The sequence below is a fragment of the Rhineura floridana genome, chromosome 9, assembly GCF_030035675.1.
Source record: "Rhineura floridana isolate rRhiFlo1 chromosome 9, rRhiFlo1.hap2, whole genome shotgun sequence".
Lineage (NCBI taxonomy): Eukaryota > Metazoa > Chordata > Lepidosauria > Squamata > Rhineuridae > Rhineura > Rhineura floridana.
The window spans coordinates 15,613,558-15,685,646 of record NC_084488.1 but is presented as its reverse complement, the minus strand read 5'-3'; the positions used below and the strand labels follow the sequence as shown (position 1 = coordinate 15,685,646).

Sequence of the window (72,089 nt, the reverse complement as noted above, 5' to 3'; positions counted from 1 at the left end):
CATCTGATTATCATCTTGACCTGAGCCTCTTTCCAGTTAATGTTGTTTCCCAGCTGGCTACTATCTAGTTATATGTTTCTCCATTATTCCTTGTCATTTGGCAGGTAAACATTTGAAGTTCTCAGAATAGCATAGGCAGAACTTTTCTTTAAGCCACCAATATGGGCACTATTATTGCAAGACTGAAGTGGGAAACTTTAGGTCCAGGAGGTTAATGAGGCTGTCCTGCATTTTCTATCCAGCCTTTGTGGATCCCCCCGGCCACCCACTACCCACTAGGCCACCATCTTACTCTGTGCCCCCTTAGAGTGCTTTTGCCTAGCTGGAATGTGCCTTGAACTGTGACAATGCCTGTTGCTTGCCCGCAAGGATTGCCTCCAAGAATGGAGGATAGAGGTGTGGGTGTGTGTAGAAACCTCTGGCTGTTGCATAGCTGGAATGTGACCTGCTGTACAAAGGTATGTATCTGCTGTATGGCTGGAGCTCCAAGGGAAAGGTGGGATGGATAGGAACATGAACTGTTGAGTTCTTTTGGGCAGTGGCACACAATGATCCAACCCCACCTGGTCTTTCCCAAATGGAAGCCCAGGTGGGGTGGGGAAGAAGTGAGTACAGGATGTTGCAGGCCAGATGGGATACATTAGAGCTGGCCTAAAGGATGGGGCTTCTCAACCCTAGTAATAAATGATCACCTAAAATCTTCCACAGGGCAAGAAAGGCCTAATCACCTTATTGTGTTCTGAGCTGAAAGTTAGCTAGGCGAAGCTCTTGTCACAATTTAAATGATAGGGTCACCAAAATGAAAGCAAGGAAGAAGTCATTCCAGAAAGGTACTAGTAAACAGGGCCGGTGCCAAAGGGCGGCCAGGTTGGGCCCTGGCCGAGGGCCCCTGTCACCCAGGGCCCCCTGAAGGGCCCCTCATTAGTGTAGGAGAGTGGCGCTCCCCTTCCACGATCTGCAGCAGGGTACCTGCCATGGATCACACAGACGGAGCTTGCAGGCCGCCCTCCCGTTCACTCATTCCATTTACCAATTTCCTGTGTTCTGCTGTTGTAGCGTACCGTGCATCAGTGCCATCAACCAAGTTGGTGGTGGGGGCATCAGCCCCTTAGAGAAGCCTCTGACATCATCTTGGTTGATGGCAGCCCTGTGTGCACAGTGCATGCAGCATCAGAACACAGGAGAGAGGTAGGTGGAACAGGCGGTAGCCGCATGCCTGGGACAGGCTGGTGCCCAAGGGCCCAGTCATTAGGGTTGCCATATTCCAGTTCCACAAATCCAGGCAGGCTAATTTGCATAGGAAAAGGAGTCTTTCACACCACATGCTCAGTTCTAAATACTGTTGCAGCAAGTTTTACAAGTTCCTCCAGTATTCCACTGGTGCAGGCACTCAGACATTCAAAGTATCTGTATGTTTCTTAAGTTTTATAAAAGCAGAGCTTTGCTTAACTCAAAATTTCTTCTCCCTTTCATCAACCACATCTACACAGTTTCCACCTCCATACTCAAAATGAAACTGGGCCTGGAAGTGTACAACAACCCCACACATACCTTGCTAATTAGATTACCAATGCCAGGATGTCTGTCTTATCGACTACTCTCCTGCTCCCCCCCCCCCCCCGGGCATCATGAAAGACCCAGTCCTGGGCTCAGAAAGAAAATAAATATCTGGTCCTCTTCAAAGTACCGATAAGCCTCTTGTTTTAATTAAAATAATTATTATAAATTCTTGCTCTTATCACTAATGGGAGTTAATTACCTTGCATATGCAGCTGTTGCTTCTATGGCTGTAACGGAGTGAGGTTAAAGATAAGTGAAATGCAAATAGGAAAAAAACAACACAAAAGGCAGTAACACTTTCCTAAATGTAATACCATACCAACCACAACAAGATTCCTATGAGTAAGGCAGAAAACTCAGCATCCCACAACCAGTCAGGATTCATAACCAAAAACCCAAACTAAAAAAATCCTAGCAGCCAGTCAGCCAAGGTCACAGAAATCCCCATGCAGCACAACCTGACCTGGGGACTGCAGTTAATGCAGAATGCTATGGCATGATTGCTGACATGAGTGAGATCCTAGCAGCACATAATACCTCTGCTCTGAAATCTGCATTGGTTGCTGATTTGCTACCAGGCCAAGTTCAAGCTGTGCTTTCCATGTAATGGGTGCTACATAGTACAGTACTTGTTCTGCTCTTGTAAGAAATCAGTCCTGTAAAGTGGCAGTACCTACGCTTTGGAACTCCTTGCCTATTGACATTAGGCAGACACCTCTTTTCAGCACCTGCTAAAATCAATTTTCTTGAGGCAAACCTCTCCAGGCATGTGGAAGCTATTGTGTTTTTAAATCTGTTTTTAACTCATTGTTCGTTTTATTATTTTGAATGTTTTTAAGTATCTGTCCTTAACCCTTTTGCCAATAATTTTATTGTTTTAATTCTTTCTGTAAACCACTTTGAGATTTTTTACAATAAAGCGGTATATAAATGTTGTAAATAAAAATACATAAATAAATGTTGGAGTCACTGTGGCCCTTGAGTCTCTTCCCACTTTTAGGAACCAAGGAATCTGCCTTATACTGAATTCAGGCCATTTTGTACCATGATTTCTTAAATGCAACACCATACCAACCACAACAAGATTCCTATGAGTAAGGCAAAAAACCAAGCATCTCACAACCAGTCAGGATTCCTAACCAAAAACCAAAAATATGATAAATGAAGAAATATTTATATAAGCATGACTATCAAATATATTTATTATTTACACAAACTGTAAAGATATTTATAGTGCAATCCTAGGTTTATTTATTCAGAAGCAAGTCCCAGCGTATTCAGTGGGGCTTACTCAAACAGGGGCAGAAGTGCAACCTCAAGTGATAAGCAACTTCATTCACACAACCGAAAATTCTGAATCATGCCACTTTATGCTGTTTTGCAACTGCCTATATTTGTTTTTATGGTTATTGGATTTTAAATGGCTTTATTTCTTGGTGTGAGCTGCCTTGGTTTCCAACCCTACCTCACAGGGTTGGTGGAAACACTCCATACACACACACACGCACACACTGCAGATGTATAAATACAGCCCATATAATAGTTTATTGTCAAACCAGTTAGTCATTGCAGAAAAATCAGTATTCGTTTTTAAAAAATCAGTATTAGTTTCCTACAGAATAAAAACTGCAATACCTAAGTAAGCCCTGCCTACTTGCTTTAAAATAGGACTGGAGGGGGAGAGACAGAAAGAGTTAGAACACAAACACAATTCTTTTTTACATTCACTCCAAAGTCCCATTGATTTTCAGCACATTCATAACCATGTCTACTCAAAAGTAAGTTCTATTGAATTCAATGGGATTTACTCTGGGCATATGGGATTAGCATTGCTTTTACAAAAGCAAGTATTGGAAAGGTTTTCAAAACACTGCCCAAGATCAGACTCATGCACACAAGAGGAAAAAAAACTGAAATGTATATACTTACCCAATTTATGAGATTTTCAGATAAACAGGGAGGGAAACCACCATTTTCTGGCATTGGAATGAGGTTTTCTAGACACTGCCTCAGGTCAGCCAAATGCAACCCCGGCTTCACTGATTGGCTGCAATCCTGAACGGGCGGGGTTAAAGCTACGAAGTGCTATACAGTACTGTTTAAAGAAAGATTTAACAGTCGGGGGGGGCGGCTGACGTTTTTATGTATATCTCGAGAACCGGACCACCTAGAAACTTATTTTTTTAAAAATGAAAGCTGAGAATCCGGGCCACCTAAGGGGCTAAACGGGCGCTGGTGGCATGCAAAGAATCTGGGTAAAACCCAGCTAATCGGGCAACATGGCAACCCTACCAGGCATGCCTGGTGCCGGCCCTGCTAATAAATGTATTTGATAATTCATTAGTTATTGGACAAATTGATGTTTTAAATTATTTGATAATTTCTGCTCTTAATTTTAGTAATTGTAAATAATATTTGTAGGTACTAAGATGTTTTGTAATTTCCAGAGACTGGACGATATCACTTATGTATTTCGATAAAGTGGATAAAGCCATAAACTACCATCAGTGCCAATTTATTAGACTGACAAAACAGTTTGCCTGTCAAGTGAATTGGTTTGGTATACCATTTGAGGCTTTTTAGTTTAGAGAACAGGGGTGTAAAAGGCAACACGATAGAAGTGTACACATTTATGTGTGGAGAAAGTGGATGGGGAAAAAGTTTTTCTCCCTCTTTTATAACACTAGAACTCAGTCAGGGACAACCAGTGAAGCCAAATGTTGAAAGACTGAGGACAGGCAAAATGAATCACTTCTTCATGCAGCATATAACTGCACATATAATAGCTGTGTCTGGCAGATTCACTGTACAGTTTTCAGTGAATGCTGCAGACATACTTCCTTCCTCTGGCCCTTGATACTTGAGGTGTATATTTTTTTGAACCCAACCAATTTTTTTGTGATGTTGTGCTTTTAGGTTGTTTTAATTGTTTTTTATGATGTGTTTTAAAACTATTGAAACCTGCCCTGGGATGTCTGGATAAAGGATGGTGATTATGATCATCATCATACGGAATTTGCTCTCGCAAGAGGCAGAGGTGACCAACAACAACTGGGATGACTTTTAAAAAGGATTCGACAAAATCATGAAGGATGAAGCTATCGATGGCTATTTCCTGTAGTGACTTTGTAGCACCTCCACTCTATATACCAGTTGATGGAAACCACAGGAAGGGAGAGTGCTATTGTGCTCAGGTCCGCTTGCAGGCCTCCCATAGACATCTGGTTGGCCATTGTGAGGACAGGACTCTAGACTAGGTGGGCCATTAACCTGATCCAGCAGGCTCTTCTTATCTTCTTATGCATGGTTATGAATGAATTTATCCTCAGAAATGATATAATACAGTTTATGTGAATATTTTATTAACTGAACCACCCTATGTTGTCTACTGGCAGCACTGGGCAGCAGGAGGAACCCAAGACTATGTTTGCCCAACGTGCCTCTCCACAGTCCTGCTGTTATCGTTCATGACGAATTTTATGCAACCTGGTCAGGCAAAATATCTCTATGAATTTCAAAAGAAGTTACAAGAGTTTAAACATGTATCTCATCTCTCATATAATGCCATTCTTTTGCCATTCAACCTTGCACCTTACTCTGAAATGCTCTCCAAAAGTATTTTTAAACTATGAAGTATGTTGCTAATGCTGGTAATGTGGATATAAAATAGAAACAGAGGCAGAGTATTATAAAAATGAGGGCCTATGCTAGCAGCATATGAAAACCAGGGGAGGAAATGTGCAAGATCAGAGAGCTACAAAGGCAACCAGGCGTTCAGTGTGAAATGGTACAATGGAATACAGTACCCATACACTTTAAAAACTTCTTTTGCTCTCCACAGAGCATTCTATGAGCATTTGGATTCTAAAGAGGCCTCAGCATGGCAAGAAATGTGTCTGGCAATCATCAGCATCTTGGATATCTCTATTTTCATCTTTACTCCTATATCTGACATTTTACGACCAGCACCACAAGGAAAATCATTTCCAAATATTAAGAGAGTGTGACTTTGAAACAGGACGAGTATAATCACTGGAAGACTATTTTAGTTCAAGCAGAATCTGAAGAGTGCTTGAGTCCGGGATTCTGAAGGGCTGCTGGCATTTTGAAGGCTTCAGGAAGAGATTTTTATCTTTTGAATCTTGCATTTTTATACAGTGCTTGCAGAACCAGAAAACTGTAGCTCTAAGAGATGGCACCTTGCATTATTTCTAGCAGCTACTGCAAATGCAGATTGTCCTTGTACTTTGTGCCCTTTCTAACACGATTGCAGCAATATTGGAACTGCTTCCCTGTATCTCCATCAATTGTTAATAATATTTCAAAGGCTAGAATCATGTAAACTCTTCTATCCAATCATTGTCTGGCCTGGAGAAGTGCAACAATTGGATGGAAAGAACCTGCACAATTAACCTTGCTTATTTGGTTCTAGGCTTCAACTGTCACTGAGGGGGCTTAGTTGTAATCCTGACCCTTGAATCATATGTAGCATTGTGAAGCAATGGGAGGGGAGAGGAGAGGGGTTGGAGACCTGCAGAGAGAGGGAAGGTTTGGAGACATGCAGAGAGGGAGAGGGAAGGTTTGGAGACATTTGGAGGGATGAGGGGAAGCTTGCAGACCCACAGAGAAGGCAGGGAGAGGCTTGGAGACCTGAAGAGGGGGCAGGGGAGGTTGGGAGAGACATGGGGGCAGTGCGAGGTGTTGAGATCCTTGTGGGAATAGGGGAGGTTTGTAGATCCTTGGAGGTTGAGGGGGAGGTTTGGAGAGCCATGGAGGGGGAGGTTTGAAGAACCTTGGGGGAGAGGGAGTGCTACAGTGACCAGTGTGCACACAGGGGATCTCTAGTGACCCATGTGGGTTGGTGAGGGGGTGGGGGAGAGCTAGAGGCACCTGGCAGAGGTGGGGGGAGTGGCAGGGGACAGCATGGCAGAGGGGATAGAGAGATGGCTAGGGGGCACGTGGCAGAGGTGGGGGAGGCCTTGGGGGTGCTGTAGGGTGGGTCTGTTGGAATAGGCAAATATTGCATGTTCATTTTAAGGGATATTTGGGAAATATCCCATGTACCTGTTTACCATGATGTAACTTCCTAATGGGTGGGGTTTAGTTACCTGACTTCCTTCTCCTTTGTCCTAGGGGATTTTTGAATATCCTCCATTGCTGATTTTCCTACCATTGAGAGAGGCTGCATGGCACAGATGCTCTCTCTAAGAGCATCAATACTAAACCACCAAGATGGACTGAGACTTCTATATTTTTTCTTTCTTCTAAGCTAGAGCCTATCTTCTTCTGAACATGTGAAGAGGTTATGAGTAAACTTTCTTTTCTTTTACCTAAAGGACTGTGCCTGTTGTTATTTAAACCCAGGGAAGGTGCGCTGGTTTATATTCTCATTCTGCTGCTTGTATTTTTACAACTCTGCTAAGAAATAGGACCAACCAAATTAGTTCCTATTTCTGTGTGTATTTTTATAATACCGAACAGGGTCTAGGCAGGGTTAGTGAGCAAAACAAGCAAGCATGGCAGCCCCTAATGCTGCATATAAAAATGGAGGCTATTTTTAACATTTCTTTCTAAAAGTGCTAGGTTTCTCCTCCCTGAATTTATTTATTAATTATTTTATTTATATCCCACCCTTCCTCCCAGCAGTTGCCCAGGACAGCAATGAATTTGATTAATGTCCTTTTAAGCCCACCAAAGCTTATGGCCAACTCTGCATCTTATGGTCCTGCATTTCCTTAGGCGATGTGCTGTGTGTAAAATAATTCCTTCAGTGCTGGCATAGGCTGGGCTCAGTCTTTTCTCTTTGGGCTTGAGTATGTGATTTACAAAAAATGATTATTACAAGGCAAAACTGATTTCAACATTCCTTGTTTTGTCTTAGGCATAACACTTTTCATTCAAATAGCACTTGAGAGTGTTCAAAGCATTCTGCATACATACATGATTTCAGTTACGCTTTTTCCACAGATCTGTACAACAGGTCAACATGATTATACCCATATTGCAGCCTGGAAGGATGGGTGGACTGAAGCGGAACACTAGCAGCTTCATAAAGGCTATTGACTGACTTAGGACAAAAGTGACCTTTGAACCCAGCATGTACTAATTTATAGCACGGTTTCATGACCACTGTGCTATGGTAGCTGTAGTCACCACACACAGTTTTAAAATGCATCTGAAAGGGAACACAAAGTGCTTTTTAAGCAAGCTATGTGCACAAAGGGCCTATCCTGTTGGTAATAACAATCACCCATTAAGAAGGAACAGCTGGCGAAATGAAGATTTATAGAAAGTGATGCAGCAACTGTTTCAAAGAAGAGAAAAGGTAAGAAGACAGCCATTGATAATGTATCTGAAGTTTCCTCTTCAGTACACTTATTGCCTTAATTTAAAAATGAGATTAGTGCTAATAAAGTTTGGAAGGAAAACAAGTTTCAGATAACAAAGAGCTTGGTTCTCAAAGGGGAAAGAAGACTGGTGACTATACGAGATCCAGCCCTTTACCCAAGCAAACATGGCCTTCCCAGCTTCTCTGGGTTGTGTTTTTTTTACAGATAGATTAGATTAGATTAGGTAGATAGATTAGATAGATAGATAGATATCTACCTACCTACCTACCTACCTACCAACAAAGCTAGCTATGTTCATCCAGAGTCACTGGACCAGATGATAAGAATATTGACATACTTGCCCCAGTCCGGTGGCAGTAGCATGCACATGCTGGAGTTAGTTTCTCTTGTTAAATTGTGTATCTGAGCTGTGTGGATATTTTGTAAAAAGCTAAAACAACTCTTTTTTAAAAAAAAAAAAACACGTTACTCACACGCTCCCATGGCAACCTATCCAGGTGCCCACACTCTGTGGACAGCCCATGAGAGGGCACTATGATGTAACTTGGATGGTTTTTAAAAGAGACAAATCCATGGAGGATCAGGCTATCACAGGCTACTAGCCACAATGACTCTGTTCTGCCTCCAGTGTCAGAGGCAGTATGCCTTTGAATACCAGAGGGAAGAATGTGTTCGTGCTCAGGTCCTGTTTGTGGGTTCCCATTGGCAACTGGTTGGCCATTGAGAACAGGAACTGGAATGAATGGGCTTTTGGCCTGAATAGCTGTTTCTACGTTCTTAATGTCCTCCCTGAGTCATTCTTGGAAGTGTGAACAGGTGGGGAGGCTGCTGGATATGCCGCAAAGAATTCAAAAGCAAAATTCCTTACTTGAAAAAGTAAAAGAAGCCACACAGAGACATATATTCCTTGGCCATCTCTGTTCTTCATTAAATTAAAACCCTTTCCTCCCTAAGAAATTTCACCATAATTTCTCCCCTACCTTTTCCCCTTTCTGAGAGTGATTTGTTATTGCCCTTCCTCCTGTGAATGGCCAAAACACCCAATGGCTGAAATTATTGACACAGCACTTGCAGATACACATTTCTCAGGCTGTACTGAGGATAGGCATTGTCTTTATTTGATCAGTATCGATATCCAAGAAAATTTGCAGCAGTTTTTGGGCATCTAAGCAAACAGTTTGATAGGAATATCTACTTATTTTAAAAACAACCAATCATCTTGTGGTTTCTTAAAGACTAACCATTTTGTTATGGCGTTAGCTTTGTGTACTGGAGCTGAAATTTAGTATGTACAACAGAGCCCATATGCTTGGAATATCTGAGCTTGGCATAGATTTACATTTAACTTGGGAAATGAAGTTTGCCTAATAATAGAAGCCAGTGTTCAAGCACAAAACAAAGCAAGCTGGATGCTGGAGAGAATATTGGTTTCCATCTCCATGGCTTTACCTCCACTCTTGGAGCCAGTATGCCTTTGAATACCTGCTGCTGGAGACCAGAAGTAGGGAGAGTGCTTGTGGGCTTTCCACAGTTATCTGTTTGGCCACTATGAGAACACGATGCTGGACTAAATAGGCTTTGGGCCTAATCCAGTAAGGCTCTTCCTATATTCTTTCTGTCTGCTATTGTTTTGATAGGCTGTTCCAACCAAACATTAAGCATGCCCAGAACATTACTCATGCATTATTCATTCACAGCTGGCTCTACACATTGAAGAGGCATTGGACACAGGTTGCCGTCCCTGCCCCTGAAGTCCATGCACTCATCATGGGCATCTGCAAAAGGAAAGTTGGCATGTGTAGTAGTCTTTCACAGGAACTGGAACAAACAGGGATCCCACCAGTGCTTTTTTGGTTTTTAAAAAATGAAGTGCTTGCACTCATACCTTGATAGACGTGCTGTGAGTGCAGCACAAATTGGTTGTCATGGCCACCAAAAAAAAAAAGAGGTGCCAGTACTCCATACTGGTGAGTACTGTCACAAGAAATGCACTGGTTCCAGCTATGTCCGTGTGCATAGGATTCTCCATGTGCATAGGATTCTCCATGTGCATAGGAAGGGTGTGGACCCCGTTCACAGGATTAATGTGTGAAGGGGGATTAGGTTTTGTTAAATGCAGTGTGAGAGATGTGCAGTGTGTTCCTGCATGTATCTGCTGAGTTCAGTAGGACTTACTCCTAGGTAAGCGTGCATAGAATTTGCAGTCTTCTTATGCTTAGTTCTCTGACTTGACATAAGTAGTAATAAAAATGCTTGACTTTGGCTGGATAATGCCCCTAATGGCTAATGGTCTGGAGACATTTGCTGCTGTTGCTTAGTTTTATTGATTTGTTTATTAATTTGTTTAACTGCATTTGAATGTGTTTAATTTCATTTGAAAGAGTCTTTGTACACTACCATGAATGCTTCTTAGCAGAAAAGCAGTTAATGCTATTTAAAATAAAGTGTGTAATAAACCAAAATTAAGCACTTTTGGGTTCCATTGGTTCCAGTGGGAGAGTTTAGCAGGTGCTTAACACACTAACTGAAATCAATAGAACTTTAAAATACTTATTGGTCCCAAAATAAATAAAATAAATATAAACACACAGGAAAGTTCTTGGGAGCAAAGAGGGAGCAAACTCCCTAGAACTGTTGATCAACTGGTTGATGACTGGGGCCAGGCTGATCTTCCTCTTGCTTCTTTCTTGATGCGAAAGAGGAGTTGTAACCTCTGAGTGGTTGCTGAACTGGAATATCCTTCCCCAATTCTGCAGATATTATTATTATTATTATTATTAGATACAGGGCAGTTTGTAGCATCTATGAGATATATACATGCATGTGCATCAGAGCTTGGAATATTACTTTTAAAAAGTAATAAACTACAGTTACAGTTACATGGCCCCCCCAAATTACCGTAGTAATTACCATTGCAATTACAATTGCTCTGAAAGTAACTGATTACTGTACTTTTACTCAAAAGTAATTGCTACAATTACATTTTAGTTACTTTAAAAAAATTGCCTACAAGGTGCTGGCCTTGGCTGCTGCACATCTAAGTAGCCTAAAACAACATTGAAAATAAGCACACACACACAGAGGGTAGTAGAATATATATTTTTATCCGTAAGATTAACAGAATGGCATAACACAATCTCACATCCCCTCACCCCACCCCCAGCAATGATGATACCCCAACACACATATTTTTGTATATATATATTGCCTCCAGCTCTTTTCTCCTTCCACTCCTGTCAATTGTTGAACAATTGTTTTCTCCACACCGTCTCGCTCTTCATCTCCTCCCTCGTCGCCTCCTAAGGACCCATAGAGCATGAAGGAAGAACAACGCTGCACAGAAGCCCAATTTGAAGCACATGATTTTTATTCACAAATCAGAGGAGCAGAAGACTTCCCCTGCTCCCCCCCCAAGTAATGCACAAAAGTAATGCTGGGAACATTACAATTACTCCTCAAAAGTAACGAAGTTACTACTCATTCTATTACCAGCAAAATGTGATGAAGTTACCCACTCGTTACTCAAAAAGTAATAAATTACAAGTAATTCGTTACTTGTAACTAGTTACTTCCAAGCTCTGATGTGCACACACACGCACACACCCCTCTCTCTCTCTGGATTATGGACATGGGCAGAGCAATTTTACATGGAGAAAGCCAGCCTAAATGTTGCTGGCGTATGCTGGGGCAAAGTACACTACAGCCTAACTCCATTCAGGAGCCCTGGGGAGAGGAAGATGCCAGCTGTGCCAGCAGAGCTGGGCTGAGAGAAATTATAAGCAGCAAAAAGCAGAGAGGGCTAGCGCAACCAGCATCATCATTGGAAGAGCAGCCACTTGTTGTTGAGCATAGGGGAGAGTTCCCAAGCATCCTTGCGGGCTGTGTACAACCACAGAGACTGTCCACAGACAGCCCAGCGGAAGCAGCTAGGAAGTGCACAGACAAGAATGCAAACAAACGCTGAGCAGGGTATGGATGGTTCCATGGCAACTGTTGTGAGCCCTGCCGGAGGAGCCGGAGGAGGACTTAGGCCCCATTCACATGGGAGCTAAAGTATGGATTAAAGACACAGCTTTTGCCATCGCAATGGATTTTTGAGGTTCACACTTCGTACCTTCCAATCAGCTGTTTTCCATTCACATAGTTGCCATACCTCTGGAAAGATTTAGTATCGCTGTTTCCTTGTGGCCCCGCCCCCAAATTTATATGGGGAAAGGAAGGTTAGAGTGACTGGGACTAGGGCTGTCCCCTTTGCTTTCTTGGTAATAGGAACTGAGGGGGCACCCCTTCCCCTTCAAAGTCCTCTTCTTCGTGTGTGTGTATGTGAGGGACAGAGAGGAGGACTGGCTCTCCCCACCTCTCTTTTGCCCCGGAGTGGTACATTTGACTTAAGTGCCATGTTCTTCTAACACAGCCTCCTTTTTCCTTCTCCCTCTTTGAAAGAATGAGGCATTCTTCCACCCTTTAACTTTGTGTGCATGTATTTCCCTGCTTCTTGTGTGGGAAAGTCTCCCCTCCCCCAGACAAAGGGAAGATGAGGGGAGAGTGTGTGACATTTTCTCTCTTGTTTCTCTTCCCTTCCATCCTTTCTTTCCAACTGCAGAGGCTGAGGCAAATCCCAGCCAGTTAGCCACTCCCTCTTGGCAAATCACTGTGGGTCAAACTGAGGTCTAATGAAGGGAAAGGGGAGGGCAGGGTGTGACTGCCTTCTGCCACATCGCAGATTGGGGGATACAGCAATATTGGGAGACAGAACATTTGAAGAAGCGAGGGGAGGGAATCAACTTAACGGGGGGGGGGGAAAGGGGAGGAAGAAAGGCTGTAGCAAATACAGGAGGACAGAGGGAAGCTGGAAGTGGCTGGTTAAGCTGCTGGAAGCAAAATGGAACTCATGGAGAGTTTAGTGGGCAGAGAAAGGGGAGTATCTGAAAGCTAGGATCCACCCGCCTAACAAAAAACATCGAAGCAAAGCGCGTACATGCAGGAATGCAGAGAAGTGGAGATGGTTTTTTCTTCACTTTTCACATCATCCTCAGATTAGTTTAATGTGGATTTAAAGGGGAAAACTTTGTCCTGCCTTCTCTTTGCCTGCAAAGTCATGCGGACCATGCAAATTTGACGGGGATGCAAGTGGCACCAGACTCTAAGCTCCATGTAAATCAGCCCTTAGAGTGGGATGGTCGAGCCGGTGAGAGGCCGAGCAGGGAGTTGGACTCAGAAGGCACCCTAGCTCTGGACTTTGATAGCTCAACCCCAGCAGCTCCTGATAGCCCTGTGGAGAGTTAACCTGACCAGCCAGTTGTTTCTCAAGCTGGCTCTCCCCCTCTCCCTGCACCTGATTTGCCCACAGGCAGCCTCTTCCCTCTGAGTGGAAAGACAGGATGGTGACGTGGGGTCCACCTTAGCCTCGCACCATGAAGTGAATGTGGCAGGAAATTCAACAGGGACAGTGGAGGTGGAGTCTTCACCTGCATGTGGGCTGGATCTGGGGTGAAGTGACTCCTGCAAAGCAAACAACACAGGGAGTGAGTGGGACAGAGGGTGGTTGCCCAGAGGTGTTATCTGCCTATTACATCTTTCCCACCACATCCTCTAGGGTTGTGGTGGCGGTGGCTGCCCCCTCCATGGTGGTGTGTGGCCCTGGTGCCAAATCCCCTGTGGAGTAGTTCCAGTGCACAGAGTGCTCAGGGCTGGGGCTTCAGACAGGGGGCTTTGTATGCTCTCTCCCCCACACTGCAGTCAGTGTAAATAAGCCATAGGGTGCAGCTGAGAGGTGCAAGTCTGCTTGGAGGGATGTAGCAGCTCTACAGGTGGTGGGTGTGATGTTCCTGTAAGTTAGCATCTGTAAATATGGTAAGTGCGGGTCTATTAGGTGATGTATGGTAAATGACTGAGAGAGAAAGGGGGAGTACATGGGTTAGAAGCTGAAGTATGCTGGATGATGATTGGCTGAGTGGCTGGCTGGCTGAAGGTATAAATGTGAGGATGAGAGTTGCGTGGGGAGGGAGAAGTTGAGTTGGTTGGAGTGAGGTCTGGTGAGGGTTGGTTGGCAGAGTTCTGAGGGAGGTTTGGATTATATTTGGCCAGAGCTTGGAAGTAACTCGTTAAAAATAACGAGTTACTTGTAATTCATTACAATTTTAAATAACGAGTGGGTAATTCCATTACATTTGGCAAGTAATAGAACGACTAGTAATTTCCCTACTTTTCAGCTGCGACTTTAACATTTCCACGTTAGGTTGGACGTTACTTGGGGGCAGGAACAAGGGGAAGTCTTCAGCTCCTGGCTGTGATTGGTGGACACAAGACATGTGCCTCACACTGGACTTCTGCGCAGACTCTCTCTTCCCTCGTGATCTGTGTTAGGAGGCATGAGGGAAGAGGTGAATAGGCAGGGGATTGTGGAGCGCTAGCGTCTGAGAGAGAAAAAATGGACGCTGGAGGAAAAAGCCAGGGCAAGGACAATGAAGGAGAAGGCAGCAGTAGAATGGCGAAGAGCTGTGGAGGTGAGTGACGATGATTTGTGTGTGTGTGTGTGTGCGTGCGTGCGCGTGCGTGCGTGTGTGTGTGTGTGCTTCCTTGTGCATCCTGCCATCCTCCTTGCATGTCCTGCCCCCCCACCGCCACTTGTGCACCCTGCCGTCCCCACAGCGTGTTCTGAACAGTTTTGCTGCCCTCGCTGCCCCCCACCCCGCCTCTCGTTCCCCCGCTGCTGCCAACACACCTCCTGCTGCCCCCACCCCACCTCTTGTTCCCCTGCCACCACCATTGTACCACCACTTCCTGCCCCACCACACCACCTCTCATTTCCTTGCTGCTGCCCCTCCTGCCCCCCCACTGCTTCTCCTTACCTCGCTGCCACCTCTGTGGCACCTTCTGCCCCCCCACTGCCTCTCCTTGCCTTGCTGCCGCCTCCGTGGCACCTTCTGCCCCCCCACTGCCTCTCCTTGCCTCGCTGCCACCTCCGTGGCACCTTCTGCCCCCCCATGGCACCTTCTGCCCCCCACTGCCTCTCCTTACCTCACTGCCGTGGCACCGCACCTCCTAACCCCCTATGACCTTGCCTCTCATTCCCTCACCACTGCTGCCCCTCCTGCCCCCCCACTGCCTCTCCTTACCTCGCTGCCATGGCCACCACACCTCCTGACCCCCCCATGAACTTGCCTGTCATTTGCCCTGCCTCCAGGCTGAGGAGGGGTGAAGTCCTCTGCACAGGCTCAGAGGCACTTTGGCATGGCTTCATCCTGCTTGGCTCCCACAGAGTTTGGGTGGGGGGTGCCCCCCTCCCCATTTCCTCAGTGACTTTGGGGGACGGGCTGTTTCCCTCCCACTCCTCCGCACCCCCTTCGCTGCCTGTCCACTGTCGTGGGGGGTGACAGGAGTTGCAGGTGCCTGCCACTTCTCCCCAGCACCCCTAACCTGTTTCTTGGCGTGCCTTCCCAGGTGGGGGAGATCTTCTCTGCCACTGGCACTGCCTTCACCAAGCTGGCCGAACTGACGATGCAGCTGCACCCCGTGGCCAACTCCTTGCCAGCCGGGGCCCAGCTGAAAGGAGCAGCCAAGCGGAAGACCTATGAGGACAGTGGGCTGTCCCTCCCCACCGAGTCCCCCAAGAAAGGGGCCTGCAAGGGGCAGCAGCAGCTGAAGCAGCAGGGTGCCCCCTCTGCCCAGGGGTTGGGGGGCCTTCCTGACCCCTCCACTCCAACTGTGAAGAAATAGAGCTGCCCTGCTCTGGCAAGCAAACCCCTCCCTTTCCCAGCCTCTGAATTTGAAACCACTTTCTAAAGCTTTGATCTGGATCCAGGACAAGACAAAAATGGTTATGCTATGCAGGGCCAGGCATTGCTCACATCATGCCACCTGCACTGCCAGAGTGACGGGATGAAGCTGGGCTCACTAACTTTTAACTGAGGTTTTTCTTAGCTCTGGGTGAGAGTTAGTTGCATGTCCCAAAAGAGAAACAACACTCTTTTTAAAGATGTGTTCTCTCTCTGACTCTCACAAGCATATCAGATAGGACATTTGCCACCCCCTCCATCAATCACAAGGCACTTCTGAAACTTTGGCCTACTTCTCTTCCTTCCCCCCCTTTTTGAACTTTCCCCCTTGTTCCCATGCATACTGTGCTGTATTTATCCAGACAGAGCACTCCTGCCTTTAAAAATGCTGGCTAGCTTTTTATTGTATATTTATTTGAACTCCATCTTTCTTTTTATTTGTATTTTTGTCCTGTTTAACCACAAGACTGAATTGTATGTGGGACAAAAACTGTCTCAGTAGTAATAATAATAATAATAATAATAATAATAATAATAATAGCAAATCATTAGGCATATAATAAATGGCTTAAGGCTGATTTTTTTGTTCTTGGCAGAGATGAGGTGAGAAGTAGGGTCCTCGCAGCTCCTCCTCTCAGTCCCCCAGCTCTCAAACTCATGTTCTGTGAGAAAGAGAGAGATCCCCAGTCCCAGAGAGAGACAACTCCTGCAAACCCCATTCTCTCCAACAGCATCCCCAGGCGGGGTACCTGTGAAGATCACCTCTTGTTGAAAAAAATCGATTTATTGAGGCTGAATATCTGGGCAATGTAAAATTAAAATGTTTAACTGATTAATCCTCTCCCTTTCAATAAATTGATCAATTACATATCAATTGATTTGCTTATCACCAAGACTTCAAATCTATGAGAATTTCCAGAATATAATAATTAAAAGGAGTGCAAGACAATGAAGAATTCAATACAGAAGCTCTAGGGCACACAGTTAAAAAAAAAATCAAGGCTGATCTTTGTTATTGTTTCATGCATTCCCCAGTACAGTAACACACAAAATTACTCTAAAAACAATAAACAAGTGTCTCATATTAAAACTCATTTTTACCAATAAAAATAGGCCCCACTGATTAATCAACTCTCTTTTTAGTTAATTAATCTCCTGAAAATTAAAGCTTGTAGCCCTAGAGTTGGTTTTTTTTTTTTTAAAAAAAATCATTTGACCAGGAAGACAAGTACCGTTCAGTTCGCATACAGTGAATTTCAGAGTTGAGATTAATCTGTTCTCATCACAGCCCAGGCTTGTGTATTTATGTGCAAGCCCTTTCTTGATGACATTGCCATGTGGTGACCAAAGCAAGGAGGAGAGAAGTCTCAGGCTGTTGGTGCAGTCGCTGCAACACAATTGCTGCCTAGAGAAGAATGTGCAGGTGCAAAAAGCACAAGCTCAAGTAAGCTTCAATAAGATGAACAGTGCCAAAGCTGCACAGGCTGCAATAGGCAATGTTGAGGGGTTTCATCATTACTGCTTTTTAGGAAGTGAAGGTCAACCACTGTCAGTGCCGCCCTGGGCTCCTACTTCGAGGAAGGGCGGGATATATATGTATATATATACAGAAAGAAAGAAGGAAAGGAGAGATGTAAAGGGGAGTATTTCTTTAGATGTTACCCTACTTTCCATTTTTGCTTTCTATTTGCTTCTAGCCCTATTCTGTCACTCTCCAGTACACATGAAGAAAGGGCAGTGAGGGCAACTCCCAAACCTGGGTGTTGCGCCTCCAGGTTAGTTACTTAGAACTAGGTATGCCTTTCCTATCTACGATGTATTATAAATAAAATAGCTTTTCTTATTTTACTAAGTCTTAAGTCTCAGTGATCTCAGTGCAGGGTAAAAGCCTGCCACAAACGCACACATTGGCACACACAAGCATCATAGACTGTTGACAATCTCTGCTAATATCTATACAAATGTACATAACATGCATCACCTGAACTCACATGATCTAGAGGAACCTTAGATCTTGCAAGATTTGCAAATGAGAAGCAATAGGGTTTTATATAAGTTCTGATTGTCTATTGGGCTATCATAGGTTATATGTTTTTTTCATTTTCTATGGCAAAAACTCCAACTTCAGTGGAATTTATGTGATGTGTTCTAATCATTTGAATTTGGCTAATGAATGCTTTATTCTTTCATCAGAACTTTAGCAGTAGTGCTAAAATATTAATAAAAAAGAAAAGGGAAAGAAAAAAATACTTTACATACATCATTCAGCTGTATTGCTAATTATAGATATAGATATAAAAGATAAATGGCATTTTGTCAAAAGTATTTTTGTCTACATTTTATACCTCATCCTTGGTTTTCCAAGCTTGGCATGGAATGCTTCTCATACAAAATTAATTTGAAATGCTGCATATTTATTATCATAATCATCATATTCAAAATAAAAAATATATGTACCGCCTTCAAGTTGATTCCAACTTATGATGACCCTATGAATAGGGTTTTCATGAGGCTGAGAGGCAGTGACTGGCCCAAGGTCACCCAGTGAGCTTCATGGCTATGTGGGGATTTGAACCCTAGTCTCATTTTGTTCTCACAACAACCCTGTGAGCTAGTAGGTTAGACTGGCCCAGGCAGGGTTATTCAGTGAGCAAAAATGATGCAAATAGGATCTCTTTTAATTGTGCTATCGACCTGCTTACTTCCACTTTGACTGGGGGATCTTGCAGCATGGGGAAGAGATGGGGGCACATCACAGCTGAAGTTCACCCATATAGGAGCATTATCTCTTGTTTATTACAGAGACGCCTGTTGCAGGTTTTGCTGCTGAGAGCAGCAGTCAGTTAGTGCGGCCACTTGAGTCACAGCTTGTTGATCCTGAGGAGGCAAAACTAGAAAGTGAGGTTCAGAAAGGAGGCCCTGTGCATGAGGAGGAGGAGGGCATGAAGCAGTGCCAGTTGCCCACAGCCACATCTGCAGAACAGCAAGTACCATGGTTTGGCTTTGAGAAAGCTTGTACATTTGTGAGCCAGAGTGGGAAAAATGTTGTTGTACGATGCAATCACTGCCTTCCAAGGATCAAAAATCTGAGATCAGCTGTTTCCTCCTCATCCAATGTGAAGAAACATTTTGAGGTAAGCCTTTGTCATGCTGGTCCTCAAAGAGTGTCCATTGTCTATTTATGTTTAAATTGTGAAGTTCCTCTTCCATTTTTTCTTGGATTCATGCTTTGTTCTTCTTCCTCAGAGGGCACACCCTGAGAAGCTGAGAGCAATTGAAGAAGCAATAAAGGCAAGGAGACGTGGCCTTCCTGAACCAATGCATGACACCCCTCCTCCCAAAATGCTGAAGCAGCAGCAGACAACCCTTGAGAGGTGGGGATCTGGCAGGGAGCCTGTCACCCAGAGCAATCTCGACAGGAGAATCATTGATTTCATTGTAGAGGAGACATTACCACTTCAGACTGTGGACAAACCATCATTCATTAATCTGGTTCGCATTGGTCTCCCCAAAGATCTCACCATCATATGTGCCAAGACTCTGAGAGACAGAATTGAGAAGAGAGCATGCCACTTGAGAGAAACTCTTGCAAACTGAATGGGTGCTGTGGCATATATAGCAACCGCTGCAGATTGTTGGACCAATGGCAAGAAGAGTTACTTTGGGGTAACAGCCCACTGGATCAACCCAACTACCCTGAAACGTGAGGTCGGGGCCTTGGCTTGTAAGCGTCTGAAGGGGCGCCATACTTACGATGTCCTTTCAAAAGCACTGCATGATGTACATGTGCAGTACAGGATCCACAACAAAGTTATGTGCACTACTACAGACAATGGCTCCAACTTTGTGAAAGCGTTCAGAGTTTTCATGGCCAAAGAACCAGTGGAAGCTGCAGGCACCAGTGACGATGATGGTGATAACCAGGAGGAGGAGGAGGCTGAGGTGGAGTTTGTGCCTATCTTTGAGATCCTGGACACAGGACCTGAGGCAGAGGAAGAAGCTGCAGACTCAGGAGAGGATTTTGTTTTACCACCACACCAGAGATGTGCTAGCCACACCCTCAACCTTGTGGCAACACAAGACATAGAGGCCATGCTTTCTGACTTCTCCAAAAGTAGTCTTCTTGGTCCTTTCAAGAAACAGTTTCGTTCCTTGATGGGAAAGTGCAGCAAGTTGTGGTCCAAGCAGAACCAGTCAGCACAGATTGCTGAGTATATCCGTGCGCAATGTGGTGTGTATCTGAAGGTACTGAATAAGACCAGGTGGACTTCCACCTTTGATGTGTTGAAGCAACTACATGAGCTCCTGTCAACTGTGCCACTAAAAATGCATGCCATAATGGACCGCTGCTCCTTGTCCAGGATCACAGCTGCTGAGATTGAAGTGGTACAGGAATACACAGAGATTATGGAGCCACTAGCCCAGTCCCTAGATATCCTGCAACGGGAGAACGGCATGTTCATGGGGTATTTGCTACCAACGCTCTGCAATCTGGACCGCAAGTTAGAAGGACTGGAAAACAAACCTGAGAGGTACACATACTGTTTTCAGCTGCTGAGAGGTGTGTGCGAAGCCCTAAGAAAGCGGTTTGCAGCTATCTGGGAGGACAAGAGGCTTCTTCTGGCAGCCTGCCTACACCCTCGCTTCAAACTAGATTGGCTGGAATCGTGTCAGGCCACCACCCATACCAACAAGTAAGAACATTAGGGAAGCCCTTTGGGTGGATTACTCCAAGGGAAATGTTGTCTCAAGGGAGGCATCAGAGGGCTTAAGGTGGTAGGCAGGGGCTGGGCCTTTTCTTCCTGGGGTTCCTCATCACAACCTTGGGTTGCTGCAGGTAATCCTTAAGGGTCTGCTGTGCTGCCCCATGAGTGTGGTGACTTGGTCACCTTCCTACCTTCCATGTCATCATCCACAGGCTCAGGCTGGACCCTGAACCAGGGGACATGACAAGCATCAGGAAATCAGGAGCAGATGGTGGTTTCCTAACATATATGTGTTAACATATCCTCTCTCTTTCTTAGATACACAATGGAAGCCTTGTTGAAAGCTGAAATAAAGATGGGTGTACTTAATGAGGACAGTGATCAGTCTTCAGATAAAGACCAGGAAGGAGATGACTTAGAAGATGACTTCTTTAACTTTCTGCCCCAGGGCAAGAAGTCAGCAGTGGACACTGCTGAGGAGGAACTGGTGAGGTACCTGAGGTCTCCCAGCAGGGAAGTGTCATCACTCCATGGCTTTCCACGTGTGCTGCGGTGTTTTTTGCAGCACAACACAGGCATGCCTTCAAGCGCCGCAGTAGAACGCCTGTTCAGGACTGATGGCAACATAATGATTGTAAAAAGACATTCCTTGTCTGACATGCTCTTTGAGCATCTTGTTCTTTTGAGACATAACAGAAACATATTATAAAAGCATTTCAAGTGTAAAATTTGATTTCAAGAGTAGGGGTATCATCATTGCTTGGGGGGATGTGAGATTCTGTTATGCCATTATGTTAATCTTACGGTGTGTGTGTTTATTTTTAATATTGTTTTAGGCTTCTTAGATGTGCAGCAGCCAAGGCCAGCACCTTGTAGGAGTTTTTTTAAAAAAAGTAACTGAAATGTAATTGTAGTGATTTCTTTTGAGGAAAAGTAAAGTAATCAGTTACTTTCAGAGCAATTGCAATTGCAACGGTAATTACTACTTTTTGGGCCAAGTAATTGTAACTGTAATTTATTACTTTTTAAAAGTAATCTTCCAAGCTCTGTATTTGGCTGATATTTAGAAAGTATATAAATGAAGAGAAACATAAAGAGTGACACTAAATGAAACCATATGCTTGTTAAACAATCCTAAGTAAACAGAACTGTTTTATAACCTAACAACGTGTCATTGTCTTTTTGAAATAGTATCTAACACACTTTCTACATTTTTTACAACCAGTGCTTCTACTGTTTTAAAATAGCCGCTTAAGGATGGTCCTTACAAGAAACATGTGTAAGGCCGGCGAAGGCATAAGGGAAAACGAAAATAAGCCCGAGGTGTTAATTAAGTCTTCTCAGATGACAGACTTGGCCGCCACAAAATGAACACAACTAAAAATTTATAAACAACTAAAAATTACTCAATTTTGTACCCAAAAGAACAGTATACAAGAATCTTTATTTGCCTCACCTCCATTACGTATTACCTCAGACTCAAATGATTTAAAGGACCCATTGACTTTGGTTAATTATGATCAAGCTCAACTGAAACTCCAACCTAGGATTTCCTCTTATGAGATTTCTGACTGGACCTTGGATTCTAAGGTACTCCATCAGTTGCAGGATTTCCCTTTGTCAACTACTCCAAATTTGGCAACTGAGCTAACACAAGCAGATACGTCACCCTCCAAGAAAACGAAGTCAGCTCTGATCAATTCTACTACTTTAACAGAGACGTCTTCAATGAGAACTGAAGAATCTCAAGAGGATTTAAATCCCTCCTACTGCACTGATCCTGTGGATATGTTCCCTATCGCTCCTGAAATTTCTTTTTTATTACTACAATTGACATCATTCTCAGAGCAACAAAAGGCAATTAAGAACTTCATTTCAGAGACAAATAATTTGTTAAGAACCTTAACGGAAGAATTTTTGAAGCTCCCCCTTCTGGCCAGTTCTACTACTACTGTTGATAAGATTCCTTCCAAAGTTACACCTCCCAAGCATAAGCCGAAGAAAAAGCATTTCAGGAAGTTGCAAAAGACAATTAAGCCAAAAAATATAAAAAATTCAAAATTCCCCAGATACAGGAAGATGAATTTTCATAGACTTTTTAAACTGTTAGACGAATTGCTTACCATTGAACGAAACAGGGGAACCTTAAATCGATCTGATATGTCTCAAGAATCTAAAGTAGATATACATATATCTCAGGCTTCTGTGCAGCAGACAGCCTCTCAAACTTCAACTGCAGCTTCTGATGTTACTTCTTCTCCTGACCGATTTACAGACTGTCGGTTACACGATTTAAAAGCAAATGTACCTGTTTCACAAGGCCCTACACAGCAGACAACTCTCAAAACTCCAATTTTGGCTCCTGATGTCTCTTATTCCCTTAGCCGATCATCAGATTGTTTTCCCTCTGATGAAAAGAAGGATGATTGCATACATTGGAAACTACAACTTAGCTCCAAGTCGTTAATCTTATCTCAAGTGCCATATCCTTGTCAACTAAACCGTTTCAATAACCATAAACTCCCTAACATCAAGACATATATCCAGCATTTTCTGCGAATTCAGAATTTAAATTTATTCAATTCCAGGGATCTAACTAAAGCAGAAATCCTGTCTAAAGCACGTTCAGGTGTGTCATTTCTACTCACATTCAATACCAGCGAAACCGTGACCTTACTTTTAAAGAGAAGACGCTGTTTTAGCAATTTGGATATAGGGCTCCATAGACATTTTATTAATGTAGCTGCCCCATATTCTCTAATACCGGAACGTCCTGCTTTTAATTCGCAAACATCTCCAGTCAACCATTTGGCTATGGCGCCAGATATATCGGACACTGCCGTCCCAGGATATACTGCTTTAATCTCTGATTCCCAAATAAACAATACAACTTTTCAACTGCAAAAGACTACGGCCTATAAGACATCAGTGAATTTTGACGATAAACAACTGCAATCTTCCATTTTTTTGGATAAAAACATTGATGATTTAATATCTAAATTCCCCAACTTTTCTGTTGATATCCAAAGTGAGATCATTGATAATTTACAGAACCTTCTCTTAACTCTCCAGAATAAGCTTCCCATCTCTAATCCTGAGGTGGTTGTTGCTGATACTATGTTGACTATCTCCCCAGCATTTCCTCCCTCAACCATGGAGCTTGTAGATGCAAAATACCCTAAGTCTATTACTCCAATCGCTGAGGCATCTCAATCTCAACGCTGAACCATTGAGCAATGGCGGCCTAATATTTATGGACCCCCTTTAGCACCAAATGGATCCAAGAATGAACAGGCCAATAATATGATCGTCACTCCTATATCAACAATTTTAGGGCAAGGAAAATATAATCGATCAAACACTCCTCATCACTTTAAGAGTTTTTGTTCGTCACGTTGCCTAGTAACTCCTACTCGAGTCTCACAAAGAACTGAAAACTCTGTCTTGAACATACCAATACATATGAACTATTCAACGTTACTTTTTAATGTGAGATCAGTAAATAACAATACGGCTTTCAACTGTGATCTGATTAAAGATGAATGCGCTGATTTCGCATGTATAACCGAAACTTGGCCTGAAGACTCAGGTGGAGCTAATCTAAACAGCCTCTGCCCCCCGGGATACTCTGCTCTTCACCAACCGAGACTAGACAATCGAGGGGGGGGTGTAGCCTTTATTTATCGCGAATCCATCTTGTTATCCAGATTACCTTACAAAAATTATCCAGGTTTTGAACTCCTTGGTCTAAAGCTTGGTCATCAGGATCCTATTGTAATCTTATTAATTTATCGTCCTCCTCACTCCCCAACTGATTCAATGTCGGAACTGTTTGATTTAATCTCAGGACTGATGTTGGAATCCCCCAAACTTTTAATATTGGGAGATTTCAACATTCATGTGGACTCCCCTTCTCTTCGATCAGTACAAGATTTCTTGACTATGATGTCCACTCTGGGGTTACAACAATTAGTACAGGCCTCAACTCACACTGCAGGCCATACTCTTGATCTCATTTTTCAATCACACCTAGACTTAAATGATTTTCGTATAGATAACATTACGATCTCTCCACTACTATGGTCTGATCATCATCTGATTCGATTTAAATTATCAGCATCATTTTCGTCTCCCAGGATTATGCCCCCTACTAAACTATACCGCCCCAAAAGATTATTAGACCCTGATACGTTTATAACCAAGCTTAAAAATTATACAAGCCCCTCTTCGGGAGTGCACATTGATATCTTGACCAACTCGTGGAACAATATGATGACTGAGATAGTGGATGGAATAGCTCCTCTCCATCCACTGAAAACAACCAGATCTAAATCCGCCCCTTGGTTTTCGAGTGATCTTTTGAAAATAAAACGTTCTTATCATTGTCTAGAAAGGCGTTGGCAAAAGACAAAAAGTCCATCTGATCGAATACATGCAAAGAAATTTGCCAAATTCTATGCCTCGGCTAGATTGACAGCCCAAAGACGCTTTTATTCGACAGCAATTGCCTCAGCGGGAAACCAACCAAAAGAACTTTATCACATAGTAAATGGTCTTCTGCATCCGCCTCAATCTGCTTCCCACTCAGTTTATTCCCAGGTCCGTTGCCAGGAATTTGCCACATTCTTTGAGGCAAAGGTCAAACAGATCCGATCTACCTTAGATCATACTGAGGTGACAGACGCAAATATTGTCATATCAGAAACGGTCTGCCCTCCCGTCTTCTCCACATTCCAACCTGTTCTTCCAGATGACATCCCTCAGTTTCTCAGTAGAATGAATCCAACTACCTGTTTACTTGATCCATGCCCCTCCTGGCTTATAAAAACATCAAAAGCTGAATTGGCAAATTGGCTTAGTATAATTGTTAATTCTTCTTTACAACAAGGCCGCTTACCTGAATGCCTGAAAGAAGCTATTGTTATACCACTATTATAAAAACCCTCTCTTGATCCCACAGTGCTTAATAATTTCTGCCCGGTGTCCAACTTGCCTTTCCTGAGTAAAGTCATCAAAAGAGTCGTAGCTACACAGTTACAAACGTTCATCGACACCATCGACTGCTACGACTCCTTACAATCAGGTTTCAGGCCAAATCATGAGACAGAAACAGCCTTAGTCACATTAATTGATGACCTTCGGCTAGAATTAGATAAGGGTAATTTGTCACTACTAGTTCTATTAGATTTATCAGCCGCTTTCGACACTATCGATCATGACATCTTGCTAGATCGTCTCTCGGAAATTGGACTTAAAGGCTTGATCCTACAGTGGCTCCGCTCCTTCTTAGAAGGCAGACTTCAAAAAGTTGCCCTCGGGGATTAATGTTCAGAACCCTGGCCTTTAAGATATGGCGTTCCGCAGGGCTCTGTCCTATCCCCAATGTTATTTAACATTTATATGAGGCCTTTAGGCAAGATCATTCAAAAATTTGGAATTCATTACCATCAGTATGCGGACGATACACAGCTTTATTGTTCTTTTCCACCAAATGACAAAGGGGCCATCCTTCCTCTTAACCTATGTCTCACGGCAATTCAGAATTGGATGACCAGAAACTCTCTGTGGTACTGGATAGAATATCTTTTCCTCCTCCGCTGCCAACATTTGATACAATTACTTTTCAGCCTTGGTTACTCTGCCATCCCCCCTGGTCTGTGTATCCCAGCTGAAGAATCAGGCTTTTATTAAACCAAGAAAAATTTATTAAGCATTAGAGATAACAAGATTACTTAAGACTTTGTTTACAATCGTATGGTTTCATATATGTTCTCTTATGTACTTTACTTCCTAATAATTGCCTCAGAACTCCTATTTCACTCTCTCAACAGCCACCTTATACTCTCCACATCAACCTCTCCAACACATCAACAACACACCACCAAAACACCACCTCCCTTTCAACTGTCATTCTCTCATTTATACTTCCAGCCATTCAAACGCTCAGCCAATCATCCAGCATTCTACAGCCCATGTACTCCCCCTCCTCACTCACTCCACTTACCATGTGTCTTATATTATACCAGCACTTACCATATTTACATTACAAATCAGGAACATCACACCCCTCTCTTGATAAGTCCCAGCATATGGAGGCCACACCTGCAGGCGTGGAGTGAGGTGTGGCTGGAGCATGCTCAGTTTATATCCTCCTGCTGCAGTTGCACAATTGCCAGGAATTATGCCAGATCTAGTAAACTTTTTAAGAGAGGTGAAGGAGGAGCTGGCAGGTGAGTCTGAGGGCTTGTTACATGGGACCCCAGATCCACATTAAAAATGCTGCTTTTTCCATCGCCATTGATTTTAACAGTTCACATACTTCCACCCTCACTATGAATAAATTGGCTGTTTTTCTTTGTAGCATTCACACGCGTGAGGTTGTTGCTATCAGCATTTCCTTGTTGCCGTGCCCACACATTAGCATGTTAACTGCAGAGGTGGGGAAGGGGCGGTGTTTCCCTAAACAAAGGGAGGAACAGGCGCTTGAAATTAAGGGAATTGCTCCCACCCATGGCTGTTAGGCTGTTCCTGTGCAAGATTGGTGTGCCTTTGGCATCCCAGGACAAGCCTCAGCATGCGTTCTGGGCAACATAAAAGAACCGCAAACAATTATCTTTAGAGAGACATTAAAAGCAGCTACTAAAGGAAGCATTGACCGTTTAATATTATTGTTCTCCGTGAGTGGAGCAGATGCTGGGATGAGACGCCAAGGCAGCTCACCTTTCCCCTGTGCTTTTGGGTGCTTATAAATTACCCCAGCGGCACTTTCGCCAGCCTCCTCTCGCCGTGGCTGTGAAAAGGGTGCATGCATCAGCTCGAGGGGGGGGAAAGAGATCCAGCTTTGGGGGGAAGTGGAGGGATGCTACGAGGCAGAATCGGTCCTCCACACACACACTTTCTTACACTCTCTCTCTCTCGTACACACACACGCTAGATGTAAACAACAGCGCCAAAACCACAGCTCCTAGGAAGGAATTTTATGAGCTCCAGCCCTGCTACCCTCGATGAAGGGGTGGGGAATGTGTTTTTGTTTAAAGGAGCAGGGGAGGAAATGTATTGGGGGAAGTAGGAGTAAATGGGAGAAAGGAAGGCGAGAGCAACCGGAAGTTGCTTTGTCAACCACAGGAAACAAAATGTCACCCAGAGACTGTTAAAGGGGCAGAGAAAAGGGAGGATCTAATGGCAAAGAAACTGCACAGCCAGAAAAGGCGCTTAAAAGGTAATACATGGTAGAAGCAGGTGAGGATTTTAAAAGCAAATGCTGTTTTTTGTTGCATCCATTAAATCCAGAGTTAAAGGCAAAAGCAGTAGAATGCACGCGTGTTGGGTAAAACGTCAAGTAAACGGTCCAAATTAAAAGGATCTGCAAAAAGCACCAGATGAAGATTTTTTGGGCATGTAAACAGGCCCTGAGCCCGATCTGTAAGGATTGGCCCTCCATTGATTTCCATTGTGTGTTTTTACTTAGGCACTCCTTGTTCTTGACTTAACTTACGCCATGACTAGGGGCCATGGGACCAAGCTGAACGTGTTTAGGATGCAGCGTAAGTTCCTCTCCCCTCAGTTCCGCTATCCACACACACCCCAAATGTTCCTTTTTTTAGCACTTACACTGGCAAGATTTGTGCTGGTCTTGGCTGCACCCCAGCTGTGCTAGGAGAGCAGGAAGTTTCCTGGCTGCACTGTGGCTGAGCGGGGATACAGGGCTTATGCCACTATAGCCTGCCAATGCCAGGGGCCCACTGGCAGTGCCAGAGATCCACCATGTCCTAACTCTCCTCAGCCAGTGTAAATACCTATAGGATTGTGTCCTTAGTGAATCCAGTTTTGGTCCTAAGCTAACAAAATGAAGTTATGTTAACCCAAAAGAAAGAACATTTAGTGCATTTGCTTTTAAATCAAATTATGACTTTTAATATTTTTCCATTTTTGGTCTCTATTTTTGCATGAGAGCACCATAGTTGACCTTTCACAAATGCCAGCAATAATATTTAATATTAATATGCTTCACAGCCATTTTTCAACACTCTAATATTGTTTAATATTAAAAAAAATAATCGTGATATTTGTACTCAAAATGTCACTGCATAGTGCATGAACAGTGATCATGCTGATTTTGTTTGCATCTTAACTTGGGTATCCAACACCTTATAATACCAGATGGCTTAAGAGAAGGAGACAGTAAAGAAAATATAATTTTTCTTTGCAAATTCAGTGAAGGAAATGTGGTATTCTCATTATAGCAGGTGAAAAAGATCCAGCATTAGTATTCAACTGAACCTATGAAGAAAAAGGTGTGTTTGTATTTGAAGTTTGTAGGTGGATGAATATAAGGAATCAGAAATTGTACCCCAAGAACAAAAATGAGCACGTGTGGAAATTAGAGACACAGGTAATTTCAATATTCACTTTGAAAATAGCACACTTGATGCAATCACACAAATTGCTAAAGAAATGCTCAGTTTACCAGGCATTCATATTGTGTCTCTGGCTGCTACTTCAGATCACATTTTCTTCCTCTTTGAATTCACTGTTTTCTGCCTCATTTTTCCACACTGTTATTTATATTTCATCTAGAGTGACTGATGTGATTTTTGATTTCAATTCTGTTATGTCACCACATGAAATGTGACGTGGCTTTATTATCGAAACCATATGTGTTGCCAGAACCAACAGGATGAAATAGCACCGAGGGCAAATGAGGCCAAGAACAGTGAGGGCAAAGAAGGAGAAACATGGTATTAAGAAGACAAGCATTGAAATGACCCAAATAAGTTTTTACCAAATGTTAAAAATTGACAGAAATCAGTCACCTTTTCAGTCATGAAAATGAATCTGAGACAAGGTAAGTAGTTTGGGTTCAGCTGTAATGCACCCGTCATATGAGAAGTTCTTCTGTGAAGTCTATTTGTCACCAGATTTTGTCTAAAGCACACCTTAAATCATGACCCACACAAAACATTAATGTTGGTTGTTCATCTAGCTGTGTCATGGGTGTCACTTAACTATTACCACCACTGGTTAACCTTGTTGAAGTTCAGTGGCGGGTGCAGAAACTCACCACACAGTTTGCAAAGTTCTTGGACTGAATCTCTACCAGAACTTGCCTAAAGAAAATTCAAAGTCATTTCTTGGAATTACTACTAGAGATATACAGTCAATGAATTTAGAGGGAAGTAAGGAGTACTTCGATGAGACTAGCAAAATTTCTCAGGGTAGTGGTATCACACAACCCTAACTGAAAGAAATGTTGTTGGATGTTGTTTGATGAGTTCCACTTGTTGATGCCTGATTATGTGAGCAATGTGCTTGGACAAGCACAGCTTATCACATACGCAGTTGACCCTTGATCCTTGTGTCAAGTTTTTCTGCCTCCTCTCTCATATCACCAGAACTAATGGACGTGGAATGAAGCTGAATGTTAGAAGATTCAGGACAGATAAAAGAAAATACTTCTTCACATAACGCATAGTTAAAGCTATGAAATTCACTCCCACAAGAGGCAGTGATGGCCACCAACTTGGGTGGCTTTAAAAGAGGATTAGACGGATACATGGAGGATAAGGCTATCAATGGCTACTAGCCATCATGCTCTGCCTCCATAGTTGCTGGAAACTGTAGGAGGGTTGTGCAGAGGTCCTGCTTGAAGGCTTTGCATAGGCATCTGGCTGGCCACTGTAAGAACAGGATGCTGGAACAGATGGGCCACTGGCCTGATCCAGTAGTCTGATGTTCTTAGGGCCATCACGATGAGTTCAGGAGATAGCAAACATCTCCTTGAGAGAGGGAGTAGTCCCAGGAGTCTTAAAAGAGGTGATGGTATCACCGTTCCTAAAGAAACCTGCCTTGGACATGGAAGAATTTAGCAACTGGCTGGTAATTATTGAAAGCTCTTTCCTGGGAAAAGTGCTCATGCATGTACAGTAGTTGCTAATCTATACAAATCCAAGAACACATGGATGAGGTAGAGTTTCTAAATCCATTCCAATTGGTTTTCATGCCTGGGGTTGGCAGTGAATGGGTGAAATGTACCTGGGTCAGTCTAGTGGCACAGAGAAATAGCCTGGCCCAGACTGAGCACCTGCAGAATATCAGGCAGCAGGACTGATACTCTGGTATTACCTGTGAGCCAGAAATGGCAAATTCTGGGTTTTGAGATAGTATCCCAACTTGAACTGACTGCAGTTCCCTGTTCTGACCAGAAGACCTAAGAGATTGCACAGAAACAGGGAACCAGTGCCTGTCCTTCAGGGATCGAGTTTCCAGCACTTAACACCATATTCCCTAGAACAGCAAAATAACCTCACCAGTGATGACCTGATTTTGTACAATAATTAGCATGTTTCTCTAGTGAGGCATGATAAGACCAAGTGGTTATCCTTGAATAAAATGCTGACCGCAATATTACTTAGGAAACACTTCACATAGTGCCGTTATATTTGGTGGTGCTCCCCATCCATCCCCCAACCTATGGGATGCTCTCTCTGCAGAAGCCTGCCTAATGACAGCATTGCTGATTTGGGGACACCAGCTTATGCCTTTTCTGTTCTCCTAAACGCTTAAAGAGCTGGTTTTAAGTCTTTGTGGAACAGATGGTGGTTTTAATGTAGGCATTTGACGGGTCTTTTCATTCTGTGCTCTATATAGTATTTTTGTTGACCTGACTGTGTAATTGGGCTCTTATGCTGGTTGTTTCTTTTGTTAGTTGTGATTTTATTGTAGCATGGCTTCGGTGTCATCTTTATATTTGTATGAAGCCTAGTGAATTTATTTGAGGAGGTGTCTTATACACATAAACAATACATACAAGAATATGTAAATATATAACTTGTGAGTGTTCTCATATAACCCTGTGAAGGACTGCCCCTTGGCTGCACTCCTGTATGGGTGCAGGATCAGGACCCCAGTCAACCGAACTTGCTGAGGAAGAAGGGCTGGTAGACAAAACAAATATAGAACAGATGTGGAGAGACCCAGCTGTTGACAGCAAGCCTTCAGAGGTCCATATAACAGAGGTCTGACTAGAGCTCAGGGGTGGCGGAAGCCTGAGAGGGTAAAGGGGATGGTTGGGAGGGGTGTGATGCCTCAGACTACCCCACACACACACTGTGAAGGGGTATTCATTGGGGTAATTGTGCGGTTGCTGTAACTGCCTGTTCCTAATAAAGAAGCAAGTCAGTGCTTTTATTTGTGCCTTTCTCTGTGTACTGAAAGAGGAGGACCAGGGCCATGGATACTGGGCCTTTTGATGTTTTTCTGTCCATAGAAGCCCAACAGTCCTCATATATGCACACTCGAGCACTTTGAGCTGTGTTACAGGTGTCACATATCTGTTCTGCACTTGTAAGAAATCATTCTTTTAGCACGGCATAGGGATGGGATCAGTTGGCTGGTTCCGGTTTGAAAGCATTCCATCAGCCTAACAGCCTAACCCTATCCTGGATGGAGTTACACTCCCCCTAAAGGAGCAGGTTCATAGTCTGGGAGTCATTCTAGACTCTTCCCTTTCACTCGAGACTCAAGTAGCCTCGGTGGCTCGGAATGCATTCTACCAACTTCGGTTGGTAGCCCAACTACGTCCTTATTTGAGTAAGGAGGACCTTACATCAGTGGTACATGCTCTGGTAACCTCACGTTTGGATTACTGCAATGCGCTCTACGTGGGGCTGCCTTTGAAGACAGTCCGGAAGCTACAGCTAGTGCAAAATGCGGCGGCCAGATTGTTAACAAGGACCAAGCGGTCCGAGCATATAACACCAGTTCTGGCCTGCTTGCACTGGCTACCAATTTGCTTCCGGGCCAGATTCAAAGTGCTGGTGTTAACCTATAAAGCCTTATACGGTGCGGGACCACGATACCTGTTGGAACCCCTCTCCCGCTATGAACCGGCCCGTACACTACGTTCTGCTACGAAGGCCCTCCTCTGGGTCCCGACTCATAGAGAGGCCCGGAGGGTGGTGACAAGATCTAGGGCCTTCTCAGTGGTGGCCCCCAAACTGTGGAACAGTCTCCCCGAGGAGGTTTGCTTGGCGCCGACATTGTTATCCTTTCGGCGCCAAGTTAAATCCTTCCTCTTTCCCAAAGCATTTTAACTTTTTGCATTTTAACTTAATTTAATTTATCTTCTTGTTATGTTTGTTGTTATTGATTTTTGATTGCTTTATTGTCATTGTATTATATTGTTCATTTTATTGTATTTTGTTGTTCACTGCCCAGAGAGCTATTGCTAGTCGGGCGGTATATAAGTTTAATAAATAATAAATAATAAAATAATAATAATAATAACAGGCTGGTATTGATTCAAAGTTCGTTCTTTGTCTGCTAGGTGCTGCTTTTACTGATCTGTTTCCCTCCCACAGTCAGAAAAATATTGATAATAATATCAATATTTTGAAAGGAAATATTAATAAAAAAGAAAATATAAGTAAATTGGATGAAACATCGATCAGAATATTGATAGTAATATCAATATTTTATTAGTGGTTGGTTTTTTGTTTTTTTTAAAAAATCTGTTTCCAAACATAACTGTGGAAAATCACTACATAAAAATCCAATCCGCATCAATAGTGAAAAAGTGAATTAATGGAAAATTCTGTACCAAATCTGAATTGGGCAGAATCCTAGTATGTCTCTAGTATGGCAGCACCAACTGTTGGAACTCCCTGACTGTATTCCTTTTGGAGCCTGCTTAAAACTATTTTGTTTGAGCAAGCCTATCCAGATGCATAGATACTGATGTGTTTTAATTTTTGTTGTCTGTTTCTGCTTTTAATCTGTTTTTTAATTTTTAATTGCTTGTTTTTAACTATTTTAGCAATAATTTTAATGTCTTTTTTAAACCACTTATAGGTTGTTGCTTTTTAACAATCAAATGATATATACATTTTAATAAATAAATAAAATAATGTGTTTGTGTATGCTTCCTTTCAATGCAGTCAGCAAGTAGCTGATGCTGGGGCTTTTCATTACTCTCTGGTTTCTGCCAATTCCCCCAATTGATTGACTTAAACCTTTTTCCTATTCACTGACTGTATTTTGCACATGAGTGTGTAAGCTTTAAAAAATGACCTGGAAAAAGTAAAATATCAAACTAACAGTGCTTTCTCTCTCCTCCCACTCCCCATTGTCCCATCTTGGCAATATACACTCAAAGAGAACTTAACAAATTAATAAGTCATAACCTTCCTCTTTGGGGGCTCTGTTAGCTTCCTTTAATCAAACTGTGCTTCTATAACTTGACAGTTTTAAACAAAAACCGTCTAATACTTTTGGCACAAGCTGAAGCTAAAGTATATTTGGTCTTTTATTTCCTACTGTATCCCTAGGCGTCTTCTTAAAGAATGGCATTCTGTTGACTTTCCTGTTTCTGTTCCCTTTTTCATTAGCTCCATCAGTGTAGCTGTTTTCTGGGACTGTGGTCGCTTCCAGACTGCCCATTTATTGAGTTTTCTTGCCCAAAATTTGTGGGGCTAGACAACATCAGCTACTTATTGATAATCCATTCTGATTTGTTTGCAGGGAGGTTAGATGATGCCATGTCAAGCAGTTGCACAATTTCCAGTGCACTTTCCCATCACTTATCACAAAAAAGTCCAATTTGGCAGAGAAGAGGGTTTGTGGTGCAGGACCTCCAAACCAACTGCAGTTACACAACCTGAATTTGCTGGTATGTGATTATATCCTGCCTAAAAATAGCAACAGTATGGAACTGCTCTGTGTCAATTTCCAGAGTCTACCATCTTTACCTGTCTCATCCTTAATAGCAGATTTAATTCACCCCATCTTATTTTTCATCATTATTTATTGCCATGATTCCTTTTAATAATGAAGTCATATGACTGAGTGCCTAACACTGGTTCCATGCAGATGTTAAATGGCACAAGACAATTATCCATATGGAATGACTTTTCACTGTTTCTTTTACTACCTCTAACATAACAATGAAAAGAGCAGCATACCATAATAAAAAGGCCAGTTTGCTTCTCATGAAGCTTAATATATGGTTGTGTTTATCAGTAATATTCAGAAACAGCATGAGACATTCTTTTTACTGACTCCTCAAAATGTCACCAAGTACATCTAGGAGAGAAAGAGAGATGGATATTTCCTGTTAATTCTAATGTATTAGTTTGGAAGAATGTACTGGAGAAGTAACTGAGTTGCTAATTAAAACTTTATTCCATGCAGAAGTTTAAAAGTGGAATTTGCTGTTCAGACTTTCATGTTATTTCCTGACAGTTGGCAGATAACTTCAGAGGCTAGGTTGAACTGTCAAAATAATTTATATATATTAAATGTCAACACAACTCAGAAGGAAGATAAAAATTTGCTTCCAGTGTGACATTTATATGCCGACTCTTGATTCAGATATGCAGAGGTAGCAAGACATGTTAGCTAAAAGTAATCACGCTGCACATTTCTAAACATGATGTCCCATTTATGTTCAAAATGATGTGGACCTGAATCAATTAGGAGAAACAAGTGAGTTCCGAGAAGTATTTTTTAGAGGTGGTAGAGTTGCTTAGTAACCTGATGCTATGCTTCATTTCCCAAAAGGGCTATAAAACTGTCAGTGCTGGTAATGGAGAAGCTCCCAGAGATGAATCAGTTCTCATGTGCTTTGTCAAAGAACATGGGCAATCTCAAATGACAGACCTCACTGACAGAAGTTGCACATATGCACCGAGTAATATATGCAACAGGACAATGAGCATGTGCTCTTTGCCACTGAATTCTGTTTTTGTATGCTAGGGTATTTAATTGAGTTGCCACACAGCAAAAGATGCCCCACCCAACATCCTCACAGAGAATAATTCAATCCATTTCTTAAAGTGTCAAAATCTGCTTTGTTCTGCATTGACAGAGATCTATTGTATATAAATCATACAAACAAACTTTTCATGTCTCATATCTCTGCTGGGTCTCTAAGATAATCCCGCATTTCTAACACACAGCTGGGCTGTAATTACAACATTGACAACCATTGGTTTATTATTTAGAAATAAAACCTTGGTGTTGCACTGAAGTAATGAAGGAGGTAGATTTTCATGACAATTTTTTTCTTTCTTAAGAGCAATGCATGAGATGGGGATCCATGAGTTCGTTTACAAGCAGTTGCGAAGCCATCATGTCAGACATCACATTTTACAGACGTTGGTAAATCATATGGGTCATCACAACAAATTGGATTAAACAGCAGTGATAGCAAAAAAGTGAGGATAGAGAAAACGGGAAATTGTGCTGAGAAGAACAACATGGAAGGAATGTGAATATGTGTGCAATAAAAATTTAAAAATAATACCAAAAATTGAACGTATTTTTAATGAAAACAAGCATGAAACAAAACAAGCAAGTTCACTTCTAGCCTTGTCTTCTCTGTGATACAACCCATACTCAACAGGAGCTTGATAAGCTTTAAACATTGGTCTACCAAATGTGGTCTACGAAGTGATTATAAAAAAGATACTGTTACTAGGGGCTACACCCCTGAGTGCTTCGCGCATCAACCCCACACACATACACACACAGACTCCCAAACACACATACACACACACAGGGACTCCCAATTCCCCCTGGACTCCCTCTCTTTCATACACACATATACAGGGACTCCCAACACCCCTCAGGGGCTAACACACACACCACACACTGACTCCCAAATATACACAAGCAGCCTTCCACCAGAAATGACACACACAGCATGAAACTATCCTCCATCCTAACTCATCATGGTTTCACTCTAGCTGCTCTACTCGGTATATCTATTTCTAACCTGACTGCCATATGTGAATGTGAATATATATGTGAATATATATATATATATATGTGAATATATATGCGAATGTATAGGGTCCAGCAATGATCTGATTAACAGTCCCCCTCCCCCGCCTCAACATCTATTTTAGGCTAAGGCCTAACATGGATATCATTACCAAATTAGACCAAATTACCTAATCTCTTGACATAAAAGAATGTGCTCACCCATGTCCTGCTCCGCTCACTTCGGCGTAGCCTGGGCAGGCGGGGCACATTTGCAGCTGGAGGGCGATGCCCCAGCTGCCATTTTGAAGAAGGGCAGTGGCCACACATTGCACACAAAGTGCACATGTGATGCGCTACATGGGGGTGGAGCACCAGGGCCTATTTAAGCCCATGCCACTCTCCTTTATCCTCCTCTTGGCACGCGAAGCCCACCCCATCCTCCTTCAGTAATGGTGTGATCTGGGTCGCTTTGGGACCGAGTAGGAATTTTTATCCTGCCCACCCAGGTTGGCAGGCAGTTTTTTTCCCTACTCCACACTGTGTTGGTGGGATGGAATTGGGTTAGGGGATATCACAATTAATAGGTGTTTTGGCTAATTTGGCAAGGTTAAATTTTAATGCCCTGAGTAGGGTAGGCTGTTTGGTCACTTGTGTGGTAAGATGTGGGAAAGGAAGTAGGTAAGGACAGCTAGGTCCCCCTTAGGCACCTTTGGAGTTGATTGGTGGCTCCGGAGGCCTGTCTCCCAGGGCTTTATGGCCTGAGGGCAGGATATGGGCTACTTTTGGGGCCACCTTACCTAACCCACCTGGAGTTGTACGGCCCCAGGGGATGGTGACGTAGGAAGGCCCCCCTGCTCACCCACAGGGTGTAGCCGGGGTAAGGGGTAAGCAGAATGGCTTGTCCTTGCCCCAGCAGGGACTAGTCGCTTGAGAGCTGTATGGCAAGCTGCTTGCTTATAGACAATTCCCGCACCTGGGTTTCCTCTCTGCAGTTCACTTTAAGGGGTTTTGTTATAGTTTAATAAAGTGGCCCTTTGTTCAACCCAACTTGCTGTGTCTTTGTCTCATTTCACCCCTCGGCAGCAAACCAGGATTCACTAAGAAGTGTCCAATACCCAAGACTTTCAAAAGAAATAAAACAAGACACAAAATACAATAAAGTAAGATACAAATACAGATACCACAAATACAAAATGCAGTAATAAAAGCTTCAACATATACAATATACAGAAAACTTAAAACAATCTACAGCTGTTGTCTTTACTTGAAATCTTTGTTCCACAATCAGCAGACTGCATGCAATCACATCAGGCTTCAAAGTTATGATGTTCCAGAAACTGGCCTTACACAGTGTCATCATATCATATCATTTGGCTTCATCAAGGTATCATTCAGTCCATAAACATGTAAGTAAATGTCCAAACTCAGTTTCACAAAGTCTGTAGCAAAATACAAACAAATTGAAAATTTTCAAGTTAGTACGATTTCACATTGCAATATCAGTTAGCCCATGTACCTTGTTTTCAAACATTAACAGTTACACACGAGATCTCATTTTTCATAAGTGTGTTGTCTTTCAAACTAAAATTATGCTACCGTAACTTAAACGATTTTGCAATGCTGAACTTATCCCTATTAAACACACACACGAGAGAGAGAGAGAGAGAGAGAGAGAGAGAGAGAGAGAGAGAGAGAGAGAGAGAACGCACTGAGGGCTACAACAGCTCCACATCAGCCAATAGCTAGGCCAGCACAATTCTACCCCATTCCACATACAGAATCTGATCAGACTGGCAGCTGAATTGTACTACAATATTGATTATGGGACAGTGGGTTAATTTAGGAGGTGCAGGGCAGCCTTGCTTAGGGCTTCAGATGGAATGGTGCAAGGACTGCTGCCACCCCCTGGAATCTGCTGCCAGAGGCAGTTGTTTCACTCTACTTAATAGTAGATCTGGCCCTGATGATAACACCCAGGACAAAGTGGGTTCCCCCACCAAGTCCTACCACATGGGTGGGGAAACCATGGTCCTCTTGATGTTGCTGGACTACAACTCCTATCAACCCTGACCATTGGCTATGGTGTCTGGGGCTGATGGGAACTAGAGTCCAACAATGTCTGGACGTTTACAGGTTCTGCAAATTTTCCCTAATATCTCCTCAAGGGCTCACTGCAGAAGAGTTAGGGCAGTGATAGGATGCCTATAGGCACTTAGCAGCTGACCACATATGACAACCCCTGGCTGGGTTGGTATCTGCTTTATACTCTGACTTTTTGTACTATATATTGTAATTTGAGTTGTCACTGAATTTTTTTACTTGAAGCAACATTCAAAGTGAATTTGTGAGAGCCTTTTTAAGTGAAATATTTGAAAAAACTCCAGGATTAGTAACAATTTTCAAGGAAATCCCATAAATCCCTGGATTTCATATCACCATATTTTGTTTAAAGCAAAAGCTGAAGCAACCTTGGAGGATATGGGAAACCAAAAGAGTTCTGGTGTGATCTAGCAAAATTTTCTCAGGGGGCTTTTGAACATCCCTAATTCCCCTGAACCTTATTTTCCAAGCTATATAAATGACCTACCTCTTGTCAATGGTCATTATTTCAACTCCATTGTTGTGAAAATTATCTTCAGGTTTATCTTTATACAGGTTTTGGTGCCATGGATCATTCCTTACTTCTTGATCTTATCTACAAACACAGCTGTTCTGGCACTCTTCAATTGTTTTGTACTGTTATTTGTCTAAAACACTTATTGGGAGTTCCTTTTGGCAGTGTTACTTCACTTCATCTTTTCCTCTTTCCTTTGGCTCCCCCCCCCTCCAGTTTTGATTTTGCTTCCCTTCTGTTTTCCCTTCATAGTTTTTCCCTGGGCGCTGTTATCAAGGCTCACAGCTTCCTCAGATTCTATGCTGATGATCCTCAGATGTATTTCCCTGATCTCTTGTCCCCTGTTCAGATTTGTATGTCTAACAGTCTGTCTAAAAATTTCCTGTGGATGTCTGAGGCTTCTTAAACTTAATATGTCAAAAATCGAACTTCTTATTTTCCCTCTAAACCTACTCTTTTTCCACATTTTGGTCTCCATTGGCAACACTATTATCTTTCCTGTCACTCAGACACATAGCCTCAGAGTCAGTTTTTCCCCCCATTCTTCACTTTTGCTTCCGATTTTCAGTCTGTTGCTAAGCTTTGTAGGGCTTTTAACACACACTTTCCTTTCTGCTGTCAAAAATCTAATCTGCCTTCTCATATTGTCCATTTGATTACTGAAATCTACTTTTGAAACCTTCTCAATCATTTCTGAATTTTCAGTGCTTGTTAGGCTTATTATATTTGGACTTGTATTGAGCCAAAAGGGGATGCTTTTTTCCCACTGAAGATTCGTCTGCCCATTCTTTCACTTATTAAACATATGAAGAACCCTGCTGGATTTGACAAAAAGCCCATCTAATCCAGAATCCTGTTATCACAGTGGCCAACCAGATGCCTATGGGAAATCCTCATGCAGGACTGCATCACACCAGCACTGTCCTCACTAGTAATTTACAGCAACGGGCATTCAGAAATCTATGGTTTTCCACACTGGAGGTAGCATATAGCCATCATGGCTAGTAGTAGTCTTATCAATTTGTGTAAACTAGTTTGAAAGTGGTCCAAATTGGTGGCCATCACTACATCTGGTGGTAACAAATTCTATAGGGTAGGGTGTACTTTAAAAGCAAAGCAGTGGAATCGCTCTGAATTGGTTTGATGATATCATGCCACCAAACTCTGATTGACTACAGGGGAATGTGAAGTCATTACATTTTGTTCAATTTGTGATATGACATGATATATGATCACATCCCCTGGAAGAAGGTCTAGGTTTCTTTGTTTTTAAAAAACAGCATCCACAAAAAATGTGAGAAAAGGTAAAGACTTGATAGAAAATTTTAAATTCTTAACAGCAACACTGTCATGCCAAAATTTTAAAAATGTCCACATAACATCAATAGTTGGGACAGGCTAACTCACTTGATCATGAAGACATCCATTGTTAAAGCAATTTTATACTGCCTAAAAGCTTGAAATTAGATATTGTGAGTGTGTGGAAGGGTTGCTGGAAGTGAAGGATTCCCCATGGCAATACTAGCAGGAACCGAGAATTCTGGGGCCAGGAACAGCAGTAGGAGATTAGAAGCCATGGCAGGATATGCTAGGAAAGGGTTAACTAGACCAGAATTCAACAACTTACTCCACCCTGTCCTAGGTAATCCCTTCATAGTTTCTCTTATTATAGTCTCTAATTTCATACTGCTGTTCCTGGCCCAGAATCCTCTTCTCTCAATTTTTGCTGATGATGCCATGAAGGATCCTTTGCTTTTGGCAACTGAATGTAAGAAAATGAAGGACTACTTTCTTCCATATGTTCTTCTTCATGTGTTCCAATCACCATCTGAGGCCCTATTCCAGATCCATCAGCCCCATGAAACACAGCTGGCAGTAACCAACGCCAGGCCTTTTTCTGTAGTGGGGTTCAACACCTTGCCAGGTAAGGTGCTTCAAGTCCCATCAGAGTACTGTATTAGGGGGCAGATAAAAACATCACTATTTAAGAAGGCCTTTGGTTGGTTATTTTTTCCTTTCTCATGGTTTGTCTTTGATGTTTTAGTTTCTGATGATTATTTTAGAATTTGTTATTGTGGGTTAGGTTTTGTTGTTAACATGTCGATCATAATGAGGATTGTTCTGTTGTGGTGTTTTGGAGATGTTAGCTGCCTTGAGTTTCTTTGGAAAATTAGTCAGGGTATAAGTTTAATATGAATGATGATGATGTAAGGGAATGCATACAAGGAAGCAAGCACTGGTCTCAGGGAGGAGGAGGAAACTGAAGGAAGAGTGGGAAAGGCCAAGCTGCAGCATGGAACAGACTGGAGAAGGTGTGCAGAGTCTGTTGCCAGCAGCTCAATGACTGAAGACTTTGGGGGAGTCACTTTTAGTGGTCCCCCATGGCTCAGAAAGACCCTCTCCCTGTTGAACATTTGGTGCTTGATGAAGACATTTTTAAAAACAAAAATTCAGCTGGCCTTTTAAGTAAGTTTTCTGATTTTATGGTTAATTTTCATTGAGCCCCCCCCCCTGACTGATGTTTTCTGCAACATGTCATTGAAACAATAACAGTGCATTAGTGGTGGATTAATACTAGACTGTCCACAAATTCTGGTCTATTGGTTGTTTTGCAATGCTTCCCCAATGTTACTACATAATTGCCCTCTCGAGAGGCACTCTTGCAATATAGCACAACAAAAGCAGGACAAAAACAAACATATCTGATAAAGAAGTTACAGGATGTGCACAGAAATGAAGCAGCATGTCTGCCCTGAAAGCTTTACAGGCACCAACAGTATGGAAAGTGAGATTGTCTATAACCAGTGCTTTTTTTTTTGTAATGAAACTTACTGCTATGACGTACCATCATCTCTTTTTTGCTGTCCATGGCAGACATGTTGTGCTGGCACCTGCAGTGTTTTATCAAGATATGAGTACCAGCATCTCATGTTTAACAAACAGCATCTCATGTAAACAAACAAAAGCACTATGTGTACCAGTGTCATCATGAATGCGCCATAAAAAGGACATTTGGAAGGGCTTTGGTTTTATCTGTATTGTATCTGTTTTGTAGCTGCATTGTACACTGCTTAGAAACTATGCTATTAAGTGATAAATCAACTGTTGAAATAAACACAGAAATAATAAATAATATAGGCAAGAACAGAAGGTGGAAATAGGGAGAAAGAAGACTGAATCCTAGCTAGGAGTGCCAACAGAGAAGGGAAGCCCTAGCATGGCAAGAGCTACAGGCAAGAGTCTCTCAGTGTCTGGAAGGAAGGTACAATTTAGAGCCCTAGATAGGTGATACTGTACAGAAGCAGGATGAGTCTAACCACTGCCAAAGTTTGTAATACCACTAAACTGTTCCTTTGAATTAACTGCTGGAGTGACTCTTCCCTTCTTTGACGGAATACAGGCCATTGAGCATGGAATCTTGTGATGTAGAATTGCCTCTGGCTAGCCTCTGGCTAACAGGTAGAGACATAGTCCAAGACAACCCAATTATTAGAATTGTCTGAAAATGTGATATTTGTCTGGAGGAACAATACCAATATTTTGTGTTAGATATCACAGCATGGGAAAGGGAAGGAAAAAGAACTTGAGTGGCTACAGCTTTTTAAAGGAGGCCGGGCAAGAGAATTCAGCAAAAATGGGCCCAGTGTGCAGGAAGAAAACTCTCCCTCAAATAGGGATGAATGGATCTCTCTCTGCCAGATACCGCTAGTCTATCAAAACATGTCAGATTCCCTCAAAATAATTCCCTAGACCTGTCACCTGATAAGGCATGCCTAGATTTACTTCAAATGTTGTTTCAGGCAAAAATTAGATCCACTTCTACTCTCAGTTGGCCTTTATACTGGTCCAGTCCCAGGGGGACTAGCTGTGACAGTCCAACCAAAGTGCTTATCACATGCTTGCTTACACATCCCAGCTCTATTCCTTGCAGGCTCATTTGAAATGTGGTGTTGAAGGAGAGTTTTGTGGATACCATGGATCATGAAAAAGACAAATAATTGGGTGTTAGAACAAATTAAACCAGAGCTACCATTAGAAGCTAAAATGATGAAACTGAGGCTATCATACTTTGGACACATCATGAGAAGACATGATTCACTAGAAAAAACAATAATGCTGGAAAAAACTGAAGGAAGTAGAAAAAGAGGAATCATAGAAACAAAGAATAGTAGAGTTGGAAGGGGCCTACAAGGCCATTAAGTCCACCCCCCTGCTCAATGCAGGAATTCAAATCAATGCATTTCCAACAGATGGCAGCTGCCTCTTGAATGCCTCCAGTGTCGGAGAGCCCACTACCTCTCTAGGTAATTGGTTCCTTTGTCGTATGGCTCATTATGCAGCCACGAGAGTGGCTGTATACTGTAGTCTGCAGGGCTTTTTCACGTTCTACCGTGTTAAATGAAAATACCCCCCACTCCTTTCTGGTGCTTTGTATAGTCCCAATTCAAAACAAACACAAGTCTTATACTGTTGGATTCAGAATCGCTTGCTCTACAACTCTGGAAGTTTTCTTGGTGATACACAACCCCCCACGGAGAATCCACAGGTTAAAGTGAAAAATGGGAGGAAAAAAACTAGAAGCCGTTTGGACTTTTTTTTCTTGAAATTGACATAATCTGTTGTAGTTGATTACAACTCAGAGATGACTGTAAGGTATCCCTAATCAAATCCCCGAGCTTGCCCCATACACAGTACTTCATCTGAAGTAGGTTTAAATTAAAAAAGGGCATGGTTTATTTTTAATTAAGTGATTAAAAATGCCTTATAGTGGGTTATAATGTACCACATGTGCAGAACAAACACTTCTTTCATTTCACTCTTTCTTCCCCTCCCCTTCCAGTTACTTGGAAGAAGCAGGGGAAGTCTGCTCCTGTGATTGGTGGGCAACAGACATGTGACTTACACTGGCCTTCTGCTGAGCTTGAATCTGTGTGAGGAACCCAGAGAGAGAGAGGGGGGGAGTCTGTTCCTGTGATTGGTGGGCAACAGACATGTGACTCACACTGACCTTCTGCTGAGCTTGAATCTGTGTGAGGAACTGAGAGAGAGAGAGAGAGAGAGAAAATGGCTGAAAATGGAGGGAGAAAGCAGCAGCAGATGGGAGGTGAGTGGGACAGAGTTAAAAAATGGGGGGGGCTTTCTTTCTGTTGTTCTCCAGTCCTGTTTTAAAGCAATTAGGCAGGGCTTACTTAGGTATTACAGTTTTTTATTATGTAGGAGATTAATACTTTGTTTAAAATTAATACTGATTTTTTGCAATGACCAAGTGGTTTGACAATAAAGTATTATATGGACTATATGTATTTATACATCTGCAGTGTGTGTATGGAGTCTTTCTAACAACTCTGTGATTGGTTTGGTGATTGGAAACCAAGACAACTCACAACAAGAAATAAATCCCCTTAAAATCCAGTAACCATAAAGCAAGAATAAACAGTTGGAAAACAGCCTAAAGAGGCATGATTCTGAATTTTGGGTTGGGTGAATGAAGTTTAATTATTATTTGATTTATATCCTGCCCTTCCTCCCAGTAGGAGCCCAGGACAGGAAACAAAAGTACTAAAAGCACTTTAAAACATCATAAAAAACAGACTTTAAAATCTATTAAAACATCTTTGAAAACATTTTTTAAAAGCTTTAAAAACATTTTTTTAAAAAAAGAAAAGGCTTAAAACATATTAAAAAGCAATTCCAACACAGACTCAGACTGGGATAAGGTCTCAGCTTAAAAGGCTTGTTGAAAGAACAAGTTCCTTATCACTTGAGGCTGTAGTTCTCTGCACACTTCCCAGTTTAGTAAGCCCCATTGAATACATCGGGACTTGCTTCTGAGTAAACAAACATTGGATTGCACTATAAATATCAATTACAGATTGTGTAATTAATAAACATATTTGATAGTCATGTTTATATAAATACTTCTTCATACTGCATCCCAATGAGTATTTGATTTCACACTATGGTTGTAGATGATTATTTCTCTACATTTTAAGTGTGCCCTTCTTCCTTGGGGTGGTCATGGTACTCTGTTGTTTTCATCTTGAGGGGAGGATAGGCTGAGAGATGGTGAGTAGCACATGGTCACCCAGTATACTTTATAGCTCATTTCCATTTTGAAAAATTAATTAAAACGATTTACATGCAGGCAAAGTTGATTAAGTAGATCAACACATTTAAAGTACATCCAATTCACATTTAAAGCCCATGGCTTTGCCTAAAGAATCCTGGGAAGTGTAGTTTCCCCCTCACAGTTATAGTTCTCACCACCCTTAACAAATGAAAATTCCCATGATTCTGTGGTGGGATTCATGAGCTTCAAATGGGTTTTGAATGCACTATAAATAAATGTTGTAGGTATGATGTGCATTCAAGAGTGAATTGCAAAGAAAATTTTTAAAAGATACTTTTTTAAACAGGTGGAGGGTTGTAGCTCATAGTTAGGGCATATGCTTTGCATACAAGGTCCAAAATTCAATTCCTGGAAAAGACTATTGCCTGGAATCCTGGACAGCCAATGCTAGTCCATGTCATGAGTACTGAGTTAGATGGTACAAAGTGGCCTGAGTCAGTATAAGGAAGATTCCTTGGTTCCTAAAATTTGGAAGAGACTCAAGGGCCACAGTGACCCCAACAGTTATTGATGTATTTTTATTTACAACATTTATATACTGCTTTAGTGTAAAAAATCTCAAAGGTGTTTACAGAAAGACTTAAAACAATAAAATTATTGGCAAAAGCGTTAAGGTCAGATATTTTAAAAAGTTCAAAATAATAAAACCAACAATGAGTTAAAAACATTTTAAAACACAATAGCTTCTACATGCCTGGAGAGGCTTGCCTCAAGAAAACTGATTTTAGCAGGTGCTGAAAAGAGGCGTCTGCCTAATGTCAATAGGCAAGGAGTTCCAAAGCATAGGTGCTGCCACTTTACAGGACTGATTTCTTACAAGGGCAGAACAAGTACTATGTGGCACCCATAACATGGAAAGCACAGCTTGAACTTGGCCTGGTAGCAAATCAGCAACCAATGCCGATTTCAGAGCAGAGGTGTAATGTGCTGTTAGGATCTCACTCATGTTAGCAATTGTGCTGCAGTATTCTGCGTTAACTGCAGTCCCCAGGTTAGGTTGTGCTGCATGGGGATTTCTGTGACCTTGGCTGACTGGCTGCTAGGATTGTTTTAGTTTGGGTTTTTGGTTATAAATCCTGACTGGTTGTGGGATGCGGAGTTTTCTGCCTTATTCATAGGAATCTTGTGGTTGGTATGGTATTGCATTTAGGAAAGTGTTACTGGCTTTTGTGTTGTTGTTTTTTCTATTTGCATTTCACTTATCTTTAACCTCACTCTGTTACGGCCATAGAAGCAACAGCAGTGGTTCCATGTGCTCAGGACAACCCCCTTAAACCCATTGATGATGCAGGGGCATCAAATATTTGCAGTTAGTGTAATACCATATTACACTAATGAGGTGGCCAAGTGGTTTTTCTGTTTGTGACCAGTAGTGCAGTAGCAAATTAAAAAGTGCAGGGTCTCTTCATGATAGTCACAGCCATGGCCCTCCTTTTTTTGCTGCTGCGTTGAGAATAAGATCCTTTTTAATGCCTTCTCCTATAACAATAGACGTCCCTAGCTCAGTATTGACTGACAAGATTTCAGATAAGGATCTCTCCCAGCCCTAATTGGAGACGCTAGGTATTGAATGTGGGGACTTTTGCATGCAAAGCATGTTCTCTGCCACTAAGCCATGACCCTCTTGTAAAGATAAAGGCATTCTTGATGGTAATATAACATTTAAAATACACTGCTGAACTATTTCTGTTACTGCTGGTGCTAATTTGCACAGGATCCCATCTCTTACCTCTCGGATTAAAAAGCAGGGAAATTCACTAATTGGCAAAAAACCTTGCGGTTTAAGAATGTACCTATAGCCCACATATCTCAGCTCTCTGAGATATTGGACTGCCCTACAAATTGGTCAAAATGCAAACACCATTTGGGTTGGTCTTTCACAGTCCAATCCACTTCCTGTGTAGCTTGGAAGAATTTGGTAACATGTGCCTCTGAGCATATGGTGAGTGGTGGCAACACCTGCAATCAGCCCAAATAACAGAAACAAGACATGTGCTGTGCTGATCTTGTTTTAGCAGGGAGGAAGCAACATTATTCAGACAGTTGATATCGTTGAGATGGTCACTTTGAATATGTCTGATTTCCTTTGCAATTTTAGTGAAGTTTCCTATAGGAAATCATTTTCTTTTGTTTCTATTTCTGCAAATATGTGTAGTACAGCAACACTTTGCAAAATTTACACTAAAAAAACTCCAAACATAATAATGGCACTGACTTCTGCGGAATAGTCTCCAGTGGACCTCAGGAGTGTGTCAGTTCGCACAAGATAAAACAGTGGAAGGTGAAATATATTCTAACAAAATGCTAGGTGTGCTCTATGTTTTTAATTGACCATGCCTACCTTGCCTTAAATGAAGTGGTTTAAACATAGCAGGCTGAAAACATGCATCCTCTTTTTCCCAACAGCTAGAGTTATTGCTCAAGTAGCAACATATTAGAATTAGTCTGATTTTACATCAAACTACAGTTTCAGATTCAACTGTTAAAGCACCCAAAATAGAAATAGAACATAACCTCCAATTTGAAACACAAAAGGCTGTCTTCACTATCATATGACACTGACCACTAAAAAGGCTTTGAAATTAATAAAAATAAATTTGACACAGATTTCTGGGATGAATAATGAGGAAAATAAAATGTTCTAGTTTAGATTCTCTGTACAAACAGTAGTTACACAGAAAAGAAGCAAAGTAAGAACACCAACAAACATACAAAAATATAATTCTCTACCTTTGGAGATTGCAGGTGTTGCCACCACACACCATATGCTCAGAGGCACATGTTACCAAATTCTTCCAAACTACACAGGAAGTGGATTGGACTGTGAAAGACCAACCCAAATGGTGTTTGCATTTTGACCAATTTGTAGGGCAGTCCAATATCTCAGAGAGGAGGTCAGGTCTCCTGCTCCCCTGGTGCATTCACTATAGCTGCCCAATTTCCCTGCTTTTTAAAGTTTGATAGAAATAGCTGTGGGCTATAGGTACATTCTTAAACCGCAAGGTTTTTTGCCAATTAGTGAATATATATATAAGACAGTTTTGAAAGCAACAAACAGAACTTAGCTTCTGTAAATGAAGCCCCTCTGAGCATTCCATCCTCAAAGCTCTATAACTGCCACCTTGGTAACAGCATTTGTATGTTAGCAGCTGATGAAGGTGGAAGCTGAAACGTTTTGTTAATATAATAAAAACCTCTGTTGGGTTAATCACAGTTATGTTCATATATATATATATATATATATATATATATATGCATAAGAGATGGTTTACTCTTGCTTTCCTCTAAGCCTAGGGCACCCGGTATTCCCAGGCGGTCTTCTATCCAAGTACTAACCAGGCCTGACCTTGCTTAGCTTCTGAGATCAGATGAGATCGGGAGTTTTCAGGGTACTATGGCCATAGGCCAAAATATATAATTATATATATTCTGTATAATTATAGTCAGCATGGATTTTTTTCATTCCGCAATGTTAAATTGAAAATACCCCCATACCACTCTGATGCTTTCCATAAGCTCATTTCAAAACAAAACCTTATAAAACTTATAGTCCTGAACTCAGAAACGCTTGCTTAACAACCCTCTAAATTTTCATGGCGATACACAAAACCGTCTGAGAGAATCGAGAGTTTAAAGTGTAAAAAGAGGGGTGGAAACAGACCCCTTTTGCACTTTTTTTCTGTCAGTGTTCTCATAATTTGTTGAAATTAATTAAAAATCAGCCATGTTCACAGAGTACCTGTAATCCCATAGTCTGACCTTCATCTCCTGCAGTTTAAAAGTTAAAAAAATATGCCTGGCTAATTTTTAATTAATACATTTAATAAATGTAACACTGAAGTTTATTATTACGTCAGGCATGCTCAGTAAGAACCAACTGTCAGTGTTCTAAAAGCCAGACTCACAGCAGTTTGGCTTGGCTAATCAGGGGGCAACACCCACACCAGACCTCCATTTTGCTTTAGACAGTCATGGCTTCCCCCAAAGAGTTCAGGGAAGTATAGTTTGTGAAGGGTGCTGAGAGGAGACTTATTCCCCTGACAGAGCTCCAGTGGCCAGAGCGGTTTAACAGTCAGCTGCTCTTATTGAAGGTCTGTGAGGGGAACAGGACATCTCCTAGCAACTCTCAGCACCCTTCACTAACTACACTTTCCAGGATACTTTGGGAGAAGCCATGACTGTCTAAAGTGAAATAAAGTTCTGGTGTGGATGTGGCCAGTGAGAGCTTTGGTTTAAATTTGGGTGGGACGCTACATGTGCCTGCTGTAGAATATGCTCAGAGGCACATGTTACCAAATTATTTCAAGCTACATAGGAAGTGGATTGCACTGCAAAAGACCAGTCCAAATTGTGTTTGCATTTTTACAGATATGTAGGGCAGTAAATATCTCAGACAGGAGGTCAGGTCTCCTGCTCCCCTGGTGCATTCACTATAGCTGCCCAATTTCCCTCCTTTTAAAATTTGATTGAAATATATATTGGCTATAGGTACATTCTTAAACTACAAGGTTTTTACCTATTAGTGAATATGTACATATATAACACATATTTGAGGCCTGAAGCAGAACATGGTTAGATAAAAATATAGTTTTCTTTCTCAGAAAGAGTCATCAATTAACAGAAACATAGAATAACAAAATACCATTCTATTGATTTCTGCAGTTTTGTAAAATCCTAACATATATTCAAAGAAGTGATTTTACTGAGGGCTTTGTGGGAGAAACAAAGAATTATCTCAAACACATAGAAAATTCTCAGTGAGGTAGCACAACAGAAGGAAACACAATACAGAGGTTGTTTTATTATCAGGTGCCTTGGACTACATATGAATTACATTTCTAGTGGCTAGGTCATGGGGAAATAAGTAACTTAATGATACCCCAGTGGATTAGCCAAGTGCTGTATATATGTAAATATAACAAAAAGTAATTTAATATACTGAAGATGCTAAAATTCTGTATATTGTACATGTTACTGAGTCTAGCTCTCATGTGTTTTATAATAAAAACATCATGCTCTGGTTTCAAAACTAAGAGTCAGGGGTCAGCAGAGTAGGAACACAGATATTTGGGCTGTGCTGCAAATTAAATTCCTATCAACTATGTTAGCTGAAGGCATGCATGCAAGCCTGTTTAGTATTAAATAGGCTTTTTAAAGCTGTTGCATTTTATATATAATTTACTGTTAAAATATAATGTGTATTTATGTATTGAATACCCACAGCGCTAGATTTGTGGATGAAGTCCCAAGTGAAATAACTAGTACTAAATGTGTGCAGCCATTTAATCAGTGAGTAATCTTCTAATTGTAAGATGCCTTTATAGGCTCATTGACAATCATGGTAATGCAAGCCTCAATCAATGTAGCTGTTAGAGTTATGGTATGCTATAATCTGTCTTAATTACTCACTGTTTATTACCAATAGATTAACTTACTTTTCTTGTTTTGTTTTATTACCACATAGATTGTATAACTATGATAACACCATAAAGGCAATAATTTTTCTAAGCACCTGACAAAGCTTAAGAATTGAACGCAAGGGAGAAAGACAGTACACATTGGCCTGCTGGATTTCATGAAAGGGCAATCTAGGCCAGGATTCTGTTTCCAATGATAGCCATCTCTTGGAAGCTCTCAAGCAAGGCCTATGGGGGGTAAACTCTTCATTGTCTGTGTCCAGCATCTGGTACTCAGAGGTGTACTGCTTCTCAAGGTGTAGGTTCAATTTAACTGCTATGGTGAATTGTTGTTGATAGACCCAATTAGCTTGGAGAAGAGAATATTAAATTGAGATGTGATGGTGGTCTTCAGCTATCAGAAGAAGATGGAGCACCCTTGTTCTCTGTTGCTCCAGGGGACAGCACTAGAACCAATGTGTGGAAATCACAGGGAAGCAGACTTCAGCTACATATTGAGAGAAACATCCTCACCGCATACATTTAAATCACATGGCTTTCCCCCAAAGAACCCTGGGAACTGTAGTTTACTCCTCACAGAGTTACAATTCCCAGTATTAGTCAAGAGGTGCTGTAATTGCATCCTCATCCTCCTCCTCCTCCTCCTCCTCCCTCCTCCCTCCTCCCTCCTCATCATCCCTCCTCATCATCCTGCCTTCCTCCCATTAGGAGAACAAGGCGGTCAACAAAAATACTAAAAACACTATAAAGCATCATAAAAACAGACATTAAAATATATTAAAACAAAACATCTTGCATCCTGCATTGCAAATCCTGCACTGAGCAGGGAGTTGGACTAGATAATCTCTGGGTTCACTTCCAGCTCTATCATTCTATCACCTATTCTCTGTGAATTTAATCAGCAATTTAAGCTAGTGAACACCATCATATCTTCTGTGTGGTGAAAGTACAGTAGTGAAACAGAAAACCATACTTGCACTCCCAGCAGGGCTACACTGCTTTCCCCACACAAATACAGGAATGATACCCAGACCAGCCAAACTTTCCCTGGCATTCAACCATTTGGACAGGAGCATTCTTCAAGGTCGCCCACATAATCCCTGCTGGATGGCCTGTAGCTTGTCTTGGCTGCCAACCAAGAAGCAGACTCAGGACTCAGGAAACTGGATTTTTCAGCATGAAGCTTTATTCAAAAAATCAGTACAGGGGTACAGCATCATACTGTAGGCATAAATCAAGGTGCAGGAATTCACTGGGCTTCACTCTGATACAAACTAGAGATGGTGGAAGCAGCAAAGACTAGGTGTTGCAACAGAGAGCCACAAACATTGCTAGGTTTATATATTAGAGATGGGTGTAGATTGCACTCTACAGATTAATTCTTAGTCTTTCTAGCCTTTATTGCTAAGTGCAAGTTCTTTCAAGGAGCTGATAAAAGCTTCTCAAGCTGAAGCTACCATCTGGCTTTTCTACATGACCTTAGGGAGATAGGAGCCAGTAACTCCGGCGACTTTTCTTTTGCTCCTCAACTAGATCTGGGCTGGATGCCAAGGCATCTTTATTTTCAGACAGTTCTGGCAGGAGAGGGGGGAGGGCTTCTGGGCTGTTCTCAACAATTCTACTAGCAGGCTCAGAGGGCTCTGAAAATCCTTTCCTTGTGCCATCATGATTCCCTTCAGCAGAACTGACAATCTCTTTTCTAAGTTCTGTACCCTACTCTTCTTCATCTCATTCCTGCCACAGATTCTCCTTGGGGCCCATGGCACAGCTTTTCTTAGAACACTGTGGTTCTCATTTGGACCTTGGACCTTCTAATGTTACGTTTCACATTGTGTCACAACCCAAATGCTAAGCAGAGCAACCCCAGTCAGAAACAGGACACAAATGCTATTATACCATTCATAGGTTGAGTTTTATTTTACAGAAAGGGCTAAGTCCAATATGTTGAAAAATCTGCTGAAATACAAACAAATGGCAACACTAAATTAGTATGTTCCCAAGATTCTACCTCTTTGTCAGACTCTAACCATGTAAAATTAAGAAATTGAACCATGTAGGTGAAAGGGTTGGTTTCAGGGCTTTCTCAAAGGCTGGATTGAGCCTTTCAAACAATGGCCTGGATCCAAACAGAGATGTAAGGAAGCAATAATTTCTGTCCCATTCTGGGCTTGTCGGAATCAGCACTGTTTTCATTCCACTAAAGTTTGGCTTTCTGCTTATCCATGTGGAAGCAAATGATACTGCTAAGTAGAGCTACGAAGAAATCACATCAGACTTTGAAATTCTGGGAAGGAAACTCAAGGACTTTGGGATCCAGATAGTTGTCTCCAGGGCTGTGGAGTTGGTACGCCAAACCTTTGACTCCGACTCTATATTTCTACTGTCCGACTCCAACTCCGACTCCACTCAAAATTGTTTCCAACTCCACAGCCCTGGAAAGGGCTGTAAATGTCTTTTTATATTGGAAGCTCTCATAGGAGCATTTTTATCGCTGCCTGAATATGCTCTGATCTTGGCATCACAGCATTTGTCTTCATCTGGGTCCTGTGTCGTTCACTGACACACAAAATGTTTTCCATCTTGAGTTATGGTGAAATGCTCAACTACAGCTGACTTCATGGGAAGCTTCTTTGACATTTTGAAATATATTTTTAAAAAATTGTCAATCAAAATTTATTTTGAAGTCGGAGTCGGTACATTTCTACCGACTCCGACTCCACCCAAAATTGCTTCTGACTCCGACTCCACGACTCTGACTCCACAGCCCTGGTTGTCTCATCCAGCCCTCCACAATTTAGAAGAGGAGTAGAAAGAGAAAGAAAAATACTCCGGGTGAATGACTGGCTACCCAGGTGGTGCTGATGCAAAAGATTTGGATTCTGGGACCATGGGCTACTCTTCCTGGAAGTTAGACTACTGGAAAGTGATAGGTTGCACCTCGCAAGGACTGAGAAGAACGTGCTTGGTCACAGCATGGAGAACTTTATCAGGAGGGTTTTAAACTGAATCCTGTGAGGGAGGGAGATGTAAATGTGGAGGGAACAATTGACAAAGGCTTATGCAAAGGAACTGAGAGAACAGCTGTAATGGGGCCCAATAATAGTTTTCATAAAAATGAAGGAAGCCAAACCATAAATCACATGCTCCTTGATGGAAAACAAACAGAACAACTTTGAATTCTTTACAGGAGGGTAAATGGAATTTGATAGGTATAACTGAAACTTGGTGGAATGACACCCATGACTAGAATACAGCAACTGAAGGATTCAAAAAGGACACAAGCAAGAGCAAGGCAGACGGAGCGTGCCTTGGATTTTAGGAAAGCTGATTTTAATAAAATTAGAACAATAGTAAGTAAGGTCCCAAGGCAAGCAACCCTAATGAGAAAAGGAATCCAACATGTGTGGGAGTTTCTAAAAGAGGAAATTCTAAAAGCACAATTGCAAACCATTCCAGCAAGGAAAAAAGGTGGAAGACAGCAAAAGAAGCCAATGTGGCTTAAAGAAAAGTTTAGAGTTGACCTGAAATAATAAAAAAGGACACATACAGTATAAGAAGTGGAAGAAAGGCCAGGCCACAAAAGAAGAGAACAGACAGGTAGCACAGAATTGCAGGGATGGCATCAGGAAGGCTAACCCTAGAATGAGATGAATTTAGCAAGGGATGCTAAAAGCAACAGGTTTGTAGAGATATATGCATAGTAAAAGACAGGAAAAGGAAATGGTGGATACTCAGTAAAGATGGCAAAATGACAACAGATGACAAAGAAAAGGCAGAAGTGATCAGTTCCTACTTCGGCTCAATCTTACCCTCCTGGCAAATGTGAAGTACAAGTTCAAGGGTGACGGTTACAGCTTGAGATTGATTATACAGCCACAAGAGTGGCTGTATAATATAGCCAGCATGGATTTTTCACATTCCACAATGTTAAATTGAAAATACCCCCCATGACATTCTGATGCTTCCCATAGGCTCATTTCAAAATAAAACCTTACAAAACTTATACTCCTCAACTCAGAAACGCTTGCTTAACAACCCTGTAAATTTTCATGGTGATGCACAAAACAATCAGAGAGAATAGAAAGTTCAAAGTCTAAAAAGAGAGAAAAAAACCCCAAAGCCCTTTTGGACTTTTTTCTGTCAGATTTCTCATAATCTGTTGAAATTCATTAAAAATCAGCCATGTTCATAGACTACCTGACCTTGCCCCATACTCTGGCCTTCATCTTCTCCAGTTTAAAAGTTAAAAAAGATGCCTGGCTGATTTTTAATTAATTTAAGAAATTTTGGCTTGAACCCAATGATAGTGTCGGGCATGCTCAGTAAGAACCAACTGTCAGTGTTCTAAAAGCCAGACTCACAGCGGCTTGGTTTGGCTAATCAGGGGGCCACACCCACACCAGACTTTGATTTCACTTGAGACAGTCATGGCTTCCCACAAAGAATCCTGGGAAGTGTAGTTTGTGAAGGGTGCTGAGAGGAGACTCCTATTTCACTGACAGAGCTCCAGCGACCAGAGTGGTTTAACAGTCAGCCACTCTGATTGAAGATCTGTGAGGGGAACAGGGCATCTCCTAGCAACTCTCAGCACCCTTCACTAACTACACTTCCCAGGATTCTTTGAGAGAACCCATGAGTGTCCAAAGTGAAATAAAGACCTGGTGTGGATGTGGCCAGTGAGAGCTTTGGTATAAATGTGGACGGGAGGCTACATGTGCCCGCTGTAGAATAAAAAGGAGGGGAAAATGCTGAAAAGCAATAATACTGTTTGGAAGGGAAAGGGGCTTCCGTTCTGCCCACCGTCCACCCACCCAAACTCCTCCCCCTCCCTTCCCCTCCCCCAGGTCAGTGTTAGACTATGACCTGGGAGACCAGGGTTCGAATCCCCACACAGCCATGAAGCTGACTGGGTGACCTTGGGCCAGTCACTGCCTCTCAGCCTCAGAGGAAGGCAATGGTAAAACCACCACTGAATACCGTTTACCATGAAAACCCTACTCATAGAGTCTCCATAAGTCAGGCTTGACTTGAAGGCAGTCCATTTCCATTTTCAAACATGATTGCACAGAAATAAATCCCATTGAACTCAAAAAGTATGCAAATGATCAAACCCACCCTCCCTTCTCCTCCTTCATATCCCCTCCCTCTTGCCCCTTCCTCCTTTCTTTGCCCCTCCCTACTCCCCTCCCCATCCCCTTCCCCCTCCTCACCCTCCCCTTCCTCCTCCCTATGGTCAGTTTTACCTATCTTAAGCATGATTGCATCGGAGTAAATACCACTGAACTCTATAAGAATGCAAATGATCAAACTTACCCCCCTACCCCTTCCTTTGTCCCCCTCCAATACACTCCTTCTCCTTCCCCCTCCCCCTCCTCCTCCCCCATGGGCAGTTTTACCTATCCTAACCATGATTGCATAGGAGTAAATCCCATTGAACTCAGTAAGCAGGAAAATGATCAGACTTGCCTTTCCCCTCCTTCCCCTCTCCTCTCCCTTTCTTCTCCCCTCCCTTCTTCCTTCTACCTCCTCCCCTGCCCACTCCAGCCCTTCCCTCCAGTCAGTTTTACTTATCCTAAGCATGATTGCACGGAATTAAATCCCACTGACCTCAATAAACATGCAAATGATCAAACCTGTCCTTCTCCTCTCATCCCCCTCCTCCCCTCTGCCCTTCCTCCCCTCTGTCCTCCTCCTCCTCCCCATCCCCTGTGGTCAGTTTCACCTATCCTAAGCATGATTGCAGGGGGGTAAATCCCACTGAATTCAATAAGCATGCAAATGATCAATCCATTCTCAGCAAACTTGGACAGGATCCCATTTCTTATCACCCGGATTAAAAAGCAGAGAGGCACATGTTACCAAATTCTTCCAAGCTACACAGGAAGTGGATTGGACTGTGAAAGATCAACCCAAATGGTGTTTGCAGTTTTACAAATTTGTAGGGCAGTACAATATCTCAGAGAGGTCAGGTCTCCTGCTTCCCTGGTGCATTCACTATAGCTGCCCAATTTCCCTGCTTTTTAAAATTTGATAGAAATATCTGTGGGCTATAGTACATTCTTAAACTGCAAGGTTTTTTGCCTGTTAGTGAATAGACAAATGGTCAAGGAATACCTAATTAGTGTGAATGAGTTCAGATCTCCAGGACCTGAGATTTGAAAGAAGAGCTGAATGCAAACGTGAACATGATGTGTCAACATCAGAAGCACAACATGAAACATTTTAATTCGAATCTCCAGGGACCAATAAACTACATCCTAGAGTTATGAAGAAACTGGATGAAAAACTCTCAGAACCACTGTCTATTATCTTTGGAAAATCATGGAGGATGGACAAAGTGCCAGCTGACTGGAGGATGGCTAATGTTGTCCCTATCTTCAAAAAGGGCAGAAAGGAGGAAGCTGGGAACTACAGACCAGTCAGCCTGACATCGATCCCTGAAAAAACTCTGGAGCAGATTATAAAATGGTTAGTCTGTAAGCACCTTGAAAACAATGCAGTGATGACTTCCCGGAAAGATGACTTCGCTTGTGCCTGCTTTTTGAGACGAGCTCTCGTCTCAGAAGAAGCTTTTTCAGTTTTAAAATCAGTCAGAACGTTCTTTTTGACTGGTAAAGATTTTCTCCTGGGCAGGGAGAAACGTAGAGATTAACCACAAAAGCCTGTTTCTGTTGGGAGGACTGGATTTCATTAATTTATGAGAGAAAGTTCAGCCAGCAATGCCGGATGGACTTCCAGACAAGCTCTAACTGATTAATGCGACACGTTTATCTTTTCTTCAAAGAAAAACGGACTTTAACAGGCAAGCATCCTTCTTTCTATTTTTTTTTCACTTGGTTTAAATTGTTGCAGCAAAAAGAGATTTGTCAATGAATCAGCTATAAAGAATTCCTGGGTGAGTTATAACTCTTCTCTTTTATTCACAAAATTAAGGAGGAAAGAAATTGAAAAAGCTTATCTTTGTTTTTATTGCAAAAAGCTGTCCTGGAAGTGCATTCTAAAGATATAAACGGAAGAGGGATTTCTATTCCGAGGAGAAAAAAATAAAAATAAATTTGATTTATGAACTTTGGAATATTATATGTCTGGGACTATTTTCTTTTTGGTCTATTTCATTTTGACGAATCTGCTTGTTCACGATGCCACTAACTGTTTTGATGCTGGGAACTAAATTTGTTTTGTATTCCTGAACATATAAGAGATAAGGCAGGCTGTTCTGTCTACACTGTGATGTCATCAAGCCTGGAATATTAACCCAATTGTTGCTGAAATAAGAAGTGTTTGTTTTGTTTTGTTTTGTTTTGTTTTCGTGGTTTTAAGAATGGCAATCAAGAAAGTGGCTGAGAATCTGGGAGTAATTATGTTTCAGAAAATAATGGATGAGATTGAGGTAACGAAACAAACCCTGAGACAGGGTAGAAAGGAAATGAAAATTGAATTGGGCAAAATGACGCAGGAGCTTAAAGAAATAGGGGATCTTGTGAGAGAGGGGATTGATGAGATTAGAGATGAGAAAAGAAAAATTAAAGGGAAGATACAAGCCCTGGAGATTGGAACAAATGTGGAATTGGAAAAAGATCTGGAGTTTATGGATATTAGAAACAAAGTTTACTGTTTGGAATTCAATGTTGTCTCTGAGGAAATTAATGAAGATATTAGAGATAAAGTTATCAATGTCTTGGATAATTTTCTGGACTGGAATGATGTGATGGATCTTGACATAGAAAAAATCTATGGAATTAACTACAGATATGCGACAATGGAAAAACTCTCAAGAGATGAGCCAGTGCATTTTGTAAAAAAGAAGAACAGAGATATGACTTTACAACAATATTTTAGCAACATATTCAGAATTGATGGCAAGGAAATATTTGTGATAAAGGAAATTCCCATCAGACTCTTATTATATGACTATGGCTACGACAGCAAGATTATTATGGGATACTGATAATGGAAGAATGGACACTGAAATTACTGGACTTAACAGGACTATTGAAGATGGAAGATGGGATTAATATTGATAATGGAAGAATGGCTATTGAAATTATTGGACCTAACAGATTTGATGAGATGGATTAATCGATATGTTTATTTGGACTATGGGTATGACAACAAGATTATTATGGGATACTGATAATGGAAGAATGGCTACTGAAATTACTGGACTTAACAGGATTATTGAAGATGGAAGATGGAATTAGCATTGATAATGGAAGAATGGCTATTGAAATTATTGGACCTAATAGATTTGAATGAGATGGATTAATCGACATGCTTATTTGGAGAAAATTTGATAGATATATTTCTCAAAGAATTGAAACCTCTCTTTGACTTTTTGTGGAAAGAATAAAGTAATGTTTATGAGATTTGATGATTAATTAAGATAACTACTGGAGGAAAGTGATTTTATAATATAATTTAAGAGACAGGATTGTTATATATTGTAGACCTATAACTGATCTGCGACAAATCGGAAGTCAACATTTTATTTTACTGTTTAATCATTTTTGTTTTGTTTTGTTGTTTTTTGATTTTGTTTTGTTTGTTTTATGAAAATTTGAATAAAAATTATTGACAAAAAAAACCAATGCAGTGATTACTAGAACCCAGTATGGATTTATCAAGAACAAATCCTGCCAGACTAATCTTATCTCATTTTTTGATTGGGTAAACTCCCTAGTAGACTGTGGGAATGCTGTGGACATAATATATCTCGACTTCAGCAAACCTTTTGATCAAGTGTCCCGTGATATCCTGATTAGCAGGATAGCTGAATGTCGGCTAGATGGAACAACTATCAGGTGGATCCACAGTTGGCTACAGAATCATACTCACAAAGTGCTTATCAATGGTTACTTCTCAAATTGGGGAAGGTAACAAGCAGGATACCACATGGCTTGGTCCTGGGCCCAGTGCTCTTCAATATATTTTTATTAATGACTTGGATGAGGAGGTGCAGGGAATGCTTATCATATATATAGTTTATATAGTTTATTTGCGGTCATTGTCCCATACAGATAAAATGGATTAAAATACAAGGGTTAGAATACAAAAAAGAAATAAAATGAAAATATTAAGAGATACAGAAGGTACCACCGGAAAATTAAATTATTTACATGAAGGCAAGCTAATAAAATAGTTATTCATAAGTGGCATAAAAGAAACTGGAACTTGCATAACTTTGTATTGATACCATCACTTTAAAAGGTTTGCACGTTTAATCTGAGCTACATACACGAATTTAGCTACCTCTCTCGTGTATTGCTCATTCAAACCGGACAAGAGACAAGTTATAAGTAGCTCAGAAGCTTTACTGGAATACTTTGCTATAATTGGAGAGATGTATTTGTGGTGGTCCTGGGTATATAATGGACAAGCCAACAGGACGTGAGAGAGAGTTTCCGGGACCCCCTCATTACACAAACATAGGCGGTCAAAAGGGATCCTCTTGTATCTACCTTCCATTATTGAAGAGGATAAACAGTTAAATCTGGCTTTTATGAACGCATGGGAATATTTGGGAATTGTCTGGAAGTCAAGATAATGCACATATTTATGGGCATCAAAAGATAGAGAGTGATATAAGGGTGAACAAGTTTTAAAAGCTGCTGCCATGTCACATTGTCGGTCTATATCCTTTAGTCTGGAGCAGATGGTATTTCTGGCAGTAGTTACATCTAGGGAAGCTAGATATTGTAAAGAGAGGCCTAAGAAAGTTTATCGTGAAAAGAGCTCATCCAGCTGGATATAAACGTATCTTCCCAGATTCCTGCTAAATAACCCGGGGTTTGATTATATGCAAGTTTGCACCAATAATTAAAGGCTAATATCCAGGCCTTGCATTCAATTGATGTTAAGCAAACTTCCAATCTCAACGCAGCGCTTGGGACACAGTTTGGTAGTCCCAGAATTTGGCACAGAAAGGTCGAGAGAACTGATTCTAAAAGGGGTTTATAGGCAACAATCCAGAGGGGGACGCCATACAGTAATTGGGGTATGATTTTTGAATTCAAGACTTGTATGGCCGCGGGGATAAATTGTCCCCCTTTAGTATAAAAATATCGAATGATGTTTTTTGTGGTGGTCCGGGCTGAAATTAGTGCCCCTCGGATATGAGTGTTCCAGGAAAGATTTGACTGAAACAGAATGCCTAGATATTTGTAGGAGGATACCTGGGCGATCGATTGACCGTTTATTGACCAGTTGGGGACCTTAGAGGATTTGGAAAAAACTACTATTTTAGTTTTGTTGTAATTGATATCTAGTTGATTTGCTGCACAATAGGCCATAAAGGTACTGAGCAAGCGTTTTAGGCCAATTCTGGAGAAGGATAGTAAAGCCGCATCATCGGCATAAAGGAGAATTGGACAACTGTGCTCATTGATCTTGGGAGAATGGAAGGAAGGGGAGAGACAACTAGCTCTCATGTCATTGAGAAAAAGGTTAAAGAGTAGGGGCGCCAAAACACAGCCTTGCCTTACTCCTTTTAGAGTAGGAATGGTGTTAGACAACCCCCTATCTATTCCGCATCGGACTCTTAGGGAGGTGTTTTGGTGAAGTTTGTAAATAAGAAAGAGCAGTCTTTTCTCAATTGATGTATTCACCAGTTTATTCCATAATATTTCTCTGGATATCGAGTCAAAGGCCGCTCTTAAATCCACAAACGCTGTGAATAAGCCACTTCCCACATGATTCTTGTATTTCTCCGCCAAATGGAATAATAAGGCACAGTGATCGATAACCGAATGACCCTTCCTGAACCCTGCCTGTTCACAGCCTAAGATATTTTCTTCCTCTATCCATGACTCCAGTTTGTTTTTCAGATGGCTGGCATATAATTTTCCTATAACTGAAAGCAGACTGATTGGTCTGTAGTTGTTAGGGTCTTCTCTAGGGCCTTTCTTATATATTGGTATTATTACTGTTTCGCTCCAAGCCTCTGAGATAAGTCCTGAGTTGTTTATTAATGTAAATAAGTTGGCTAAAACCGGGACCCACCAATCTTGATGGTTTTTTAGTAGCTCTGGAGGTAGATTGTCTCCTCCCGGTGCCTTTGTCACTTTAAGCTGAGAAATTAGGTCTAGTATTTCTGAATGGGAAACAGGAGCCCATAATGGCACTGTATCCAGAGCAAAGTTAAATGGATTGTTTAATGGAGATGGGTGTGCAATTTGCTGTATAGCTAAATAGTGTTGTTCCCAAATATAGGGAGGGATATTACAGGGAGTATAAGTTGTAGGCCTTAAGTTTCCAGATACTAAGGACCAGAATTTTTTTGTATCTTTTGATTTAGCTGCTTGTATTAGGGAATTCCAGCCTATTTGTTGGAATTGTCTCTTTTTTTTTGTTATTATAGATTTGTATTTGTTTTTGGCATTATAATATTCGGGGGGAAGGTTTGTAGAATTACAGTATCTGTACTTGTACTTGTGTTTTTGCTAATTTACATTCTTGATCAAACCAATGAGGAAAATGAGTACTCAAGCTCGATTTTTTAAAGTGAGAGGTGGAAATGATAGAATTTAGAGCTTCAGAGAGTGTATTATATGTAGCTAAGGCCTTTACATTGTTCAGAGTATTGCTTAGCAGGGCTTGGGATGCCAGTGCTGGGGGGGAAGCAAGATACTCTGCTATCCTGAAAGCTACCTGGGGGGACCATTTATTTCTTTTGTACAATTGTTTGGCGGAGTTGGAAGACACGTTGTGTTTTGCTTCTAATCTTATTTTTTCATTTATTCGAATTGCAAAAGTTAACGGAAGGTGGTCGCTGTCTTGTCTAGTGCCTATTGAAAAGTTAGTTACAGCCTTGAGCAATCTGAAGGGAATTATTATGTAGTCTATCACACTACTTCCTCTGTTGGAAATAAATGTGAATTCGTTAGATGAATCCCAGATATTTAAGCCATTTAATATAACCAGACCGCGATTCCCTACCACACGAGTTAAGCAAATTCCAGAATAATTTACCTTGTTATCTTTGGAGGACCATTCCATATGGTTGACAAACCATTCATTGTCCTCCCCCCCACACAGCTTAGATGAAAATAGAATGTCGTTATTGGGGCCAATTCTGGCATTGAGATCGCCCATAATAATTGGTAGAGCCTTCGGATAGGTGGCCTCCCATTTTAATATGTAGGTATCTAGTTCTTCCCAGATTTGATCTGTTGCTGCCTTCATTTTAGATGGAGGGATATAAACATTGAACAATAACAGGGATAAAGAGTGCATTGTAAGTAGTACCGCTCCGGCAATATTACTACAAGGAGTTAAATGGACCAGTTGAACCATCAGTGAGGTGGAAATCAGGATTATTAGGCCTCCCTTTGCTCTGCCTTTAACTTCCGCAGATGACTGTTGTGCTGGGAGATGTATGGGAAAGTATCCATCCAGAGTTATTGCTGAGGTGATCCATGTCTCCTGGAGTCAGATAACGACAAATTTATGTAAGTAACTGGTAAAATCAGAGTTATTGACTTTAGAAGACCAACCCGCTATGTTCCATGAAATGAATTTTAGAGGTAATTCTACCCCGGTCCCTTTTCTGGTTGTAGATGTAAGAGGAGGAATGGAAAGTGATGGAAGATTATTTGAGGAAGATAATGTATATGAAAAAGGTCAATGCAACTCTTCTATTCGATTCAGAGATCCAGAGTGGTCTACAAATATTGCTCCCGATGCGTTAACTGAAGTTGGAATGATATTATTCACGTCCTGTGTTTTATTTGTCATGTGGACCTCCAGAATATGTGAGAACTGCCTCTGGGTTCCCCTGGTATTCCGTTCTTCTTGAAACTCCAAAAGTCGGTGTATTAATTGATATAGCTTGTCAATAATTAACGAAATTTCAGTGGTCGGTAATTGAGAGTATGTTTCCTTGAGTTGTAGTTCTTCCGGAATCAATTCGCACAGGAAAGTTGTTGGAAATTGAGGTGCGGAGGGTAGGGCTGAGACGTTCTGGCCCGTTGGAATGGTTTGTTCTGAGTGGGGTTCCAGGGTATCGGTAGTGATAGAGGAATCAGTCTCGAGGAGAGAGTCTTGAGGAGAGTAAGTGTTAAGGAGTATTAGCGGAGTAGGAGAGATAGAGTTTATATAATATCTCTGTATACTTAATCCTCTTTCCTCAAACTTCTCTCTTAATGAATATATCTGATTGACATCCGATATAGAGTGAAAGGTGATTATCATTCGAAGGTAATCCGGATGCAAGGATACATTAAGCAAAGACCTTATATAATTTGTATTATGTAAGGGTTGAAGGAGTTGGGAAAAACATTTATCCAAAAATGAAATGTTAGGATATAATGTCTTGCAGCCGGGGTACTTTTGCTTATATGACACTGCTAGTTTATTCTTTTGCAATACTAGGTTCCATGGGTGAGTTTGTGTGTTAATAGAAAAAGCTCTTGGATGTGCTCTTGAGAACTGTTGTTTCGACCCAGAGAGGGTGTCAATATTATCAGAGTTATTTAGTAGTTCCGTGCTGATGTTTTTGCTCCCTTGGGCGGGCAGATTTGCAGTCCTGTTTAAATGTCGCTTGTTTTTAGGGTTCAAAGAATTTGAATCTAAAAGTTTAAATAGCGGCTTAAAATTCATTTTTTTGGAGGAAGAGGATTTAGGGTTTTTGATGTTTTTAGATTTCTTAGTCTTTTTATTATGATTTAAAGTTCCATCAATAGTACACAGTTTCTTGAGGGCCTTGATGTCTTTTTCCATTGTGTCTTTCAAATCCAGCTCCATTTGAGTCAGGGTGTTGGTGGAAATTGTTGGGGGGCTTTGTCCATTTGGATCCTGGAGAAGATGAGGGCCAAGAGATTTCACCAGGGTCGTAAGTAGATTGTTTGTTTCAGCAAGAAATCCTTTAATAAGTCTCAGTTCTTCAGATATAAGGGATTGCCATCCTGTGGTGGGGTTCATGGAAACCGGAGGGGGAGTAGATGTATGTTTTTCTGTTTCCAAGCTCAAATCCGATAGAAGTGGTAAATCGCTTTGGGAGTCATGTAGTGAATCAATTGTAATCATCTCTGATGTTGGATTCTCCAGCCAGTCTGCAGAGGCACAGTTAAACTCAGCGTCTTGGAGTTCCTCTGCCAAGGATTTGGCAGCCATTTTTGCAGCGTAAGCTTGCACAGAAAAGGGTTTTTCTATCGTCCATTCATGTGATACTGTAAAAGCAGGGCAAGTCTCTTTATCATTGTTAGAGACTGCTGGAATGTGAGATAGATCTTTTCCACTCAGAAAGTAGTCCGTAATTCTTGTTTGGGCAGAACTCTTCATTTTATCTCCCTCCAATACACTCCCCCGCTTGCTGGTATTTCCTTAACGAGCGGATGGCTAGCCGGGACTTATCAGCCTTCCGTGACAGGAGAAGATAGACTAAAATTTGTTTAGTAAATACACTGATGTTACAGAAGCTGTGGAGAGGGTAGTAGCTAAAAACAGTTTCTGTCAGTAGTATTAATTAAAGGATTTAGATAGAAAAAAAGCGGAGGAGCTGAAACGAACGTCTCTTACTGGAAGAGGTAAACCTGGAAGTCGGGAATGCTTATCAAATTTGCAAATGATACAAAATTAGGAGGAGTAGCTAATACCTTGGAAGACAGAAACAAAATTCAAAGGGATCTTGATAGGCTGGAGTATTGAGCTGAAGACATTTAAAGAATGAAGTGTAACAGGGATAACTAAAAAGTTCTACACCTGGGAATAAGAAACCAAATGCAGTTATGAGATTGGGGATACTTGGCTCAGCAATACGACATGTGAGAAGGATCTTGGGATTTTTGTTGATCACAAACTGAATATGAGCCAACAGTGTGATGTGGCTGCAAAAAACACAAATGCTATTTTAGGCTGCATTAAAAGAAGTATAGTTTCCAAATCAAGTGAATTATTGGTTTCCCTCTATTCGGTATTGGTTAGGCCTCATCTTGAGTACTGCATCCAGTTCTGGATAAGATGGATGCAGACAAACTGGAACAGGTTCCGAGGAGGGCAACTAGGATGATCAGGGAAGTGGAATCAAAGTTCTATGAGGAGAGACTGAAAGAACTGGTCATGTTTAGCCTTGAGAAGAGAAGACTGAGGGGAGATATGAGAGCACTCTTCAAGTGCTTGAAATGTTGTCACACAAAATAGGGCCAGGGTTTCTTTTCGATCCAGAGTGCAGGACACAGAATAATGGCCTCAAGTTACAGGAAGATTTCAGCTAAACATTAGGAAAAACTTCCTGATGGTTAGACCAATACGACTATGGAACCAATTACCTAGAGAGATGGTGGGCTCTCCAACGTTGGAGGCAATCCAGAGGCAGCTGGACAGTCACCTGTTTGGTATGGTTTAACTTGGATTCCTGCATTGAGCAGGGGGTTGTACTCAGGCCTTACAGGCCCCTTCCAATTTTATGATTCTATGATTCTGCTAATTCCACATTATTCATCATTTGGCTATGACCACAACATAAGTAATTAATTTCAATGCATTTCAATATAAACATAAAAACATAAAAAGCAATGCAGAAAATAATGTAACTATTTCTGTAATGTACGTGGACTAAAACAAGAGCAGTGGCAGTGAATACCACTAATATTTGCTTTTGTGATTTCCATTCTTGACTTCGGATAAACATGTGAATGGCAGGAATTTCTGCTCCCATTTCTATTTCTACAAAATTCTCCAATATCCCTAGAGCCAAAGAACTAGTTCCATATGCCAAAGACTCATTGATGTTTCATGGAGAATAAGTCATCATGCTCTACTGCAAATTTATTTTAATGATTGGGGGTTTCTAAAGTAATTTGTTATCTGGCATAGGGCTAAAGAGGTCAAAGGAAAACATTCACAAATTTCCAACCCATAAATGTCCAAACACTTGGTATCCCTAATGAACCTTTTTAGATCCCAGCCAAAATACAGTAGTTCTGGATGCATGATCTAAGTGAATTACATAACTCTTGATGGAGATGCATGGTCATCCTTATCCCCAAGAAACTGGGTTTTTCAGGAACAGGAGACAGGGCTCTTAGGATTCCTCAGAATAAATAGGCCCTCTTGCTTTGCCACCTGTCATATTCAAGGGTAAGTATGTGCTAGAATTTCACCCAATTTAGATTTGGTACTGAATTTTATTTATTTATTATCCCATTCTTCCTCTATTAATTTGCTTATTCTCTGTCATTGAGGATTGGATTTTTATGTAGCTGTTATCCTTGGCTATTTTTGAAAATGGATTAAAAAAAAAAGAATCCACCTCTAAAATATTAGTATTAAGAATGATAATTTTATTGATAGTTCCTTTCATGTACGAATATTTTCTTTCAAAATATTGATATTAATATCTATTTTGTGTGTGTGAGGGGAAAAAACAGATTGGTAAAAGCAGAGGCCAGTGGACAAATCAATACTGGTCTGTTAGGTCAATGGAATGCTTTCAAACCAGCACCGGCCAACAGATGCCATCCCTATACAAGGGCATGTCCTAATGGTTTAAAATAGAAAAGAACACTCAGATATTAATGCTTCCCATCTGGGAGATTCTTGAAATAAAGTGGAGAGATCATCTGAAGTGGGCACACATAATGGTTCAGTTATAATTGAAACTAATGCTAAGACCAAAGGGAATTTATCTTAATTCAGGTTTTGAATACCGTTACAAACTGCATTTTGAAATATTAGTGTGAGCAGTTACCCTCTAACCAGTTTTAGTTCTTCTCCTTTGAGTTAACTTTAATTATTTGATATACAGATTGAAACTGATTACTTATTCCCAGTAATCCATTTAATTTGTTAGGGCTGTCTATTTGTTTGCCAGTAACTCAGCTGATACAGAAACTATGTGGTTGATCTTAAAGGAATGTTATTTGAACCCAGAGATTAATGCCTGTGTGGATTTAAGAGAGTCTTGCACCCATCCCTAGGAATTTCAAGATATATTGGAACAGGTAATTGTCATAAAACATGAGACAAAAAAATCCCCTTGTGCCATCTTTCAGTATCTAAAAAGTCATCTTTGGTGGCAAAATATATATTTGTAGCAGAAAATAGAATTAAATGAATAAAAGTTGATATAAATGGCTGTCAACAGTATCATAGATTGCTAAATGTCCTACAGTATTAATTTTCAATAATTGCTATACATTTCTACTTGTATCTGAGTCAATTCCCATCCAAAACAACCAGTGAATGAAATGTATGATTTTATTTTGTTCAGCATGATTGCCTACTCCCAGCAGTTGATATTTGCAAGTTTAATTGGTAGATTAATCAACCAATGCATTTCACTTCAGTTCTATGTATGCTTACCCAGAGCTTAGTCCCACTGTGTTCAATGGAGCATACATCAAAATGTTTGTAAAGCCTTAGTTAATTAATTGTGTGTGCGGGGATTTAATTTAATTGGTGATTTTGATGGGGATATAATCCACATACATCCCTCCATGAGTGCAAGTGACTGCAGGGCTGAAGATCAGCATAGGGTTCAAGGTAGGCCCCTCTACTGGAACCATCTGCGGTTGGGTGGTTCCTGAGTAGGCCAGTTGCCTATTCTGAATGGAGTTGTACTCTCTCTGAAAGAACTGGGTTTTAGAGTTGCTCCTGGATCCATCTCAGTTGCTGGAGGCTCAGGTAGCCTCAGTGGCTAGGAGTCCCTTTTACCCATTACAGCTGGTATACCAGCTATGGCTGTTCGTGAACAGGGATAGCCTGACCACTGTGATTCATGTACTGGTGATAGCAAAACTCAATTATTGCAATGTGCTCTATGTTGAGCTTCCCTTGGACCCAGTCCAAAAGTTCCACCTGGTGCAAAATGCTGCAGCTAGAGTGTTGGTGGTGACACACTAATGCCAGCACACAAAACCAGGGCTTAAGCTTTCATTGGGTGTCCGTATGTTACTGAACCAAATTCAAGGTTCTTACATTAATTTACAAGGCCCTTAACAACTTGGGTCCAGGATACCTTAAAGACCGCCTGATTCCTTATATCCTTGGTCCATCATTCAGGTCTTCAAGAGAGTCATGCTTAGTGGTCTCCTATGGCTTGGATGCACAGCTTGTATCCACCAGGAGCTGTGCATTCAGAATTGTGAACCCAATTCTTGGAACTTCCTTCAGGCTGAGATCAGACAGGCATCTTCCCTTTTGAACTTCCAGTGCTGGTAAAGTCCTTTTTTATTTCAGCAGACATTTTAAATAAGTTTTCTAATTGTATCATTAATTTTAACATATATTATTGATATTTTGTCTTTTGTCCTCAGTTTAGAGACTATGGTGTTAAGCTGTATATACATTGCTGAAATCCATAAAATATAAAAATGTTAAACCAGTGGAGAAGGAAGAAAAGAAGGCATCATCCAAGTATACCCATGGGGGATGGATTGTGTCTTTGGTTCTCCTGTGTTATCATAATGGACAATGACAACAATAATAATAATAATTTCATCTAATACTCTGTAGTACCATTTGTTTTCTGGTTATATTGTCATTTATCACATGCTTCTTTCAATATCCTCAGAAGCACATCTTTACTTTGATTTGGGTAATACACACATTTATTTAAATTTCATTAATTAATTAATAGTAAAAAGCAAATGGCTAAACAACTAAATATCTTTAGTCAGTTGACAGCCCTATTACTATCCTCTATGTGTTAAACAATTCAACCAATATGCTAAGCCATAGTATAATGTAGTCCAGCCCACTCCCCAGCTTTGGAAAGAAAAAGGGGCTATATTTTGAAAAACCGACAAATGATTTTGATTGCCTCCATTATTTTCATATTCCATTCAGCACTTTCTGAAAATTACTCCCTTTTGAAATCTGTCTGATTTGGCAGCCAAAAACCAAAGTACTCAAAACCATAAAACGTTAAAAAAAAATGGAAACTATGCTTGACATTTCCCTAAAAAATATACTCCTTTCCACATAGATATGACTTGCTTGAGGGTAACATCAAGATCTGGTTCGTACTAGCATGTTCATTACTTGATTGCAATAGCAAGGGATGGGTTGCATCGTTCTTAGACAACTGCAGACTCTCAAAGGGCCAACACTCTTGCTTGGAGATGAGTGCTTCTTCTTTGCTCCCTGACATCCCTCCTGACATGCTCCTTGTGCCATTGGACTGGTGAGGCAGACTGGGAGGCACTTGGTTCCTCAGGCCCAGGGGAAGAACTTAAAAAAATAAGAAGAGCCTGACGTAGCAGGCCAATGATCTATCCAGTCGCGTCCTGTTCTCACAGTGGGCAACCAGATGCCCATGGGAAGCCCGCAAGTAGGACCTGAGTGCAACAGCCTGTGAAGAAAGGTGCCTGTGAATATCCCAGTACTACTTCTGTGGCACCTGGTGCTGTGGGATCAAGTTCAGCAGCCTCCAGTATCAGACTCAAAGCCAGGAACCTGATCCATCCCATCAGCCAGTGGCCTTGTGGCTTCTGTTTCAGTCTGCTTGTCACTGCTAGACTCCAGGGTCATAACACCAGTTTTCCCAATGGAGGGATGTAGGAAGTGAGATAGAAGTAGACAGAGAGAATCTTTTCTCTCTTTCTCATAATGCTAGAACAGGGGAACATCCAGTGAACCCACAGTGGGATATATGGGACTTACAAAATGAAATACATCTTCACACAGCAGATAGTTTAACTATGGAATCTGCTACCACAAGATGTACTGATGGCCACCAACGTGAACTACTTTAAAAGACGATTAAACAAATAAATGGAGAATAAGGCTATCATATCCCAATGTTTAAATTCTCAGTCAGCCATGAAGTTTGTGGGTGGGCTTGGCCCAGTCACTATCTTTCAGCTTAGCTTACCTCATAGGAGGTTAAGTTTAGTAGGGGAGATAAAATCACGGATGTTGCTCTGAGTTTCCCTGAGAAAGGATAGGATATAAATAGCAGCAGCAGCCTTTTCGCATGTTCTCTTTAGAAAGCAAAATATAATGCCAGTGAAGAATATTTATATTGAGTTTATAGCTCTTTTCTTGAAATTTGGTTTCTCTGTTGCTCCAATATGCTTTTTTATAACAGCTAGCCAGGACATAGCCTGGGTCAACATGACCAGGGTCCAACTCATCCCTTATATACGAAGTTGGTCAGTGCAGTCTGCCAGAGAGCTTCTCTTGCAAGTTCCAAAGATGTCAGAAGAAGAACATAGAACAGGGCTTTCAGTGTGGCTGCCCCTGTTCTGTGGAACAGCATTCCTGTTGAGATTCAACAAGCACCAGCTATCTGCACGTTTCAGAAACAACTGAAGAAATTTTTGTTCAATGGGGTATCCCAGCTGGATGAATGGATCTTTGCCATGGGTGGCTATTTTTTTTTTTTAAATATAAAACTGCTTTTTTGTGTTTTAAATTGTTTTTAGCTGTTTTCATTGTACATCACCTTGAGATGCTTGTGTGGAACGTGATAAATAAATAAATAAATAAATGGTATCTCAGGGAATGGTTCCATTATTATTATTATTAATTATTATTATTTAAATCTATGCCGCCCCATAGCCGAAGATCTCTGGGCGGTTTACAACATAAAAATCAATATACAATATAAAATATACAATTCATATTTGGTACAATTAAAAGGAAAAACAATACATCACATTTTAAATAAACATAAGTAAACAATAAATCTCAACAATATATATAACATAATAACAGAATAAATAAAAGAAACCAAACATAGCAGTTATATCTACAACCTTCTCCAATGTCTCATTGTTTCTCGCCACCTAGCCCCATCTTCCATAACCAATAGCACTATAAACATTTCTTCCATTGTCTTCTGTCCCCAAAACAACCCCAAGATGACGCCAAGTGCAATGCTAAGTGCGCACTTAGCGGAGCCGAGGTGCTGCCTCAAGCAGCTCTCCCCCTTCATATACCGACAACACTGGGACTACACAATAAGCGCTGCCTTTAGTGACCGAGACTACATATGTTCATTCATATGTTCCTCTCCATTCCCTTTATCCGAATCATAGAATAGTAGAATTGGAAGGGGCCTGTAAGGCTATCTTGTCCATCTCCCATTGCTCATAGATGTATAGTGTTTCCGAGTGCAGGGCTGGACCTTGAATGATGCTCACACTTCACAAGACATTGCCAAGGTAAGTTCACCTGGCCACTTCATTGATGTCATTCCACTCCCCCTCCCTTTTTTTTTAATGGAGAAAAACATTTCCAGGCCACTGAGCCATTCATTTTATTTTAACTAAAGTCTGCTATGATCCAACTTTTGCAGAATTATAGACTGGTGGATATTGTTTTATAAACCACTGTTTAGTTTTGGTTTTATTGCATGACACTGAGATGGACAGACAAAGTGGTTGAAATGCAAGTCATGCACACTATAAACAAAATTCATTTGAAACATTAAAGAAAGATCATTTTGAAACCTCTTTCTTGTCATCCACCTCTTTTAGCTTCTTTTCCTTCTTCAACGTATCCATGCCTTTATTACTTTCTGTCTTGCTAGATGCATTTTGTTTTCAAAGGTTTCCTTATGGTATCTAGTCTTGTGAAAGACAGTTTCTCATCTCCTTCAATAGACATTGGACTGTGCTCTAAACATGTTGCCCTTTCCACAAGGGAATAATAATCAGTGAGAAAGATAGCAATCTGATTAATCTCCTGGATAGTATTTTGTTAAAAATTAAAGTTTGTTGAGTTTAACCAGCTTTAATTGAAAAATAATCACTCAAATAAAGATATAATTAAGTCATAATTACACACAGATAGTTCTTTTTCTTCAAAAAGTTGATATACTGGAAATAGA

At 41.3% G+C, this 72,089-nt stretch overlaps 1 long non-coding RNA gene and 1 pseudogene across 1 annotated transcript; one reads left to right on the top strand and one right to left on the bottom strand.

Annotated features, from left to right (window-relative positions):
- The first annotated feature begins 43,784 nt into the window (after nt 1-43,784).
- LOC133364321 (uncharacterized) lies at nt 43,785-70,720 on the top strand. Its single transcript, XR_009757914.1, has 3 exons — nt 43,785-43,874; nt 68,315-68,469; nt 68,569-70,720. It is a non-coding gene; the product is annotated as an uncharacterized LOC133364321 (long non-coding RNA).
- Nucleotides 48,188-48,306, bottom strand: LOC133364750 (5S ribosomal RNA; annotated as a pseudogene).
- Nucleotides 70,721-72,089: the final 1,369 nt, after the last annotated feature.